This window comes from Ceratotherium simum, chromosome 6, assembly GCF_057802395.1.
Source record: "Ceratotherium simum simum isolate JZ-2026a chromosome 6, ASM5780239v1, whole genome shotgun sequence".
In the NCBI taxonomy this organism is placed as follows: domain Eukaryota; kingdom Metazoa; phylum Chordata; class Mammalia; order Perissodactyla; family Rhinocerotidae; genus Ceratotherium; species Ceratotherium simum.
The window spans coordinates 188,483-258,513 of NC_141905.1; the positions used below are offsets into that span (position 1 = coordinate 188,483).

Below are 70,031 nucleotides of genomic sequence, written 5' to 3' on the forward strand. Positions count from 1 at the left end.
GTCCTTCCATCCCAGGACCTCATGTTGCCATCTATAAATGAAGGAATTGGACAAGAAGAATAAGAAGGAAGTATCCATCTCTCGCCAAAGGGCAAAGCTAGAGTGGCTGCCTAGAGTGCAGTGCTGAGAAAGGGCCCCAGGGGAGTGTCAGACTGATTAGTGATCATGTGGGAGGAGTCAGGGCCCACCCGGGGAGTGGAGTGGCTAAGAATGCCTCCAACTCTAATAGCCACAAAAAAATTTTGTTGAAAAGGAGTTACAGCATCTCATAGATAAGGTGGATCCTCAGGATGGAGGCTGAAAGGCAAGGCAGGACCCTATCTATCCTGTGGCCTCAGTGCCTGCTCAAAACTCGCAGATGGCCAGTCGGTACTGCAGGCAGCTCTTGTCATTCCACTGCCCATCTGTGTACATCTCCACACACTTCTCTTTGCCACGACCCCTGGGTTCCCCTGAGTACCAGTTGGTGTAATTCACAGGAGCCCCATCCAAGTAGTAGAAGTCTCCAGGGGTGGGGCCCTCTTCCAGGCCCAGGTAGGCATAAGTATTGTGCTTCTTCACAATGCTTGCAATGGCCTCATTCTCCTCTGGATTCCTCGGGACAGCAATGCGGCCGCCAACTCTGGCACATGACTCTCTGATGGCATCAAAATCAACCGACTGCCCACTGGTGGAGAAGACCTTCTCTCCCACTGCCAGCATGGACCCCTGCAGACTGAGGACTGAGAGCACAGGAATCCGGGTCAGGCCACTGACTTCTTTGTCTCTGAGTCCTTTTCCCTCACTTGGGCTCTCTACTTTATGCTTTCTCCAATCTCTTCATCTCTGCCTCTCTCTCTGTCTTCCCTCCCTCTTCCAAACCTAGTCTTTCTAAATTCCCCTCTATGCTCTCACCATTCTATTCACTCATTCATTCATTTATCCATTGAACAATTACTTATTGCCTGTCTATTATGTGCCAGAAACTGTGCAATTTCCTGATATTCAATAGAAAACATGATAGGCAGAGAACTTTCTTCCCCAGGACACAGCGAGCTAATCCATGTCTACTTCTGCCTCCTCTGGGCCGTTCCAGAACATCAGAAATACGAAGCATCATTCTTTTCCCCAAAACCTGCATGTCCACAACTGTTTATCAAGCAGTTCTGGAGCCTGGTGCTGAGGATGAGGGGAACTTATGGCAGACCCCCTACCCTATAAGGCCTCAAGGGGTTCCCTTACCGCCCATCAACTGCAGGATCTGATGTCTGAAGTCGTGGAGTGTGGTTTGGAGCTCCTCATCTAGATAAGCTGGAAGTCCTGTAGACAGACCCCCACCCAGGATGAAGGGCAAGCCAACAAAGACCCTTGCTGCCAAGCAGGTGTTATGCCAGCTGCCAGCCTGTCCATGCCCACTGCCCAGGCCCCAAGTTATAGGGGTCCGTGACACTCAGACACACTTGTCCTTTAATGCAGCCCTGCACTTGCTGAGCCCCCTCCCTGCTCTTCTTTCCTGCCACATCCTTTAATGGCTCTGTCTGCCCACTTGTGTGGGCTTGTGTGGGCTTGTGTGATTTATGGGCAGGGCCCCCTCTGCCACCCTCCACCAAGGGCAAACGTGGTTCCATCTACACTCTCCTGATGGATCTTGATTACTACTCAGAACTTCAGGGTTCCCCTCTGTGGGGGGGAGGGGGCTCCCAATCATACCATCTGCCTGGGTCCTTGGTCTGTATAACCCCACACTCCTCAGAATGCCCCCAGTGCCTTAACCCTAGGAAGTGCCTCCCCTGCCTCCCAGTGCTGTCCCATTTGCCACACCTGACACCCTGTGTCTCCCCATCAGCAGTTGTGATGCATGGAGCACTTCTAACACCTGTCAGTCCCTGCCTTGTGGCCTCCTACCCAGATCCAGATGTCTCTCCTCAACCTCATATGCTCTTATTTAGGTTGAGCAATATGCCCTTTGGGGGCCTCCACAGGCACTGTGCCCATGCTGCCACTGCCCACTTGCCCCACCCTGCTCACCTGGAGGGCCCCTCTCGCCAGGCTCTCCCTTGTCTCCACGCTCTCCAGCGGCACCAGGGGCTCCAATTGGCCCATCACGGCCAGGGGGGCCTGGCATTCCTCCAGGGGGGCCCATGGGGCCTGCAGAGAGAGGGGGACATGGATGTATGGTACCTATCACCCACAACTGAGTTGGAGCTGATATGACTGGACCTCCATGATCAGCCAGGCTGACTTACCCGTCACTCCATGGGTACTTTGAGGAAGGACCCTCCAGGGCTGCTCCAGTCTAAGGGCCCCAAGAAACTTCCACCACATCCCACCATCTAGCTGACCCTTGGACCCAGCCCAGAGCCCTGCAGAGACAGGCCTTCTGAAAGATCACTGACCCTTATCCAGTACCTGGAGGTCCAGGGTCTCCTTTGATACCATCTCGCCCATCCCGGCCAGGCAGGCCATGGGATCCCGGAGTTCCAGGAATGCCAGGGCTTCCAGCACAAACTTCCTTCACATCACACTTGATGCCAGAAACTGCCAGCAATATGAGGGTGAGGGCCAAATAGCACAGCAGCATGGCTCCTGCCCCAGCTGCTCCTCCTACAGAAAGGAAGGGCCGTTGGCCCATCTGAAGCATTTGCCAAGGTCTCCCCTAGCTGTACGTTGTCAAGACTCAGGCGTATGGCAGATCCTGAGGGCCAGGAGGGCAGGGACAGAGAGGAGCTCCGGGAAGACCCAAACTATTTCTGGAAACTCCCAGCATCATCTGGTATCTAACATGGTCTCACTCCCCATCACTCTGGCTTGAGGTGGTATAGCACCTGGGCAGGGGAGGAGTAGAGGAAAGAACTCTGGAGAGTCAGAGGACCCAGGTTCTAACAGAGTCTCTGTTCATACCTCTCTGTGTGACGTGGGGAACTCACTTCACCTCTCTTGACTTCAGCTGAAACTTCTGTGCTCTTTTATTTTTTTTTGTGAGGAAGATCAGCCCTGAGCTAACATCTGCCAATCCTTCTCTTTTTGCTGAGGAAGACTGGCCCTGGACTCACATCCATGCCCATCTTCTTCCACTTTATATGGGACGCCACCACAGCATGGCCTGACAAGCGGTGCATCGGTGCGCACCGGGATCCGAACCCGGGTCACCAGCAGAAGAGCACTCGTACTTAACCACTACGCCACCGGGCCAGCCCCTTCTGTGCTCTTGAGACAATATGATTTGTCCTTGATAGGTTGTTGGGAGGAAGGATGTGGTCACTCACTCACTCTGTCCCTCACACCCTCAACTACTCTCTAAGGATTCATGTCCCTGAGGATGAACTAAGATGACCAGGGCCCACAGCTTGGCCACCCCAAGGTGGTCACCCACTTTTCCCCTCGCCCCTGCTGGGGTGTCCCCTTCTCCTTGACGGGCTGTTCTCTGCCCGCTGGCAGGCCCTGCCTAGTCCCTGTTGGGAAAGGGCCTGGCCAAGGAGCACAGCAACGTATGAAGATATTTGCAAGCCCATCTTCCGCACCCATAGTTATGATTCTGTGAAACAACTCCCACTAGTGCATGGGGAGGCCCCCTCCTTCCCAGTCTGGCCCTTAGTTAAGCCTGTGACTGCTGGGCTGGTTCTCACTGCCTGCAGCCCATGTCCTGGGGAAGCCCTCGGGGATGGGGCTAAACTCACCCAAACAAACAGAGCCCAGGTGGATCTCTGCCTCCAGGTCAGAGTGCAGAGATGGACAGCACCATTTATATGGACGTAGGCTACCAGGCTTCCTCTCCATACCGTAGAGCCTCCCATCACAAGGGCCTCTACTCCAGGGAGGGCCAGGCCGGAAAAACCATCTTGTTTACACAGCACACTTCCTAACAGAGCACTCACACTGGAGGGGCACTTAGGAAACCTGCTAAAGAGAAACTTCAGGTCTGTAAGAAGGGAACTTTCCCCTGGGCTGGAGGTCCCCCACTCTCCCCCCAACAGCTTCCCAAACAGCAAAGGATGAGAGCACTTACAGAACCCAATGGGGGCACGTGGCAAAGGGAACCCTCTCCCTCCCATGCCTCAACCCCCCAGTCCTGGCTGATGACACATTCTCAGTCCCAGGATTACCATCCCCAAACGCCCACCAGCAGGAGAGAACATACCAGGGCTGGACTCCTTTCTGGAGGAGCAAAGAGACAGATCAGTGACATAAGGAGTGTCTCCATGTGACTCCTTCCGTGCGGCCATTCCGGCTCCGGAGCCTCTTTAGCTCTTGGAAGGGTCCATGTGGTTCCAGGCAGTGCAGCAGCCCTGGCTCAAGCTGAGGGTAGTCAGGTCGAGGTGGAACAAACTGTCTGTTGTGGGACAAGCCTCACCACTGAGCCCCCCAGGCCGCCCAGCTGCTGCTCTGGAGCCTGCAGCTGAGTTGGTGGGCCCATGGTTCAGAGTCACAGGGAAAACCACTGCATGTTCCCCTTTCCTCTGCCCTGGCAGGCTCAGCTGTGGGGAGACAGGACAGTGCCTGGAAGGTCACAGGAGAGCAGCAGTTTCTGGCATTGGCTGTGGGTGACATCTGACAACCTGCAATGGCGATTTCTTTAAGTAGTAGAATGCTATGTGAAGCTGATTTGATGAGATTTCCTACTCAAGCCACTTGATTGGGAGGGGATCTCTAACTGTAGGGATGGTAACAATGGGGAATCAAGACAAGAAAAAATCACCAGGCTTACCACTTGCAAGTGGTTTGAAAAATCTTGAGATCCTCAGAGAGAGTGGGAGCTCGGTAATGGAACCCACTCTTGGAGCAGGAGGCCAGTCGAGCCTATTGGGAGCGCTGAGTGCTTTCAGCTGCCCTACTGCTGCCTGCCACATGCCCCAGTGTGGGTGTTGGGCCAGGCACGGGATAGGAGAGCCAGGGCCAGTCCAGAACTGGGTAGGTGGGGGAGCAGCTCCATCAAGAGGACCTGAAATCAGCTTGGGGAGGGAGAGTTGTTCTGCAGGTGAAGGAACAGGACAGACGTCTTCTTGGGTAGATTTTGAAGGGTCTAGGGGAGGCAGCTGGGATGTCCAGGGCCATGTGGTTGGTGGGGAGGATGTAGATTTAGGAATCAGACACACCTGAGTTGCAATTTGAAATTTTTGCCACTTATTATCCATGTGGCCTTGGTCAGGTTATATAACTTTTTAAGCCACAGTTTTCTTCTGTTAATTATTATTTTGAAGCAATAGCAAACTTATAGCAAAGCTGCAGGTACAGTACAAATGTTTTTCTGAACCTACGACAGTAGGTTGCCAACATGGCACTCTATCACTCTGACACTTTTAATTTATATTTCATACAAAGATGTTTTCCTCTACAACCACAACATAATCATCAAAATCAAGAAATTAACACTGATTCAGATATTATTTTTATTAAAAAGTGATAGAATATTATGGAGTATTTTATTTAATCATTTAAGTCACTCATGTAGCTTAATGCCAATATATAAAAATGTGTCATATAAAATTCTAATAAAATGACTAATCTAATTAGCTGCCTGGCCTTACCTCCTTCTCCATCCTGTGTCCCACTGCTCTTCCTTCTGCCACCTCTAAAAGAGAACGCTCCCAGTTCCCAGAACTCAGCTGATTGTTATGTCTCTCTTTCTTTTTTGATTGATTTTGTTCTTGTCTGGAATGTTCTTACTGCCTTTTCTGCCACGCACAAACACAAAAAAAATAGTGAGGGAAGGTGGGAGAGAGAGGGAGGGAGGGAGAGAGAGAGTGAGAAAGAGAAATTATGAAGGGAAAAGAAGGAAAGAAATTAGCATTGATACAATAACTTGAAATAATCTTCAAGCCCCATAGAAAATTTGCCAAATGCCCCAATAATGTCAGTTATAGAGAAAGGAGCCAGTTTAGAATCACATGTGCCATTGCATTGTCGTGTCTCTTTAGTCTCCTTAAATCTGAAACAGTTCCTAAGTCTCCCTTAACTTTTGTGACCATAACACTTTTTGGAGACGTCAGGGTTAGTTATTGTGAAGAATGTCTCTCAGTTTGGGTTTTCCTGATGCATTGCTTCGTGACTAGATTCAGGTTCTGCAACTCTGGCAGGAATGTCATAGAAATGACGCCTTGTTCTCATCACATTTAGCAGGTGGCACACAATTTCGATTTATCTCAATTATGGTGATGTTCACTTTGGTCATTTGATTGGGACGGTTTGTGCCGGACTTCCCCGCCACAAAGTTACCTCTTTTTCTCTTTTTAACTAATAATTCTTTTGTGGGGAAGTACTTGAGTACTGTGTAAAGATCTCATTGCTCCACAAACTTTCTCTTTGTATTTCATTTATTTATTCATATCAGTATGGATTCACGCCGGAGGCACACCAAACACAGGCCAGAGGGAGGAGGATGGGAGAGGCTGTCCCCTCAGGATGCAGGTAATAAGGGGGTGCATTATCTGTAGATAATTTTAAAATGACACTATCTGTAGAGCATTTATTAGCACATGGCACAGCAACTCTTAGTGATGTCATCAATAAAATAATCCTTCCCCTAAAATATCATTTGTCTCTCTTAGCTCTAGCACCCCATTCCGGGCCAGTGCCCTGTGAGGACATCCTCTCCACACTGCCCAGGCTCAAGCAGCCCACACCAAGGCACCTCACTGTAGGCAATCTCCCTCTACCCAGTGCCCGCCTCCTAGTGGCAGGACACCCTCCCATGCAGACACCTTCCTCACTGTGACTGAAACCAAAAAGAAAACACTTTCATAAAGTAAGACTGAAGAAGTGCAAAGTGGAGGTCATGCACTCACCTGAGGATGGGCATGGACATCTATGCAGATTTAAGACCCCCATCTTAGCTGCTCAGAAAACTCCTTGCCTTCCCCACTCTCCAACTGCCCTGGGTTCTAGCTGAGTAGGGAGTCTGTATGTGGCTGCCTTGAGCTCTCATTTTGGATCATCACAACAATGCTATGAGGCATGCAGAAAGTAAATCCTCATTTGAGAATTAAGTCAACTGAGGCTGAGAGAGGTTGCATAAATTGCCTGCCTCACCCACAGGACTATTACCCAGGTCTCCTCCAATCCACTTTAAATCCTCTGCCATAACATTCTCACAGTCACCCTTCATTCTACTTGTACCTAAAGACAAAGAGCTAAACAAGTTAATTGACTGATTACATATAGGTCACGGTCTAATCTCAGGAATCTAGGGATCTCAGCTCAACAACATGAAGGAAAAGAGAATTAACACCGTTATTCCCTGACGCTGTCAACACATTAAGTAAATATCACAGACACGCACATTACATTGGTGCCTCTCCAATAAATGTCATTTCATTAAAAAATAATACATAATAAGTAAATCTATTTCTATTACCTAAAAATGACAATTTGTTTAAAAATTTACATTACTTGTTTTTCTTTAAATTTTTACCAACACAGCCTTCTCATATTTCTCTCTACCCTTAGCATCTTCAATACTATCCTGTGTGCCTTCCAAACTACAGAGAAGTACATCATATTTTACACTTTTTTTTACCTCTATTGAAATATAATTGACATATAACATTGTGTAAGTTTAAGGTGTACAACGTGTTGAGCTGATACATTTATATATTGTGAAATGATTACCACAGTAATGTTAGTTAACACCTCCATCACCTCACATAATTACCGTTTCTTTTTGTGGTGAAAACATTTTAGATCTACTCTCTTAGCAATTTTCAAGTATATTATGCAGTATTCTTAACTATAATCACCATGCTGTACATTAGATCCCCAGAACTTATTTATCTTATAAATGGAAGTTTGTACCATTTGACCAATATCTCCCCATTTCCGCCATCCCCCAGCCTCTGCTAACCACCACTCTACTCTGTTTCTATGAATTCAGGGTTCTTTAGATTCCACATGTAAGTGAGATCACACTATTTGTCTTTCTCTCTCTTACTTATTTCACTTAGCATAATGCCCTCAAAGTCCATCCACATTGTTGCAAATGGCAGGATTTCCTTTTTTTCTCATGGCTGAATAATATTTCATTGTAGATATATACCACATCTTCTTTATCTATTCATCCGTAGACAGACACTTAGGTTGTTCCCACATTTTGGCTATCATGAATAATGCTGCAATGAACACGGGGGTGGAGATGTCTGTTTGAGTTCCGCATTGTTTCACGTACCTGTTGGCCATTTGTATGTCTTCTTTGGAAAAATGTCTGTCAGTTCCTTTGCCCATTTTTTAATCAAATTGTTGCGGTTTTGGTTATTGAGTGGTATGAGTTCCTTGTATATTTTGAATATTAATCTCTCATCAGATATATAATTTGTAAATATTTTCTCGCATTCGGTAGGCTGCCTTTTAATTTTGATGATTGTTTCTTTTGCTGTGCAGAAGCTTTTTAGTTTGATGTAGTCCCACTTGTTGATTTTTGCTTTGTTGCTTTGTAGTGTAGTTTGAAATCAGGAAGTGTGGTGCCTCCAGCTCTGTTCTCCTTTTTCATGACTACTTTGGCTATTCAGGGTCTTTTGTGTTCCATGCAAATATTAGGATTTTTTTTCCTATTTCTTTGAAAAATGCCATTGAAATTTGGATATGGGTTGCAGTGAATCTGTGGATTGCTTTGGGTGGTATGGACATTTTAACAATATTAATTCTTCTGATCAATAAATGCAGGATATCGTTCCATTTATTTGTGTCTTCTTAAATTATTTCATCAAAGTCTTATAGTCTTCAGTGTGCAGATCTTTCACTTCCTTGGTTGGATTTATTCCTAGGTATTTTATTCTTTTTGATGCAACGGTAAATGAGATTGTTTTCTTTATTCTTTATTTCTCTTTCTGATAGTTCGTTATTAGTGTATAGAAATGCAACAGATTTTTGTATATTGATTTTGTATCCTGCAACTTTACTGAATTTTTCTATTAGTTCTAACAGTTTTTTGGTGAAGTCCTCAGAGTTTTCCATATATAATATCATGTCATTTGCAAATAGTGACAGTTTTACTTCTTCCTTTTTTATTTGGATGCCTTTTATGTCTTTTCCGTGCCTAATTGCTCTTCTCTGGCTAGGACTTCCAGAACTATGTTGAATAAAAGTAGTGAGAGTGGGCATCCTTGTCTTGTTCTTGATCTTAGAGGAAAAGCTTTTAGCGTTTCACCATTGAGTATGACGTTAACTGTGGGCTTGTCATATATGACCTTTACAATGTTGATGTACTTCCCTTCTATACCCACTTTGTTGAGTACCCACTTTTTGTTTTTTATATAAATGGATGTTGAATTGCTGGAATTTTGATAAGAATTGTGTTAAACCTATATATCAACTTGGAGAGAAATGCCATATTTATGATGTTGAGTTTTCTAGTCCATGAACACAGTACATCTCTCCAGGTGTTTGGTTCTTCTTGCATATGTGTATATGTTTTTTTTTTAATTTTTTGTTTATTGCAGTAACATTGGCTTATAACATTGTATAAATTTCAGGTGTACATCATTATACTTCTATTTCTGCATAGATTACATCATGTTCACCACCCAAATACTAATTACAACCCATCACCACACACTTGTGCCGAATTACCACTTTCCTCCTCCTCCCTCCCCACTTCCCCTCTGGTTTACTTAACTATTTTATTTTAAAACTGATTGTAAATGGCATTGTATTTTTTATTTGTTGTTCCTGTGTTCATTGCAATTATATAGAAATACAACTGATTTTTAATGTTGTCTTGTATCCTCTGATCTGGCTGAACCCACTTATTATTTCTAGGAGTTTTGTAATCTCTTTGGCATTTTCTACATAAAGGATCATGTCATCTGCAAATAGGAACGGTTTTATTTCTTCCTATCCAATCCGTATGCTTCTTATTTCCTTTTCTTGCATTATAGCACTGCTGGAACTTCCAACACTATATTGAATATTAGTGGTGAAAGCAGATATCCTTCTTCTTTTCACTCTTATGGGGGAAAACATTCAGTCCTTCACCATTAAGTATAACCTTAGGTGTAGGGTTATTTTAGATGCTCCGTATCAAGTTTAGGAAATTCCCCTCTATCCCTATTTTTCTGAGAGTTTTTATAGTCAGTGGAAGTTGAATTTTGTCAAGTAATTTTTCCACATTGATTGATATAATCATGTAATTTTTCTTCTTTAGCTTGCTAATATGGTGGATTACATCAATTGATTTTTAAATATTGAAGCAGCCTTGCATCCCTGGAATAAAACCTAGGGTTGTCAAGAGTTTTTGTCTATAAGGAATATTTGTCTGTAGTTTTCTTATTTTTGTACTGACTTTGTATGCTTCTGGTAACAGGATAATACTAGTTTCATAAAATGTGTTCTTTACTCTTATTTTTTGGAAGAGATTGTGTAGAATTGGTGCAAATTCTTCTTTGAATGTGTGGTAGAATTGTCCAATGAAATCATCTAAACTTGGAAATTTCTTTTGGGGAGTTTTAAAATTATGAATTCAATTCCATTCAGTTATAGGGCTATTCAGATTAACTATTTCATATTTGGTGAGTTGTGGTAGCGTGTGTTTTTGAAGAATTGGTCTATTTCATCTACATTGTCAAATTTATGTATATAGAATTATTTATAGTATTTCCTCTTTATCCTTTTGATGTCTGCAGGGTCTACAGTGACATCCCCTGTTTCATTCCTGATATTGGCAACTTGTTGAGCTTTATTGAGGTACAACTGACAATTAAAAACTATATCTATTTAAGGTGTACAACTTGATGATCTGATATATATATATCTCATATATATATACACATTGTGAAATAATCATCAAAATCAAGTTAAACATATCCATCACTTCACATAGTTACCTTTTTTATGTGATGAGAACACTTAAGATCTACCCTCTTAGCAAATTTCAAGTGTACAATGCAGTGTTGTTAACTAAAGTCACATTGTTGCACATTAGATCTCCAGAACTAATTCATCTTATATAATTGAAACTTTGCACCCTTGACTAACATCTCCCATTTCCCCCTCCCCCCAGCCCCTGGCAACCATCATTCCACTCTCTACTTCCATAAGTTTGACTATTTTTGATTCCACCTATAAGTGAGATCATGCAGTATTTGTCTTTCTGCATCTGGCTTATTTCAGTTAAAGTAACGTCCACTTCCTCTTTGCTCTCCCCTCTCTGGAACTCAGTTTCCATGTGTGTACACAGGGCCCCCAGTTCTCTTTGTGCAGAGCCCCATAGAGCTTAGTTTTGGTTCATAGGATGACTACCTCCCTCCCACCCACTCCACCAATCCAGCAAGGAGCCAATGGGTTTCCTTCAGGAGGTGTACACTCTGCTGGAGAAAATCATCTGAAATCTCCTCAGAGCTAAAGCTTTACATCCTCAGAAACACCAAATTTTGGCTTTTGCTCTCTCACTCACTCACTCATTCATTCATTCTATAAACACACGTGGAGCATGCAGCACTTACTCTGTTTAGGACCTTGCTCTGGGGTTTAGGTGGGGTGTGCTGGTGTGATTATTGTGGGGTTGGAGGGGGGCATAAGACTGTTTCAGAGTCTGGGATTGCATGGAGGTGTGGCAGATATTTTGAGATTGCCTTTTTTCTCATGGCTGAATAATGTTCCATTGTACATATATATATATATATATATATATATATATATATATATATACACACACACACACACACCAGATCTCCTTGATCCTCAGTTTCCAGTGGGCCAGGCAGGGAGTATCCAGAGCTGTGACCTACCCTTCAGCCTCCCATGGAGCTTTTGGAATTTGACATGGTGACTCTTCTCTGCCCCAGGTCAGCAGGGGGAATGAGGCTGCCCTGCCCTATGGAAGGTCTTCCTAGGCCAAGCTCCTGGGTCCTGCCTGCAGCCTGATCCCTGGGTTCCAGAGGGGCTGGGAACAGAATGCCAGGAGTGTCTGGCACTTACAGAAAAAACTATAGAGGGTAGTGGGTGATGGGAATGGTGGGTGTGGACTGTGCTCTCTAGGGCCTGGGGGCTTTGCCTAAGGGAGGTTCTCTGAGAGCCCCACCCGGCTCCACACTGGCTGTGACCAGGGAGCAGCATCCTGGGTCCGGGCTGCCTGGCTGGCAGAGGTTCCATCCTCAGAGTTTGGCTTATTGTGCATACGTGGCCAGCTGTCCCCTGGCATTGGCTTTAACACAGTCAGGGTTTAGGGGAGGGAAAACATCTCCTGTAGGAGCCCCAGAGCCTGTCATGCCTGAGAAGCAGATGTGGGCAGGGAGGAGCCCAGGGACCAAAAACCTTCCTTGGCAGTGCCAGCTAAGAGGCTCAGGGGTCCCCAGACACCAGGTAGGTGGGACTTCCCTTCTCCACTCAGAGATGCACCAGTTCTCTGGAGGGTTCCCTGGGTAAGGAGCTCCTAGTTCAAATCCAAGCCTCTCCCCAGATTTATGTGTTCCTTTCAGAGGCCTTGGAAGGGATCCAGAAGAACCTTCACTCAATCTTCAATGTCAGCTCTACATTCTCTCCTCCAGGAAGCCAGTGCTGACTCCAGAGCAAAGCGAGTGGCCCTGCCCGGCTCCCTGTGCTCTGAGTCCACTGTTGGGAGCAGCAGCCTCTGAGCCACCTACTACCGTCTCCTGGTGCTCAAGCTGGAGTCTGTGGTCCCTGCGGGTCCTTCCGTGGGCCCCATGCCCCTTCAAGAAGCAGTCCAATGAATTCTATTCCATCTGAGCCAATGCCTTCAGCCCTGACCCCCGTTTCTACTGCCCCTGCCTCCATGTGGGGTCACATCTCTGATCAAGCCAGTGCCCTGCCCAGAACACTGCAAGATCCCCAGTACTAAGGGCCCATTTTTGCCATTCAAGGCCTCCCCCCAGGGGTCCCTCTCACTGCCCCTTTCAGCACCCACTGCTGCCAAATTGGCCTGCCCTGCACTCTCCTCTCTGGCCCTTTGTTTAGGCTGCTTCCTCGACCTGGAGGGCGCCTTTTTCCATCATTCATACCAAATCCTTCCTAAATTTAAGTCCAGCTCATGTCTTTCCCTCAAAGGAGTCATCATTGATGCTGCACACCACCCCCCAGAGCTGGATGGGCCTCTGCTTTCTGAGTCCTCTGTCCCCACTGCCATAGTCACTCACATTCACGTCTCATCTCCTCATACACACCTGTGGACAGGGCGTCTGGACCAGTCACCCTATGGTCCTCCTGGCTCAGAGCCCAGAGCTAGACTACAGCAGGAGTGCAGTGAACAAGGGTGCAGAAGGGACTGGGTGGGGCACCCCGCTTCCTCCTTCCAATCTTGGGCCTGGGATTGGAATGCACCCTGAGTTTCTCTATCTTATCTGCTATGAAGCCTTCAACGAGAGACGGTGAGGCAGGAGTGATATGGGGGGTTTAGGTAACAGAAGCCCTCATGAACACAGTAAGATTTTGGTTTTTCCATGATGGAAACAGGAAACTCTGAAAGAATATTTGAATTCAGGCCTGACCTTGTCATTTTACACTGCTTGATGCACCAAAGGTGGGCTTGAGGACAGCAGGACGAGGTGCTGAGAGACTGCCCCAAACAGCTGTAACAGTCTAATGGTCTAGCTAGGATGTTTTTTTTAGTTAGAAGGACATGGACCCAAATAATGAGTCATGGGCAATAGTTATTAGTTACTCCTCAATTATCTGTACTAATGGTGGCCCACTAATGGCAGGGTTGCCAGATTTAGAAAATAAAAATACAAGACACCAAGTTAATTCGAGTTTCTGATACATAACAAGTAATTTTTAATATAAGTATATTACATGCAACATTTGGGACATACTTATACTAAAAAACTATTTATTGTTTATCTGAAGTTCAAATGTATTTGAGCACCCTATATTTTACCTGGCAACCTAACCTGTAGGAGCTTGCTTTTGCGGAGGCTTCTGATGAGGCAGGAGAGACTTCCCTGGGCTTGCTGTTGTATTACAATGTTTCGTTTGGGACCACATCATCACACTTGATGAATGTCTTTCCTGAGCTCTGTGTGGCTGGTGAGCAGGCGCTGTGAAGCATGGGATGTGTGGGCATAAGTGAGGCTGGTATTTAAAACAAGCCCCAGCTCTCTCCAAAGCTAGCAGGGGACACCCAGGAGCCAGGGCAAGAATGCTCAAGATTTGCTTCACGTCCATCCACTGCGGCTGCACGGCCTCCACCTGGACTAGAGTGCGTCTCCTGGGGTCTTCGTGGGGAAGTTTCCACGAGTAAACAGGAAGGGCAGCAAGGTAAGACACAGTAGAACAGAGCACAGGAAGCACCAAGTGTGGCTGGAGTGTCTGGCCAGCCTTCCTGGGTGTCAGTGTCTGTCAAAGCAGGGCATGTTAGTGCTGCCTAAATAGCTACGGTAGATATAGCCAAAGGTTAGCATATGTTAGCAAAAGGGAAGTTATCTTGTAGAGGGGAACCATGTTGGAGCTATAAATAACCCAGATCCACAGGCACCCCTCTGTTGAGTCTGCAATGCTTTACTTTGCACGTAGCCTGGATAAGTCCACCCCTGCTTGTGAGCAGTATGCATGCTCTGCTACCTTCTCAGGCTTAGCTTATACATAGACCTCCCTATTGTGATAAGACAGTAACTTTTTGTTCTTTAAGTTTTCCCAGGAATGTAATGACCTTCAGAAAGGAGCCCTATGCTGGTACCCAACGCCGGTGACAAGGAAAAGGGATGATGCAGTGTCTCAAGGACTGCACCACCAGACGGTCACATTCGGAGACCCCCTCCTTTCAGCCCGTTTGCCCTATATAACTGCTTCACAGTTTTGTAGTTTTAAGATGGTTCTTTAAGGACACGAGCCCGCCATCTTCCCCCTTGCTAGCAAGCTATAATAAAGACTCTTTCTCTCCTACCACCTTGCCTCTGGACGGTTGGCTTCTCTTTGTGGTGAGTAGAGGACCCCTATTCGGCGTTGACAGGCAGAGGCTCGAGTTGTCCCCTTCTCTGGGACAGCGGGCTCTAGATATGCACACAGCCCAGGGACGAGGTGCCCAGCCAGGCTCAGGCTCTGATGGCTGATTGCCTGAGGCTGCCTGGTGGAGGCAAAGCTGAGCAGTGTCCGTGGGATGGGACAGGCAGATGGCAGGGACAGGAAGGGATTCTGCCTCCACTCGCCTCCCCAGGAAAGAAGCAGGGGGGCTGCACCTGAAGCCCAGCCCAAGGGAGTTAGAGAAACCGTCTGCTTCCCAAGCTGTGGCAGGAGAGAACTTTCAGCTGACTGCAAGCTTCGTCATGGACAGCACTGTCTAGGGTTCAGCCTCAGCCATCCCAGGACGAGGGAGATCCTGGTCTTCACAATCAAACAAGCACATTAGCATGTGCTCTAAACACCATAGCTGTTCCCCTGGGAGAAATTCCAGGCTCAGTACAACGTGGGACTCTCTTTTCTCCCTGCTTCATAGAACAACCAGCCTCTAAACTGGCTGATTCCACCCACATGTCTACACTGGAATTGAAGGGACCATTCCCACTATGGATCTCTCTGTTCTACCTCCACTTACATTCATCCAGAGCTTCCACTGTCCTTAGGGAAGGTCTGAGCCCAGAGTCTGACACATACACAACCCTCCCACGTCAGCCGTGGCCTGCCCCTGGCTCACCCTGGAGCTCAGTGCCCCAGAGCCATCGGGTCAGCTCTGTGGATTTCCACAGAACTCCCTAGAGAGGCTTGCTCTTCCTGGTCCTATGGCCTGGACATGTTCTATTTCTTCTGTGTGCAATGGCCTCCTGTGAATCCTCCTAGATTTAATTAACCTCCAATTACAGCAATAACATCTGAATACATTCTTCCTAGACTTTTGAGAGCATTTCAGAAGGGACCAAAGCCTCTCTTCATAAAGGTGTGTATGGCTGTCCCCCGTGTTCTGGGACGTTGGAGCAATATCTCCTTAGACTGAGATTTGTGGCCTAATATTGGCTCTGGCCTGGGTTTCATTTTCTAAAAGACCTGAATGTCTGAGAAGAGAAGAAGTTCTCTGGTGCTTCCAGCTTAAACTGGCTCAAAAATGGGGCAGGGAAGGAGGTCTCAGCACCACTCACCCTGCTCCCTCACAGCATCCTGAAGGACAGCCAGACCACAACACGGGGTTCCTGACCTCAAAAAGGATGCCACTCCCACCCTTGGCTGAGACATACCTCAACAGGCAGACAGTGAGACCCAAGAGTGAGCATCACTATTAGAAATAAAATACAAGCTGCATATATAACTTAAAATTTTCTGGTATCCACATTAAAGTAAATTTTTGAAAATAGGTGAAATTTGTTTTAATGATATTTAACCCAATATATTCAAAATATTATCATTTTAGCATGTAATTGGTATAAAAGCATAACTAGTTACATATTTTTCATTCTTTTTTTTTCTTACCAGATCTTCAGAATCTGGTGTGTATTTTACACGCGTAGTACATCTCCATTTGGATGAGCCACATCTCAGGTGCTCATTGGGCACAGGTGGCTGGTAGCTACAGCACTGAACAGCACAGGTCCACTGGGCAAGTCTTGGCACAGACTGTTTTGGCCACTTAGGAAGAAGCTAACTGTCCTGAGGAAGAAAATGACACTAAGGGACTCACTTCAGGAAAGGCATCAGGAAAGGAGTGCTCTCAGAACAGGTGACATTTCAGCTGAGACCCGCGGGATGAGAGGAGGCAGCCATCTGGAGAGAGCACACGAGCATCGCTGGCAAAAAGAACGATGGGTGCAAAGGCCCTAGAACAGGACAAGCTCCGCCTGATTGGGAAACAAAAGAAGACCAAGGAGGCTGGAGTGTGGTGGGTGATGGGGAGAGGAACCCAGAATGAGGGCAGAGAGGTGGGCACTGGCCAGGCATGCGGGGCCATGGATTCTATTCTGAAAAAAAAAAAAAAAGAGTTTATTGCATCAGATATGAAAGTGATCAGATTTACACTTATTTTGAATTACTCCGCTCCTATCCAGATCACCAACGACCTCCCCGATGATGAATCCAATGAGCACTGGCCAGGCCTTCCATCCTGGACCATCAGCATCATTTCTTGTTGGGCCTCAAGTCCCCCCAACTTTTCCTAGAACCTCTGTCCTCGCTTCACTCCAGGGCACCAGACTCTCCTTGCTCCTCCAGCCTGCCAGCCACTCCCTTGTGGTCTCCTGGTCTCCTTTACTGGTTCTCCCTCATCTCCCAGGCTTTTACTACTAGAGAGCACCAAGAAGCAGCCTGTGGTGCTCTCTACCTCTGTGACACCTGAGGTGGAGCATCTCCCAGGCACACAGACTTTCTTCTCACCACCACCAGCCTCCTATCCTGTCAAGGTCTTGGTATCTTGAGTCCATCTCAGCAAAGCCCATCATTCCCTCATGAGGGGAAGAGAGAAAGAAAGAATCAGCAATAGAGACAAACAGCACCACCAAGCTGCCACCCAGATGTTCACAGTGGAGAGTCTGATGCCTGGCCAGAAGATGCCTTCACTGCTGCCACACTCCTGAGCCCACTGACTGATAGTGAGAGTGTGGTCAGCATTTCCCTGGCTGCTCTGGCCAAGCCTTCAGGGTCACATCTCAAGGGCCTACTTTAAAGGAAATCCTCTCCTAAGGAATGATCTTCTCCTTTTTGCTGTACTCATAGTTCAAGGATTTGTATGAAACAGTCAAGTGGGGGCCAGACATCAGATTTCGAAAACGCTTGACCAGTTCCACAATTCTCATTCCAAAATATGGCCCAATCCTGTGCCACATGACTTCCTTGACCAGATGGACTTCATTCACTCACTTGTTCAAACTTTCACCAATATTTCCCAAGTACCTACCTGGTACCAGCCTGGGTGTGGAAACACACAATAAGGAAGGGACAGCAGAACCGGACACAGACAAGGAGTCAGGGCAGCAGTGCATGAGGGCGGAAGCAGGCTCTGGAGAAGACAGAGGGGCCACTTGCATTGTGGGCCCTCGGTGAGGACCCTAAACCTCTTGGAGTCTCACATTCCCATCTAGAAAGTGGGCACACTAAGAGTATCTACCTCTGGAGCTGAAGAGATAAGACAAGAGAACAGTTCAGGTAGAGCTCCTGGCAGAATGACTGGTGTGGAGAAGACTTGGTCCTTGCTGGAAGTGTTGCACAGCTATGGAGTGGCAGGCACCTGTTCCCCACGCACCAGCCCAACGTCCGCCCTCTGCTGGGGACACAGGGCTTCCCCGGCACCTGTATTACCCCTAACTCTAAGATCTTCTGAAACCACCCCGTGGTGTGTTACTGCAGCTTTCCAGTCCACTCGTACCAGAGGATCTGTGGGGTGGGTGCTGGCTTGTTATTCACGACTCAGGAACTGGCTATGAATAAATAAAGACTCCAGCTTCAAATCAACATTTATCTAAAATAACTTTGACCAAAACATCTCAGTTTTCTTGGGGTGGTGTTAATATAAAAATTATAAAATGAATATAAATTTATGAATATAAATATAAAAAACTGAATTTCTGCTTGTATATGGCATGAGTCAGAGGAACACAGCCCCCTGCAAACCAAGTGCAGGTTTCACCTGCTGCTGGAGCTGGGACTCTAACTCCAGCTACATGGCCATGTATTCACCCAAGATCAGAGGGGACACACTAGGCCATGGATCCCACAGTGCCCAAGGCCAGGAGCAAGGCCTAGGGGGACTTTTGCAGAGGACAGGGCCTTCAGGAGTACAACTATGGCAGGAGACCACTGCAGAGACACTGGCCACTAGCCACGTCTGCTTCCACCACAAAGCCTTGTCCAGGCAACCCAGCAGCACTGTCCCTGGGGCTGTACCCACTGCCATGGCTCTGTCTGCCCATGGCCCTGCAGGCATCCATAGGACAAACAAGGAGCCTGTATGAGATTGTTACCCTGCATCCAGCCTGACCCAGGGAGCAATAGGGATGCAGAAGGAGGAGCAGAGCCCCCACCCATGTGAAGTGTGGAAGAGTCACCTGAGGATATGTGTTTGAGATTAATTAGGAACCATGGGAGGCAGCAATGGACTAACCCACAAAGACCCACAGGGATGTAAGCACACACCACTGGTCCAGAGGGAATCGAGAGGCCAGCAGAGAGCCATTCTACATATACTTGATGTCCTGCCCCAGACAACCAAGGAGAGTTGGCTGGGTTGGGAGAGACACATGAGAAGGAATAGAGGGGCCCAGTGTGGGGAGGGAGACCCAGGTCAGTACACATCATAAAAGGCCAGCGGGGTGGCATGTTTGTGTCCATGTCGACACAAACTCTGCTGCATGTGCCTCAGATGCTTGTGACCCTGGAGGGAATCCTCACTCAGGAAGTCCCTCGATTCCTGGCTGTGCCCCCAAGTTCTGGCTCACTGCAAGGTGGGAGATGGTGCATGGAGCAGGGCCTTCAGTGTCCTTGATCAAGGATTCCCACTCTCTTCTAATGGAAACCATTAGCTGAGACAGAACGACTATGTGGCATCGGTGTCCCCTATGGTGTCCTGAGGAACCTGAGGGTCAATTTCTTATTGGAGAAACAACAGCAAAGACAGAGAGGCAGACAGACAAACAGAGCAATGAACACGGCATTTAGTGCATTTTTATTCTTTACTGTCCAGTAGGAGACCCACTCGAGGGCTCTCCAGGATATCTAGGGAAAGGCAAGCCCACTGGACACCAGGGCACTGGAGCATCCACGGGGAGGAAGGAGAGAAAGAAACACATCTAGAGAGGAACCTCAGAATCCAGTGCTGCCCTGAGCTGGTGAGAGTAAGAGAGAGGATGGGAAGGAGAAGATGGAGGGAAGAGTGAAGATAGACCAAGGTCTTGTCGTATACCAACACACCAACAAGGAACAAGTGGAATTTGAAGTTAAAAACCCAATACTGTTTACATCAGCACCCAAAAAAATCAAATACCTAGATATAAATCAAACAAAAATATGTACAAGAACAGTATGAGGAAAACTACAACCCTCTGATGAATGAAATCAAGGAAGAACTAAATAAATGGAGAGAGAGTCCATGTTCATGGATAGGAAGACTCAATATCATCAGGATGTCAGTCTTCCCACCTTGATCTACAGTTACAACACAACCCCATCAAAATCCCAGCAAGTTATTTAATAGAGATCAACAAACCGATTCTAAAGTTTATGTGGCAAAGCAAAAGACCCAGAGTAGCCAACACAACACTGAGGGAGAAGAACCAAGTGGGAGGACTGATGCTACCTGTCTTCAAGACTTACTATAAAGCTACAGTAATCAAGAATGTGACCACACAAATGGGTGAGAGACCTCCTGACCCCCTCGCCTCACTCTCAAATAAGGAACTCACTTCCCAAACACCTGAGAAAGTGGGAACAATCAGAAGACGCTCTCACGCAGTCCCTGCATCAGATCCTTCAAGCTGCCCACTTCAGTGCTCACTTGTGCTCATTCTACCTTCTGTCTTGGATGTCATCCCTTCTCTGCTCCTCAGGGACCTCTCTCTGGCAATCATCCACTTTCTCACCATCAATTTGTTGGTCTCCACTTGGTCATTCACGGCAGGGAGCTAACAGGCCCTCATACTTCTCATGTGAATGGAAAGCTCTCCCTGCCCAGCCCACCCCCCAACTACAGTGCCAGCTTTTTGACACCCCAAACAGCCCCCTACCCGCTGGGTGATTCTCTGTGATCCTGTGAGACCACATGGTCACCACATGGGATCTTCCTCCTGGGCACACAGGAACACAGCAGATTCCAGCCTCCCTCATGCATTAGGTTGAGGCCCTGTGACTGAGTCCTGGGATCACTGCCTGGTGAGAGAAAATGCAGAAGCATGGCCCAATGCTTACCCCACAGAGCAATCATAGAGTGTGTGTGTTTGCATGCCATGAACATGTCTGTTGTCTGTGTGACTGTTGTGTTTGGGGGGTCATGGAGAGCACATACGTATTATATCAACTCTGTGGGTTTGTCCATGTGTGTCTCTGCCTGTGTCAACGTAGGAGTGTCTGAATGTATGTCACGCCTGTGTGTGTGTGCGTGCACGGGCGCAGTGGCCAGCTCCCCAAGGAGGGGCCACTAGACCTGGAAAGGGGGTGCCGCCTGGCCAGGTTGTGACCCCTGAGGCTACTTCTGAGCCTCCCCCTTGCCCAGGAACAACAGAGAGTGCACAGCTGGCCTTGCTGCATGTGTCGTGGGGCCCACACCCACCTACAGGCCCACTGTGGTCAAGGCGGACAGGTCAATTCTGAACAAGGGATTATAGAGCCCCAAGAAGTGAGAAGCTATGACATGGCATGGGCATGGGTTGGCATCTTCAAGCAGAAGGATCCTGGGAGGCCCCTTGCAAGGACTGGTTTCCCTCTCCCAACCCTCACCCAACATGAGTATTTTACACTCAAAAATAACTCTTCCCCTCCCAGCAGAGCCTGATGCCGGTTAAGAATTCTCCCTACCCAAGAGGTGCCCAGCCATCCCTCTCCCTCTCCCATCATGGGCACCAGCCAGTATCACACCAGGTCAGGTAGAGAAGGGGTGCACAGAGAATGCACACACACACCGAATTCCACTGCATGCTCAACTGGGACTCTGCTCCTCAGATAATGGGGATAATCATAACAGTTACCCTGCGGTGGGTCTCAATTTTTACACCTGTAAAATGGGAATAAACACAGCTCCTAGCTGACAGACACCGGTTGCAAGCACTGCATGGGACCACATTCATGTGCATGATCCTTTTCCCCTGAGGAAAGTCCTCCCCTAAAAAAGGAGAAAGAGGGAGCACTCCCCAGGACAAGAGGGGGCACAGGCACACTGAAGCCTGAGAAATCTGGTCAGATGGATACATGAACATTTGCCTCAACTGGACTTCCCTGTTCCAGAGAGATAGAATGTTGGGGAAGAGGCTGTGACCTCTCAGGGGCTCTGAGCAGCTTCCCATACCTATGGTGAGGGATGGGACTGCCTGAGTCCGGAGGCTCATCATCCCCAGTAGAGCTCACAAGAGGGGGCCCCTCTTCTACCCCACAGGGACTGTGTGGTCAGCTCTGCCCTCTGGTGGCTGCATGAAAGACTGCAGCCAACGGAGGGCTGTGCAGACAGAAGTCACTCATCATGTTCATTTATTCCACCTTCACGGAGGGCTACTTTGTATCAGGTGCCGTCATAGGATAGGAAACAGTTTAATGCTCTGACTCCCCCAGGCTGTATCTATGAGAGTCTCCCCTGCTTCCCCCATGACTTAGTCTGATACAGAGTCTGCACTCTGTGTGCCTCCCTTTGTCAGGGCTCTTCTGGCTAATTGTTCCGTCCCTATTTGTCCACAGGGGTCGGCTCAGTGCTGTGTCCCCAGAGCGAACCACTAACGTGAACCACTGTCCATTCCTGAGCACCTGCTAGGTACCAGGCATTACCTAGACCCTTTACATCTACCATGTCTCTCCCAGGCTCACTGGAAGGCAGGGTCCATCTTTGCTCCCTTACAACAAGAGGAGGAAACTGAGGCTCAGTGAGGCTCCATAACTTACCAGAGGTGGCACAGCCTGTAGCTGCTGAAGCCTGGTTCAAACCTTTTCTAGTTGACCCCAGATCATCTTAGGCATGGTTTTCCTGAAGACACCCAGCGCATTCTCTGCCCACAATGCCCACGGCCATGGATCAGGCTCTGGCCAGGCTCCACTTGGACAGTCATACTGCAATGTGGACCTCGTCCAAGCCTCAGATCCTAAGCCTAGGACTGCTTACCATATCACCCTTACTCTTTGCCCATAATCCACATCCAGCCGTGGACATGCTTGATCCTGGCTCAGCCAGACTGCTGGGCACAGAGAGTCACACCCTAACTCCCAGTCCCAAGGCTGTAGACACCTCAGAGCTTGGCACAGTCTGCCCCAAGGCCCTCAGCACATGCATTCTACAGACAGTGGTGACATCAGGGAAGCTCTCCACTCTAAGACTGAAGGCCCCAGTGGCCCAGATGCCCTGGAGAGGGGGACCAGAGCTGAGAATCTCAGCCTGTCCCCACCTTCTGCTGCCCTGAGTAGCTGAGCTCCATCCAGCCCTGGCCAGGGCCCTGACAACCAGAGGGCAGCAGCCCTGCTGGGCCCAGACCATCAGGAGCCCCCCGGGCCCCTCATTCTACACCCCTGCCCTCCATGCTGTCAGCAGCCGGGCCCAGCTCTTCCTTAATCAGCTACCATTTATGGAGACCTTGAAGCAAATTCCACTGTTGTGTCACTGAGCAAGGTGGAAGCGTCAGCAGAGGAAGTGGTCCGAGGTTTCAGCGTTTCTGGTGGCTGAACTGCTCCCAGAGGGTAGCATGTTTAAGAAACAGTGAACTGTGTCATCAAATCAAATTTAACTCATATTTTCTAGAGACTATAATATAATGAGAATAATTTAAATAACCAGTATTTACCAAAAATTACCCAGAAATTTATAATGTTGAGAAAAAGTAATTTCTGAGAAAAAGTAAAATAGTTATATAAAAAAAGAGTTTTTCAAACTAAAAACAAATACAGATAATTCAAAAACACATGTGACCAGAGTGCAAGATTTCCACAGGGCCTCATGCTGATTGGGACCAGCAGGTCATGTGAAGGCTCAGCGAAGTGCAGTGGTAACTCATTTCCATGTTATGAGAGAGATGATAGGGAAGAAGACGACCCCTCCATGGGACACCACCTCAGGGATTCCCCCCAGGCTGCCTAGAGGAAGGGGCGGACGGGAACATCCTGCCTTGAACGCCACATTTGCATTCACTGGAAACACTGGATTAGGAAACAGAGGAAGAGCAGGGGCGGGAAGCCTGGCAGCCAAGGCGGGACATGCGGAGGGGAGCACGAGCTTCCTGGCGAACGCTCCATCTGGATCATCAGACGCATGAGGACCCAAGTCCAGAAGCTCCACTTTCATCGCTATTTCCATTATTCTTTGTCTCAGGTCCACACCTCCTGTCTGGAGAGGCTGCCGTTTCTCTCAGCCTCCCGTACTCACAACCAACGATCACAAGGTGTCAGTTCAAGGGACAGAATCTGGTCCTGAGAAGAAGAAATAGTTCTTTCCCGCTTTTCTTCAAGATCTTTGAATCACTTTCTGTAGCTCCAGATCCATTTGGGATATGTCCAGGACAGCGGGCACTTGCGGGTTTTTGTCTTCTTCTACCCCAGGGCAAAACTGGATGAGAGCTTCACATTTTTCTAGAACTAGTGCTGAACTGCTACTGGTGTGTTCCTCATCTCTCTGAACAGAATGTCTTCTTTCACGGGTTGAACAAGTCCATCCAAAACAGGAGAACTATTACCACGACGCTTACAGGACACCCTCCACCATCTCCACTGAAATTCAGGGAGAGTGAGACTTGGTCTCATATCATCAAGTTCTTCTGCCATGAAACCCCACAGCACCCCCTGGGTTCACCACTCTAAGAGCCTAGTTCCCCAGGCTGATGAAGAGCCCCCTGTGGCCACCATGGCCAGCTGGGCAGCAACACTGTGGAGACCAGGGTTCCACCCAGAACCAAACCTGCACCTGGTAACCAGGGCAGACCGTCACCACAGAGGGCAGCGGGGAGGACAGCAACAATAAGTCACACACACACACACACACACACACACACACACACCCCGCCCCCTACTGAACCTTGCCTTCTGTGGTCCCAGAGGACCCACCCCATCCTGGACGCACACTCTTACCACTGCCTGGAAAGCCCTCCCAATCGCTGTCCTTGTGGTGAGCACGTACCCACACGTAACCACGGGCTCCTCAGTCATGTCCCCAGTGCCCAGGGAAGAGTGCTCAGTGTTCTATGCGTGTCTTGGAAGGCAAGAAGGAAGGAAGAGAGGGACAGACGGAAGGACAAAGAATTCACACATTATTGTTCTCCTCTCTTGTTGGTTACTTCCTTAAGAAAGCTTAAAATTCCTATCCACAGGAATATCTGAATTATATAATTTAAAATATAAATATATATTATATAATTTTAAATATTTAAAAAATTGAAATGAATACAAATCTACACACTAGTAACATCAGGTGACCACACAACATTTATTAAAATTCACCATTTTGGACTACAATGAACACCTCAAAATTTTTTGAAAAGTACAAATAACGGAGATTTTTTTCTGTAATTGTCTGTCAGTTAAATCAGAAACAAGCAAAAAAGTTGAAGGAAAAACAACCATGTGGAAATTCTAGAGCTCCTTCTTGAGTACATTTTGGACCTAGAAGCTACCAGAACCAACACGCAGCTCAGAAAGTTAGAAATGGACAACGAAACACAAGGAAAGCAGAGAAACAGCAATGAGATCGAGACTAATTAAAATATCTTAGAACTCAGAAACTCTGAATGTTTTGACGCCAAAATCAAAACAAGGAGCGAATTACAAAAATCACAGTCTTTTTTTGTGGTTGTGAGGAAGATCAGCCCTGAGCTAACATCCAATGCCAATCCTCTTTTTTGCTGAGGAAGATTGGCCCTGGGCTAACATCTGTGCCCATCTTCCTCTACTTTATATGGGACGCCGCCACAGCATGGCCTGATGAGCAGTGCATAGGTCCATGCCCGGGATCCAAACTTGCGAACCCTGGGCCACCAAAGCAGAGTAAGTGCACTTAACTGCTACGCCACAAGGCCAGCCCACAATACTCTTCTCTTTTTTTTTTTTTAAGGAGAATGCTCAGAGCTGCCTCTCAGAGCCCACAGGGAGGCAGGCGGGAGGGCCGAGCAGTCCAGGAAGGGGTGGAGGTGCCGGGAGCACCAGCCTGGCCAGGGCTGCCCCTGAGGCTGTTGTACGGGATCCCTCAGCCCAAGGATGAGAACAGAACAGCCCGTTAGGCCTTAGGTCACCTATAAATATCAAGAGACCTCTACTCCACCCCATCTAACCTCGTGTCAAGAGGAGGGAAGTGGGCACAGCGGTTGTGGTCAGGAGCCCTGGAGGTGAGGGGTGGGATGGGGGCTGGGGGAAGAGGGGGGCTTAGTCTTCCAGAGGGTCCTCTAGGAAGCTGGGCAGAGCCTGGAGCCCAGGGCTGCCTCTCCTGCTGGAGAACACGCACAGCTCAGAACTAAAGGAGAGGCTGGACCCCAGGATCCTCACACTTCAGGGAACAGTCCCTCCAGAACAGCAGGCCCAGGTCCAGTGCTGGGGGACACAGGGGCAGGACCGATCCAGCCACTCCCCCAGGGAAATGGAGGGGAATCGTGCCGGCCACACCTACAGTGCCCATCCTGTCCTGGGACAGGGTCTGCTCTTTACTGAGTGGGGATCCTCAGAAGTGACCTCACCTGCCCGAGCCTCAGTTTCCCCTCTGTAACGTGGGGATAGGAAGAGTCCTCCGAGGTTGTCACGATTGCTTCAGCAGCTGCAGCCAAGGCTTCTGAAGGACGGGGCTCCTCCCAGCCCCCATGTCCCAGGGACACCCTGTGGGGGCTCCTGAAAACACCCCAGAGGTAGCCCCCTCAACTTTGGCAACAAGATGGGAGCCCTGCTCTTAGGCGGCCAAGAACAGACACTGTCCCCCACCCGAGAGTCGACTTCCCCACCCCTACTTTGATCCATTCAGCACACACTGACCCTGCCCTCCTGCCCTCCTCAGGCCAGGGCAAGGCCACCTGACCCACAGGTCTGGGAGCAAAGCACTCCCGCCCTACCTTGATGGAACCTCTGACTCAAGGGTCAAACCAGACAAACATGACATTTAAATTTCAAGAATAAAGGACCAAAGTTCCCTCCAGAAAGTCTGTACCAAGTCACACTAGCTGTGTTTGGGAATGCTCATTTCCTGACTTCTTAACCAGCCCTGGATTTTAAGTACTTCTTTTTTTTTTCCCCAGCCATCTGTTTGCCAAAATAGAACATTGCATTTTTTTAAAGTTTTTATTTCTTGAAACATGCATGATGAGCAACTTTCATTTCTCGTATTTTTTCCATTTCTTTCATTACATCTGTTAATTCCTGTGCTTATACTTTGTCCACTTACTGCTGGGGTGTTTTGTCGTTTTCTTATTGATCTGTGATTCATTAAATTGGACATTGCAAATATTTCCCATTCTGTCACTTATCTTTTACCTTTGTGTTTTTTCCCTAATGCACAAAAATTTCATTTTTATAAAATCAGACTTGGCAAGTTACTGCCTTTTTTTTCCCAGTAACTTTATTGAGATCATAATGGTTTATAACATTGTGAAAATTCAGGTGTACATTATTGTTTATCATTTTCTGAGTAGACTTCATCGTGGTCATCCCAAGTAGTCTAATTATTGTCCGTCACTGCACATATGCGCCCCTTTACCTCTTTCACCCACCCCTATCCCCTCCTTCCCCTCTGGTAACCACTGATCTGTTCTCTTTATCCATGTATTTGTTACACTCCACATGTGAGTGAAATCATGCAGTATTTGGTCTTTCTCTGTCTGGCCTATTTCACTTAACATAATACCCTCAAGTTCCATCTATGTTGTTGCAAATGGGACGATTTTGTCTTTTTTTATGGCTGAGTAGTATTCCATCGTATATATATACCATATCTTCTTTATCCATTCATCTGTTGATGGGCATTTGGGTTGCTTCCACATCTTGGCTATTGTGAATAATGCTGCAATGAACACACGGGTACACAGATCTCTTTGGATCATTGATTTCAAGTTCTTTGGATAAATGCCCAGTAGTGGGATAGCTGGATCATATGGTATTTCTATTTTTAATTTTTTGAGTAATCTCAATTCTGTTTTCCACAGTAGCTGCACCAGTTTGCATTCCCACCAGCAGTGCATGAGGGTTGGTTCCCTTTTCTCCACATCCTCTCTAACATCTGTTGTTTTTTGTCTTGGTAATTATAGCCATTCCGACCGGTATAAGGTGATATCTCATTGTTGTTTTGATTTGCATTTCCCTAATAATTAGTGACGTTGAACATCATTTCATGTGTCTGTTGGCCATCTGTATATCTTCTTTGGAAAAATGTCTGTTCATATCCTCTGTCCATTTTTTGATCGGGTTGTTCGTTTTTTTGTTGTTGAGTTGAATGAGTTCTTTATATATTTTGGAGATCAATCCCTTGTCCGATAGGTGATTTGCAAATATTTTCTCCTAGTTCATGTGTTGTCTTTTCTTTTTGTTCATGGTTTCCTTTGCTTTGTAGAAGCTTTTTAGTCTGATGTAGTCCCATTTGTTAACTTTTTCTTTTGTTTCCCTTGCCCAATCAGACATGTTATTTGAAAAGATGCTGCTAAGATCAATGTCAAATAGTGAACTGCCTATATTTTCTTCTTGAAGTTTTATGGTTTCAGGTCTTACACTCAAGTCTTTGATCCATTTTGAGTTAATCTTTGTGTATGGCGGAAGATAATGGTCTACTTTCATGCCTTTGCATGTGGCTGTCCAGTTTTCCCAACATCATTTATCGAAGAGACTTTCCTTTCTCCATTGTATGTTTTTGCCTCCTTTGTCCATAGATGTGTGGTTTTATTTATGGGCTTTCAATTCTGTTCCACTGATCTGTGTGTCTGTTTTTGTGCCAGTACCACACCGTTTTGATTACTATAGCTTTGTACTATATTTTGAAGTCAGGGATTGTGATGCCTCCAGCTTTGTTCTTTTTTCTAGGGATTGCTTTGGCTATTCAGGGTCTTTTGTTGTTCCATATAAATTTTAGGATTCTTTGTTCCATTCCCATGAAGAATGTCATTGGGATTCTAATTGAGATTGCATTGAATCTGTAGATTGCTTTATGTAGTATGGACATTTTAACTATATTGATTCCTCCAACCCATGCGCATGGAATATTTTTCCATTTCTTTGTGTCTTCTTCAATTTCTTTAAATAATGGCTTATAGTTTTCAGTGTATAGGTCTTTCACCTCTTTGGTTAAGTTTATTCCTAAATACTTCATTCTTTTTGTTACAATTGTAAATGGGATTGTACTCTTGAGTTCTCTTTCTGTTAGTTCGTTATTAGTGTATAGAAATGCAACTGATTTTTGTAAGTTGATTTTGTACCCTGCAACTTTGCTGTAGTTGTTGATTACTTCTAATAGTTTTCTGATGGATTCTTTAGGGTTTTCTATATATAAAATCATGTCGTCTGCAAACAGCAAGAGTTTCACTTCTTCAGTGCCTATTTGGATTCCTTTTATTTCTTTTTCTTGCCTAATTGCTCTGGCCAGACCTTCCAGTACTATATTGAAGAAGAGTGGCGAGAGTGGGCACCCTTGTCTTGTTCCTGTTCTCAGAGAGATGGCTTTCAGTTTTTCACCATTAAAAATAATGTTGGCTGTGGGTTTGTTGTATATGGCCTTTAGTATGTTGAGGTACTTTCCTTCTATATCCATTTTAATCAGAGTTTTTATCATAAATGGATGTTAGATCTTGTCAAATGCTTTCTCTGCACCTATTGAGATGATCTTGTGGCTCTTATTCTTCATTTTGTTGATGTGGTGTATCACATTGATTGATTTGTGGATGCTGAACCATCCCTGTGCCCCTAGAATAAATCCCACTTGATCATGGTGTACGATCTTTTTAATGTATTGCTGTATTCAGTTTGCCAACATTTTGTTGAGGATTTTTGCATTGATGTTCATTAGCGATATTGGCCTGTAATTTTCCTTCTTCACGTTGTCCTTGTCTAGCTTTGGTATCAGGGTGACGTTGGCCTCACAGAATGAGTTAGGAAGCATTCTGTCTTCTTCGATTTTTTGGAATATTTTGAGAAGGATATGTATTAAATCTTCTTTGAATGTTTGGTAAAATTCTCTAGAGAATCCATCTGGTCCTGGACACTTGTTTTTTGGGAGGTTTTTAATTACCGTTTCAATCTCTTTACTTGTGATTGGTCTATTCAGGTTCTCTACTTCTTGATTCAGTTTGGGGAGGTTGTATGAGCCTAAGAATTTATCAATTTCTTCTAGGTTATCTAATTTGTTGGTGCATAGTTTTTCACAGGATTCTCTTATACTCCTTTGTATTTCTGCAGAATCTGTTGTAACTTCTCCTCTCATTTCCAATTTTATTTATTTGACCCTTCTCTCTTTTTTTCTTGGTGAGTCTGGCTAAGGGTTTGTCAATTTTGTTTATCTTTTCAAAGAACCAGCTCTTAGTTTCATAAATCTTTTCTACTGTTTTTTTAGTCTCTACTTCATTTATTTCCACTCTGATTTTTATTATTTCCCTCTTTCTGCTGACTTTGGTTTTTGTTTGTTGTTCTTTTTCTAGTTCTGTTAGGTGCAGTTTAAGGTTACTTATTCAAGGTTTTTCTTGTTTGTTGACATGGGCCTGTATTACTATGAATTTCCCTCTTATGATTGCTTCTGCTGTATCCCATAGGACTTGGCATGTTGTATTTTCATTTTCATTTCTCTCCATGTATTTTTTAATTTCTCCTTTGATTTCTTCATTGATCCAATGGTTACTCAGTAGCATGTTGTTTAGTCTCCATATATTTCTGGCTTTCCCAGCTTTTTTCATGTAGTTGATTTCTAGTTCCATAGCACTGTGGCCAGAAAAGATGCTTGGGATGACTTCAGTCTTCTTAAATTTATTGAGGTTTGCCTTGTTTCCCAACATATGGTCTATCTTTGAGAATAATCCGTGTGCACTTGAGAATAATGTGTGTTCTGCTGTTTTGGGATGGAATGCTATGTATATATCTGTTAAGTCCATCTGATCAAGTGTTTCATTTAAACCTACTATTTCCTTGTTGACTCTTTGTCTGGATGATCTGTAAATTGATGTAAACAGGGTGTTGAGGTCCCCTACTATTATTGTATTGCTGCTAATTTATCCCTTTAGGTCTGTTAATAGTTGCTTTATGTACTTTGCTGCCCCTGTGTTAGGTGCATATATATTAATGTGTTAGGTGCATATATATTAATGTGTTACGTCCTTTTGGTGGAATGTCCTTTTAATCATTGTATACTGCCCCTCTTTGTTGCTCATTGTCTTTTTTAACTTGAAGTCTGTTTTTTCTGATATAAGTATGTCAATACCTGCTTTCTTTTGTTTGTCATTAGCTTAGAGCATCCTCTTCCATCCCTTCACTCTGAGCCTGTGTTTGTCTTTAGAGCTGAGATGTGTTTCCTGGAGGCAGCATATTGTTGGATCTTGTTTTTTAATCCATCCAGCTACTCTGTCTTTTGATTGGAGAATTTAATCCATTTATATTTAGAGTGATTATTGATACATGAGGGCTTAATACTGCCATTTTATTTCTTGTTTTCTGGTTGATCTATGTTTCCATTATTTCTCTTCCTTTGTATTTCTGCCATTTCAGTTTGGTGGTTTTCTGTGATGGTTTTCTCAGTTTTCTTTTTATTTATGAATTGTGGCTCTGCTCTGACCTTTTGTTTAGTGGTTACCATGAGGTTTGTATAAAAGATCTCGTAGATGAAATAGTCCACTTTTTCATAGCCTCTTATCTCCATTAACCTAAGAACGTTCCATCCCTTACCTCTTCCTCTTCCAAGTTATTGTTGTTACAATTATTCTGTTTTTAATGCTGTGAGTTTGTGACTAAGTTGAAGTGTTTATACTTACTTTTGATGCTTTCCTTCCCTTTATCTTTAGGATATAACTGAGTATTTGTTTCCCTGTTCTGATAGAGAGCTGCAGTTTTCTGATTTTGTCTGTCTAGTTATCTCCTTGCTCAATGCTTTGTAGACCTTTTCCTTTTTGTTTGTGGTCTGAGCACATCTTTATTTCTTGTAGGGAAGGTCTAGTGGCAATGAACTTCCTCAGCTTTTGTTTATCTGGGAAAGCTTTTATTTCTCCATCGTATCTGAAGGAAAGTTTCACTGGCTCGAGGATTCTTAGCTGCAAGTTTTTGTCTTTCAGTATTTTGAATATATCGTTCCATTCTCTCCTAGCCTGTAGAGTTTCTGCCGAGAAATCTGCTGAGCCTGATACGGGTTCCTTTGTAGGGTATTTTCTTCTGCCTTGCTGCCCTTAATATTTTTCTTTGTCATTGACTTTTGCCAGTTTTACTATTATGTGCCTTGGAGAAGGTCTTTTAGGATTGATGTAATTAGGCATTCTATTGGCTTCATGTATTTATAAATCTGGTTCCTTCCTCAGGTTTGGGAAGTTCTCAGCTATTTCTTTGAAGAAGCTCTCTGCTCCTTTCTCCCTCTCTTCTCCCCTCTGGAATACCTATAATCCTTATGATGCTTTTCCTAACTGAGTCGGATATTTCTCAAAGAATTCCATCATTTTTTTTAATCTTATTTCTGTCTCCTCCTCCACCTGTAGCATTTCTATACTTTTATCCTCTAAATCACTAATTACTTCCTCCATAACATTGGCTCTATTCTTTAAGGATTCTAGATTACTTTTTATTTCATTATTATGTCTTTCATAACCAGAATTTCTGCTTGATTTTTTTTATAGTTTCAATCTCTTGGGTGAAGAGCTTCATTTTATTCCTGAGCTCACTGAACTGTTTTTCTGTGTTCTCTTGTATCTCATTGAGTTTCTTTATGACAGCCATTTTGAATTCTCTGTCATTCAGATTGTAAATTTCTGTGCCTTCAGGGTTGGTTTCTGGAGAATTGTCATTTTCCTTCTGTCTGAACTGTTGCTGTGGTTTCTCATGGTGTTTGATGGACTAATCTTTTGTCAGGGCATTTGTGGTGGTATTAGGTCGCAGCTTCCACCTGCTACCGCTAGGGGGAGCAGGGGTAGAGTTTCTGGTCCCTCCCTATCTGCTGGAAGTTGTGTGGGTACTGCAGATGCTTGCACCAGCCTGGAGAGCATTCAGGCACTTGTGTGGACTGTGCTCGGTGGGCAGGGCTTCTTGTGGGGTCCCAGCCAGGGCCATTCCTTGGGGCCCCAGGGGCACAGTGGGCTCCCCCCTTCACTGGGAAAGTGATCACGAGTGGGTTAGGGGCAGCCGTGGCCTCTTCCTGCAGTCACCCGGGGGCACAATCCCTCTTCTGGGGCTCAGCAGTACCATGTGCACTGGTGCAGGCCTGGAGTATGCTTGCCCCAGCTTGCTTAGTTCCATGGCAGACTCTGCTCGCAGTCCCGGTGGCTGCTGTGTTTGGTGGGCAGGGCTTCTCGTGTGGACCCAGCCAGGGCCCCTCCTTGGGGCCGTGGGGGCACCGTGGGCTCCTTCCCTCACCCAGAAAGTGATCACAAGCAGGGTAAGGGCAGACGCCACCTGTTCCTGCAGTCACCCTGGGGCACATTCTGTTCCCACTTGCAGGGTGCTCGGGTCAGGCTGGAAAGTGATCCTGTGTGTGCAGAGGGCCGCAGGGGGGTATGGAGTGTTCACTTATCTCCACCACTTCCCAGAGGGTCAGTCTCTCCACCCTCAGATGTATAGCTGCGTGTGTCTCTCAGGCGTCCTGTTGTGCTGTGCAGGCTTCTTCTTTTGGTCAACGGATGTCCATTCAGCTGTAGTTCAAAATGGGGAGAGACCAAGGGAATAGCTCACTCCGCCACGTTGCTGACATCACTCTGAGTTATTGCCTTTATGACTTCTGAGTTTCACACTGTCCCATGAGAGTCACATCAAATGGGTCTGACACAACCACCCATATTGTAGGTGACATCCAATACCACCTTAGATGTGGATTTCTGGGGTTGTAAACTGTCCTGCCCCCTCTAGTTGGCTTTTCCTCCCCACTGAATTATCTACCTACCCACATTTTTCTGCATCTAGAGCCGGCACAAACTGAACTCAGAACACAGCCCCTTTTTCTTATTTCTCCACAACCTCTCTCACAGGATGTCACGGTAAGAAGGCAGGAGATCTCACAGCCAAGGGACCAGGTGTCTGTCACACTTTTTTTTCCCAGCTTTACTGAGATATAATTGACATGTAACATTGTGTAAGTTTAAGGTATACAATGTGTTGAGTTGATACACTTATATATTGCAAAATGATTACCACCTACCCTTAGCTAACACTTCCATCACATCACATCACATCACATAATTACCATTTCTTTTCTGTGGTGAGAACATTTAAGATCTACTCTCTTAGCAACTTTCAAGTACGTGTTACAGTATTGTTAGCTATAATCTGTACAATAGATCTCCAGAACTTATTCATCTTTAAACTGGAAGTTTGTACCATTTGACCAACATCTCCCCAAACCAACCCCTCCACACCAGCCCCTGGTAACCACCTCTACTCTCTGTTTCTACAAATTTGGCTTTTTTAGATTCCACATAAAGTGATATTATACAGTATTTGTCTTTCTCTGTCTGACTTATTTCACTTAGCATAATGCCCTCAAGTATCATTCAAGTTGTTGCAAATGGCAGGATTTCCTTCTTTCTCGTGGCCAAGTACTATTCCATTGTATACATATATACCACATCTTCTTTATCCATTGATCCATCAACAGACACAGGTTGTTTCCATATTTTGGCTATTTGTGTCACAGCTGCTGCTTACACCGTGCCTGGGTCACACCTACTCCAGGGAATTTGTCACAGGCAAAAATCTCCTCTAAAGTTCCCACTCCAAGCCTTTCAACCCAACCAACCACTGCTGAGCTGCCAATTCTTTCTCCCAGAGTCTCCTCCCATTCCCTACTCTCAATCCACCACCAACTCCAAAGTTCCCTTCAGACGAAGCTCCCACCTCCCCATCCTCGATACATGCCTCCTGGGTGCCTCCTCATCTGATGTCACCTTCCTCTATTTGTCACCTCATTGTCATCCCACGTTCACTTCTAATGTTGAAACACTGAAATGCTGAGTGATTGTTGTATAACTCCTCACAGGCACAGTGCTACACTCTTAGCAAGTGCTTTTAAAAAAACACAAAACTCTGTTGAATAATTGTAATTTACATCTCTGGGCACCTGAGCCTGGCACAGAACCTACCAGAGGGCAAGCAGGATCCTCGTCTCTTGCAGAACCTCTTTGTTAAGGGGAATCATGGGCAAGAGAGATGAACACACCTAGAATTCATTCTCTGCTCCTACAGCCAGCACCTACTCTGTGCCAGACCCTGCCCTAGAGCCAGGCATGAAACAGCAAAGATAGCAGACAAGGTAAGACCTCAACAATTCCAGGTCCTGAGGTGGCAACAGGCATAAACAAGCAAGTACTGACATCCATAAAGAATGACAGCCTTAGATAGCCCATGACCAGAAAAGATGATGTTGGTCACAATTTATGGAGGACGTTTGGGAGTGTCTTTCTGGAGGGTGATGTGTGAAAGCATCAGAGGAACCACCCAGTTAGAGAAGGGAGGGTGGGTGGGTGTGGAAGGAGTCATGAGGGGGATGGGCCCCAAGAAGGTTAAACAAGGAAATATGTATTTACACATTGTGCTAAACACTGAACAAGAAACTAAAAATGGAAGGGAGTAGAAAAGAGAGGTTTATCAAGGAACGGGCTTTTCAGAAACAGAAATTTCATCTGAAACATCAAGGATTAGATGGAGCATCCATTTAAAGACAGGAAAAGAGTACCACAGAAAGAATGGCACGTGCAAAGGTCCTGAGGCAGGAAGGAGCTGGCCTGTTTGCGGAAGCCAAAGGAGCTAGGGAGTCTGGAGTAGGGTGGGGAGTGGACTCCAGAATGAGGGCAGACAGACAGGCACTGGGCAGGCACATGGGCCGGTGACAGCTTAGTCATGCACCTTGAACTTTATTCAGAATGTACTAGAGGTACTAAAGGATGACAACTGGGGTGAGGAAGATGGCCATATTTATATTTTCTTAACGACTCTCCTTTTCCCAGGTCATCGACGACCTCCACATGGCTGACATCACTGGACACTCCCGAGGCCTCACATCATCTAGCCCATCAGTATCATTTCTCATAGGGGACCCTCCCTCACCCTAGAAACAGTCTTCCCTTGGCTTCCGCCCTCCTGGCTTTCCTCCTACCCCACCAGCCACTCTCTCGTCCCCCTGCTACATCTCCACAACGGCTGACACGTGGGGCTCTGTGGCTCACAAGTTGCTTCTCCTTCTTGCTCTCACTAATTATTTGGCCTCTTATGCCCACAAAGCCCATTCTTTTACCAGCTTCCCTCACAGGCAAGCATTCCAATGTTCCGTGTGTGCCTTTTTGTTTGTATGTGTTCTTACAGAATGTGTATTATTTTCTAAGAAAAATATTTTATTGCATAGCCAAGGCAGTGGCTTCTCAAGGCATAGATCCTGTCTCAAGACCGTGGGACCCTCCTGCCTTGCGCCTTTGGCCTTCTCCTCCTCTCTCTGCCACACTCTGAGGTCTTGGCTGCACTCCTGCCCTTCCTGGCCCCCAGACCAGCCTCTATCACGTCAGGGTCTCACCAGAGCCTCCTCACACAGGCTTTCCCCTCAGCCTGTACCTGGATGCTTCTCCAGCGCTGACTCCTTTCCCCACCACCTGCTTGTAGGCAACAGCGCAGCCCCACCCCCACCTGCTCCAAGCCTTCACAACTGCCTCTCTGGGGCTACTGCAGGGACAATCTTCCCAGGAAAACAAGCATGTTAATTCTCCCCACCAAATGTGTGACAGGGAGATGTGCCCCCATTTAAAGGTCTGGCTCGTCTCTGCATTCCAAACCCTTCATCCACTCCCTTCATTTGATTTCCCTCATTCAACCACTCGACCAACACTGCCAGCATGCCCAGCTCAGGCCAGTCATACTGCGACAACACGCAGGATAGGGCAGCAGAATGAGACACTGGTGAGGACGAAGCGCAGCAACGCCTGGGGATGGAGAGAGGACACCTGAAGACAGGCACTCGCCAGCCAGGTGCCCTCCATCACATCCCTATCCCTCTTTGGGCCTCGGGGTTCCTGCCTGTCATATGGGTTTCCTAGGAATGTCTGCCTTGGTGGAGAGCAGTGCGGAATGAACACAGTAATGCAGCGACTCAGCACAGTTGCTGGCGGACGAGAAAACCATACTCCATGGCGGATGAGCCCCACGTGGATGGCAATGGGGCCCAGGTGGGGACGCTGGGGAGAGGACACGCTTTGCGAGGGGAGGGGGAACCAGGCAATGCTACCTGGAGGGGAGGTTTCTGGGCTTGCAGACAAGAACAGCATAGAGTAGTTGCTCCTTGGGTTTTTATTCACTGTCGTAGCCAGAACTGTTAACAAATCAAGGCTCTAGTTTCATATTAACAATGTTGACAAAAAAAAATCTTGTTTATTTAGGGGGTGGGGAAAGTATAAAATTCTGAATTTTCACTTCAAATACGGCCTGAGTAAGAGGAACTCAGGCCCCTGCAGACCTGTGCCTCCCTCTCCTGAGAGGAACTAAGACTGCTGGGCAACCAGGAGCCCCCCACAGAGACCAGAGCTTCCCATGAGCACTGAGTTACGGTCACTCGGCTTCTCTCTCTGCCCTGAAGAGCTGCCTTTCCCCTAATGGAAAGAGAAAGCCTCGAGCCCAGACACAGGCTGTCTGCTCCCCAGGTGGGGCTGCCTGTCCCCACCAGAACCAGCACTGTGTACCCAGAAAGAAGCCCAGTGCCCACTGTTCTCCTGGGGCCCATGGAGCCCCCACTCGAGCCTGTGGTCCGGGGAACCGGGGAGAAGGGACAGATGCAGCTGTCAGAGGCCCAGCTGAGGACAGCTGGGGCAGGTGTGCGGGCCATGGATGGAAAGGGAGACCACTCAGGCCCCTCAGACACAGACCTGCCCCCCAGAAGCCACCTGGCAAATGCAGAAATCTCCTCACGACACCTCGTCCACCACTAGGAGTTAAGCCCTGCCACTTGGGTCACTATTTAACCTTAGTTATTTGGGCCCTAGGACTGGCACCTCTGGAAGGGGGGTCTGAGGGCTCATTCGCTTACTCCAACAGCACTCAGACTGCAGGGGGCACAAAGGTGGACAAAGAGAGAGAAAGACTTGAAGACTCCAGTCCCTTGTTTAAGGGGCTGGCTTCTGGTGCTAGGACAAGCTGCTTCTCCAGCTCCAGGAAGCCCAGACGGGACTGGACTGCACTTGGACCACTGACCACAGAGGTCTATAAACCCAAGCCCTGCATGTCCCTGAGAGGTCAGGGGCTGGGATTATATGGTTGCTTCTTAATTCCAAACTCCAGCCCAGTCCCATGGGCCAGGATAACCAGCTCACCCTGAAGTGTCTTCTGAGAAAAAAGAGGCACGAGAAACAGTCCTTTGCAGATCACTGCCCAGGACTCACCACGAGCAACCTCAGGCCTTCAGAACAGAGGGCACAGCCTCACCTCACTCTGCTTCATCATTGCTCGGGTCTGTTCTGGCATGAGATGGGGCTGGGGAGGGGTGCACGGGCTCCCGAGGCAAAGCTCCTGGACTCACGTCTAGGCTCTGACACACGAGGCCGTGGGACCTTGTGAAAGTTCCCTAGATGATCTGTGCCTCGGTTTTCCCATTTATAAATGGGATAACACAAGGTGTTGCCTCATTGTGTTGCACTGAAGAAAAAATGAGATCAGATTAGCTCAGCCCCTGCACAGTGTAGACGCTCAGGTGACATCAGCCCATCCTTATCCCTACAAAAGCCCAGCCTGGGAGGGCCTGTGTGGAGGCCCTCGCTCAGGAGCTGGCCAGACTGAAGGGAAGGCCGGGCACACCCAGGCCCACACGGAGCCTCGAGGTCTCTGAGATGCACTAACCTAGCACACGCCAGGGGAGGAAGGAGCTGGTCAGGGGCCAGGCTGCGGGGAGAGGTGAGTGAGGGGATTTACTCCTGACAGTGGTGGTTTTTCCACTAAATGAACATTGCCTTGGTCTAAGGGAGAGGCAGGGGAACATCATGACTATCGTCACGAGGAGATCTGACCCTCAGCACCAGGAAGACCCCTGCCTCCTGCCATTCATGATGATGACAGGATACAGCTAAATCCAAGGGGCCTAGCTGTGCCGGGGAGGGGGTTGGGGGGAAGGCACTCCCTGGGTGGCAGTCAGGGCCCAGGGTCTGGGAGATCTGAGAGTCGGGATCCTGGAGAATAGGAATGATGGCCACCCAGAGGCCTCCGGGGCGAGGCCAGGGCCAGCTCCACCAGCTCTAAAACACAAGCTTCTTGGGAACTTCCCACAGGAACTCGCTCCTTCCGAAATGGCCGTAGCAGGCTGTCCTCTGGTAGATGGGCCTCTTCAGATCCAACTCCCTGTACGTTCGGCAGAAGAAAGGGTCATCGTACATGGAAAAGCAGCAGCATTTCTTCCTCTGAATTCCAGCACAGGAGTAATTAACAGGCTACGACAGTCTTGTGTGGAGTGTCACCACTCACAGAGCGACTTCCCACATATTTCCTGTCTACGCCACACCACATCTTACGAGGTGACTGTCACGGGCCTTAGGAAGCAGGTTCAGAGGTTCAGGGACAGCCCAATCCCACAGACGCGCCCAGAACCAGGGTGTGAACTTGGTCCTTGCTGTGCCGTTCTCCTCTCCACTCCTCTGACCAGGCCCGGGCCAACATCAACACAGCCAAGCCCGAGAGAGCAGGGATGGCACGAGAAACGAGAGCAGAGGGGCCGGGCTGGCCGACTCAATGTTCAGGCATTCCGCCTTATAATTATTTTTATAATAATTATAAAAGGTCCCCCAACCTCTTCAAAGATGGCCCACTGGAGTTGGTATCTGCTGGGACAGCCTCCTTTAACCTAAAAACCAGACACGCTGCCTTTGGGGTGTGCACTGTGCTGGGCCGAGAGCTTGAAGACCCTCTCCTTCTGGGAGGCTGGAAATCCTTCTTTCTGATTCCCTTTCAATTGAGCTGGGCCTCTGGGTGAGGGGGAAGGAAGGTCCCACCTAACAGCAGTGGGACGGCACTTTACCTGACAATGACACCAGGCCGAAGGTCAAAGTTGTTATTCACCACATCCAGCAGCTCCCTCTCTGTCTTCTCAGAGGTTCCGTAGGTGAAGATGGAAATAGACAGTGGCTCAGCCACACTAATGGCATAGGAAACCTTCCGGAAGAGACCAGGGTCAGAAACAGCAGCCTCCGTGCAGGGGTCCCTCCTCACAGAAACCTCGATGTCCTCAGGAAGGGGCAGCTGGAACCACACATCTCTTGCCCAACATGCTCCCCACCTTGTCTGCCTAGACTCCGTGCCACCTTCATGGCAGGCAGTCGTGTCCCTGCCCCGCCCCTGAAGACTTTTGTTTTCCCTCTCCCAGATGTTCAGGGCACTGGCCACAGCGCCCAACACGACACACAGTCACATCCTTTGGCAAAGTGTGTGCCCTTCCCCCAGGCCGGCGTGTCCTTACTTGGGGCAGAGTTGGCAGTGTCCGACCCACCTGCACGAGCACTCTCCGGCAGAGCCCAGCTTTCACCAGGGACTTGGCCACCCAGCGGGCAGCGTAAGCCGCCGAGCGGTCCACCTTGGTGTAGTCCTTCCCGGAGAAGGCCCCACCACCATGCGCTCCCCAGCCGCCATAGGTGTCCACGATAATCTTACGGCCAGTGACGCCAGCATCCCCCTACAGAGGGAGAGGGAGGAGATGAGAACCAGAGCCCCAGATGGCTGGAGGAGGGGCAGCTGGAGTACTGTGATGGCCGCTGGACTACAACTTGTAAAGGGTGCCCTGAAGCTGCGTGGGGGTGTTTTCCAAAGGCCCCATGGCTAGGAGTCAGCCAGAAACCCTGGGCTCTAATCACAGTTCAGTCCCTGACCAGCTACAGAAGTTGGATGATGTGTCAGAGCCTCATCAAAAGTGTAGAAGATGGGCCGCTGGGGTCGCAGCCACTCCTCATGCCTCTGTGTCATGAGTTGATCGCAATGGAGAAATCCAACTGCAGGAGGAAACTGGGCTGCAATAAGTACACATGGGCTGTGGCCCAGCTGGTGCCGTCCGGCAGACGTCACGGTGCCGTTTCCTCAGGTGTCTGCTCTGCGCACCACCCATCAATAAAGATGTTGGGGAGGTGCTCTATGTTAAATGATTTGAGGAAAGTGCATATTGTATCCCCTCTTAGAGACGCACAATTCACAGTAGTATGTTGAGGTTTTGGGAAGTCCTGTAGGAAAAAACAACAAGCTTTCTTTCACCCCGGGTTTCTGCACTACATGCGGACAAAGGACCCGTTATGGGGGCTGTGCTTTGTGGCAACACACCCACAGCTGAGGCCCCCAGGCAGTGGTCGGCAGCCTCTCAGAGGTGCTCTGCCCATCTCCATGTCCTCATTCCTGTGGTGCAGGAGGAAGGGGGCAGCTGGTGTCCTCACCTAAAACACTGCCCCGCCTCGGCGCCCACCAGAGTGGATGGTAACCTGCGGCAGAGGCCTGGTGAGCACCGCCGGGGGAAGGTCAGTCATCTGCAGTGAGAGTTAGCACGGTCGCAGGAGCAGCAGCAGCTGGGGCAAGTGTGAGGTGTCTGGAGTGAGAGGGCCAGGCGGTACTCCGTGGAGGATCCTGGGGACATGTCCCCAGTCCTTCGTGTGCTGATGGATACACAGCAGGCCCCACAGAGAGTGAGCTCACTTTTGCCCAGGCCCAGGCCTGGCTGCGTCACACAAAGCTACCTCCTGCAGTCCTTGTGCTCAGGGAGGTGAGCAAGCCCGGTAACAAAGACGAATCAGGGCCTCATTCAGAGACGAGGGCGCACCTGGGGACCTCCGATGACAAACCGCCCGCTGGGCTGCAGGTGGTAAACGGTGTCCTCATCCAGGTACTTGGCAGGCACCACGGCCCTGATCACCTGCTCCTTCAGGGCCCTGCGCATGTCCTCCAGCAGGATGCCCTCGTCATGCTGCACAGAGATGACGATGGTGTGGACACGCACAGGGATGACGGCGCCGTTGTCCTGTACGTACTGAACTGTCACCTGTCGGTCAGAAGGGCAGGTGGAGACAGTATGGGGCCCTGTCCCGAGCTGAGGACACGTCGCTGCCAGGCACAGATACCCAGGAGGCAGGCAGGGCTCCCAGGAGCCAAGGGGGCCCTCCATCCTCAAAGGACCTTCAGGAAATTTAATCTAACACATCCTGGTATTTGGATAATTGCCCAGAGTTATGGGATGACTGGGAACGAGGCATAGGCTATTCCCACCTGTGACCACAATTAGTGCCACCTGGAGCCTCAGCTTTGCTAGAATTTCCTCTCTGTGACCCACTAGGTTCCTCTCCTTCTATCTCAGAGGGTTCTGCGTGACAACAAATATCCCCCTGGCCAAAGCCCTCTCTTGACCCCCCCATAGCCCAGGGCCAGGGCAGCCCAGGCCCCCACCAAGGAACACAGGGGTCGACAGGCCACACATCAGCTGCTCCAGCCCCAGGGGAGGAGCTCTGGAAGCCTACGGGGCTGGCAGACTCGCCTGCTGTGGGGACCGACTGAGAGTGACTCCGGCCAGGGCGGCTGAGATGGATGGAGCTGTGAGCTCTCGATCACCAGCCTCTGGGTGTTTTGGCAAAAGAAAGGAAAAGCAGAGAGCACCAGAGAGAAGGAAGCTGCCTCAGGGGCCTTGCAGGTCAGACCACAGGCACAGATCTAATACTCATTTCCACCATGAGGGTCACTCCTGGGTCCATTCGATGCATTATCAACTCATATCTAAGCAAGATGCATTATCATCTCCACTTTACAAATGAGAAAACAGGCCTACAAGAAGCCAAATAACTTGCCTGAAGTCACACGCCAGTCAGTGAAAAGCCAAGGAACCCAACCCTACTCTGCCCGACCCGGGAGCTCATGTCACCCCACACAGCACAGGCAGAATCACCGCCACCTGTCCCGTCCTGACATATCAGTGCACAACAGAGCCCGAGGCCACAGCCTGCTCTGACTGGTCCTGAAGGAGCCCGGGCGCCCTGGGCTCGCAGAGCGAGAGGGAAGAGACGGTGAGGATGGAGGATGAGGCTGGGAAAGAAACCGGCACTGACAGCACGAACTGCACGCTGGAAACCAGCCGAAAAGCTCTGAGAAGCTGTCACTAGCCCTGTTGTAAAGACACCTTGATCAAGATCACACAGCTAGAAAAGCTGGACTCTGACCTGGAGTCGTCTGGCCTGGTAGCTGGGGCTCTGCCCAGCAGAAGGCTGTCACCCAAGACCCTGAGGAATATGCTAGAACCACAGGCCCACTGCTACCCAAAGCATGTGGACCCACAAAAGCAGTGGCCAGAGGGGCTATGGGGTATGGGGCCATGGGGTGTGGGGCCTGCAGGAGTGCAGCTATGCCAGCTAGCCTGGGAGGGACACTGGCCGGCAGGCACAGCACTGCTCCCTGCCCCAGGGCCTCAACAGGACCAATGGGCAGCAAAAAGTACCTCCCTGGGGCTGTGCCTACAGCAAGACCTCTGCCTGCCCAAGGCCCTTCAGATGTCCATCAACACTTGACTTGCTTCAAACTCCTGCCCTGTGTCCTGCCTGGTCTGAAGAGCAATAGGGTGGGGTCCATAAGAAAGAAGAGAAAGAACCCTACCCACACGATGCCTGATCCTAGTGAGACAGGCAGATGGACACCACCATCTGTGAACTGAGAGCAACCCTTCACTGCCAGACTGTGCATACGGGCCCTGTGAGAGGGAGCTGGAGTCGGGGCGGAGGGGTCCCAGGAGGGGAGGCCCTATGCCAGCTCTAGGACCAGATCTGCTACATGCAGCCTCAGGAGAAGGCTCACATCCTAAGGAGCCGCTGAGGCCCGCCTCCACTGCCCCCTGCTCCCCAGAGCTCCCACTCTGCTGCAAACCCCCAGCAGTGTCCTTGTGGAACCACAGAACTGTGGCAGAGCAAAGGGCCCCAGGCATCGCTCTTATCTCATCATGTCAGCAAGAGGTGGGGAAAAGATACACCATGGAAAACACAACTCTGACCAGGTACAAAAATAGCCATCCATACAGCCACTCAATTCTCAGTATCAGCAGCAAGAATTTGTTCAGGTGGAAAGATTCAAACTGTTCACAGCCAACACTCTGCTTAGATGATGAAAATCCTTTACCGACAGGGCATAGAGAAGAAGGCCTAGAAATTGCTCCTGGTACAGTGCTCCTCACAGCAAGGCAGCCTCGCGAGGGGCCCAGGGAGAGCTCGTCAGCAGACCCACACCCGCGCCCTCTCCAGCACCAGCTGGCTCAGGGCCCACCTGCGGCAGGGTAGTGAGGCAGACTTTGGTATCCAAAATCCCATTTTTAAGAGAATTCAGTATATCCTCACAGGAAGGAAAACCCTGCAAGAGCCTATCCCCACCACTCCTCTCATCCCCGCCGCTATCTAGACTTGGAAACCTTCTATTACTGAGCAAGACGAAGGAGGCCTTTCCCACGTCAGCTGGTCTGACAGGTGGAGCCTCTAGTCCTCACTCGCACACATGGTCACTCCACTGACTTCCCCCCGTCCCTGTTCTAGGGTTTCCTTTTCTGTGACGCTCCCCCTACTTCTCATCACAGCATAGCTCAATCTACAGGACGGGGCAGGGAAGCCAACAGCTGCAGGGCCCTTTCTTTTGGTACCATCACAAACTTCATATTTTAGCTCTCATGCTCCACAACCCCAAAGAACACTTGAGGAATGCTGGCAATTCCACTTCCCACCTTGGGGGTCATGTGGATAACATGAAAAGTCCCAAGGAAGAGTACGCCGTAGGCCACAAGCACACTTCCTTGCCCCAGGTACAGCCAGTAGGCAACCTCTGCCCTGTGTGGCCTTACCTCAGGGTGAGGAGGAGGCACCTCTGCGCAGCTGCAGTAGCAGCACTATGTGAGCTACAAAACCACGTGCCCCAAATTCCAAGCACAGTGGCAAGAGAAGGCCCCGTCTGGTGGTGGCCAGGGAGACCACGAGGAGGTAGGAACTCGGCGGGCCACTGATGGATGGGTAGGAGGAACCAGAGAAAGATTCCGAGTAAGGGTGTGCTCCTTACACCTGGGAGCACAGGTGTAAAGTGCTAAAAAACAAGGGGAACATGAGAGAAATCACAGGGATTGACACAGACGGGGGAAGGGAGGCAGAGGCAGGTGAAGGAGGAAAATAAGAGCCTTTGAATGTCAAGAATAACAAGCAGGGTTTCCCCCACAGGAAGCAGAAAGTTGTAGAAGATTCTGAGCAGATATTAGGAAATTAAAAGTGAAGCTCAAGAGGGATTTCTGGCGTTTCTGGGCAAGCAGAACCCCAGGAGGGCACGGCACTGATCCCGGCCCAGCCTGGGAAACTGGCTGGAGCAGAAGGGATGCTCTGCAGGACAAACGTGGAGCACAGGCAGAGTGGAGACAGGAGGGCACCTGGCGGGACTGGGGAGGAGCTGGCACTCTGCTGCACTCCCTCCCGCTGAGGACGAGGCAACAGTGTGGCTGCACACAGCGTGCCCCAGAGCACATTTGTTTAGGATGAGTGAGAAACGGGGCTGGTGATTCAGAGAGACCTGCAGGTGGAAGATGTGGAAGCTCTGAGTGTGCGGAGGTGGAAACTGGATCCACAAGCACGGCAGAAGGGGAAGAAGCTGCTGGAGTGTGGAAGAGGAGCCAGGGGAGACAGCCCTGGGGAAAGGGGCCCTTGGGGTTAACCAGGGCAGCACGTGGAGAGCAAAGGTGGAGGAGGCCCCCCACGCATGCTGACACTTGATCACTGCTGGCCTTCAAATGGAGACGGATGTCAACATGGAGGGAGCAGAGGTCAGGGCACAGAGGGGACAGAGGGTCAGAATCAGCAAAGGTAAAGCCTTTTTACGAGAAACAGAGAGAAATGGCCGCAGAGAGATGCAGACAGGACCTGTTCACACTATTCAGGCCTCGCTGGAGGTGGAGACCTGTGTCTGCGGACAGGCAGTGACCGAACCTCTGACACAGTTAAGAAGTAAGTTGTGCAGAACTGGGGAATTGCATTACCAGAGTCAACATACGCTAAGAAGGCAAAAGAAATCTAGAACTGTTGTTTCCACTTTTCTGTATTTTTGAAATTTTTCATAATAAAATGTGAGGGGGAGAAAACATCTATTTCAAATAAATAGTTCTTTTCAAAATCAACAATTCTGAGTGCCCAGACTGAACACCCAATCTTCACAATGACAAGAAGCGCGAGGATCTGGAGGTGCTCCCAGTGTGTGTCCAGAGCTCCATGGGAGGTGGAGGAGGAGGCTCACCTGAGTCTTAGAGTCCGGCCTCAGCCAGGGGAGGACCCCAGAGCGCCGGAGCTCCGCCATCCGGGCGTTGAGTCTGTGAGCGAGGATGATGGTGAGGGGCATGCACTCTTCTGTCTCATCGGTGGCATAGCCGAACATCAAACCCTGTGGGAGGAGAGAGCCCGAGAGCAACACTGCTCTAGACATCAGGACAACTTCTTTCAAATCTAAAACTTCATGGCACTCCAACGTGAATCAGGTGCTTCGTGTGTGCCACATGTGCACCCGTCACTGTGGAGGGGAAGACGTGGGCCCTGACCCTAATGCTCTGGGAGGGGGAGACAAGCCCCAATCGGGCGTCAGTGACCACAGCTTTCCACAACCCAGCCATGCCCTCGAGTCACTGCCCTGAAGCAAAGGTGTCCATCCCTCTCCAGGCATGTACCTCCCCGGCGCTCCTGCTAGGATGAGGGGTCTACCCCACATAGGATTAACCCATTACTCATGAACTTCCCTACCTAGCTCCTCAACACAGGTCGGAGTCAAGGCCGAGACAGACTATCCCACACTCACTGCTCAGCTACCTGGTCTCCAGCACCGACGTCCTCTTCATTTCTGTCTAGATGGACACACTGAGCAATATCCGGGGACTGCTGCTCCAAAGCCACCAGCACGTTGCAGGTCTTGAAGTCAAAGCCTAGGCAGACGGGAGGGCAGGCCCGAGTGGGGACACGTGTCAGCAGAGGGCTGCGAGCTTTCTGGTGGACTGCTCAGTTCCTAACATGGCACGTAGCTTCAGGCTGGGTGGGTTCTAACTAGCTGGGATCTGTCTGGGCCCAGAGCCAAGGCTCAGAACGGGGAAGACCATGTATCTTCCCACACCATCATGTGGAACTCTTTAGTCAAAGAAAAGCCGCCACAGTGCATTTTTCTATACTAAATTATACCTTGCTTAAAAATTCATATCCTACACAGAACTGCAGTGTAAAACCCAGACAACAACCACAGCTGCTCTGAGTGAAGAGCTGGCGGGTGCCTCACGGCCCTGCCCCTCAGCATCTCCCAGGGGCACCTCCCAAAGTCAGTGTACTGGGTGAAAACCAAGGGCCCTTCCAACACCGCCACCTAGGAGCCCAGGTGTGTGCCTGCGCCAAGTATTCACAGACTGAATGAAGAGTGCACACAAACTCCCCGGAGAGACGCCCAGGGCCAGAGTCCTTGGATCCCGAGATGTGCACAGGGCCTGGAGCAAGACAGAAGAGCCACACCTCTGAGGCCGAGGTCCCGTCTGCCTGTCCCCCAGCTCACACACAGGTGGAGCGGGTCCTTCCCAGGCAGGCACAGCAGGCAGGGCTGTCAGGAGGTCTTGGCTGGCAGCAGCCCAGCCCAGGGAGCCGCAGGAAGGAACTGCTGTGCACAGATGGCTTGTTCTTCTTCCTGTGAGTCCTCACAGCCCTGCTGGACGCAGCTGCGGGGACTGCGTGAATGAGGAGCAAAACACGTAGGCGCCCACCACCAGGTCACGAATTAGTGACAAGCTGACTGTCACCCTCTTTCCAATCTATTCCCCTACCCATGCTGCCAGAATGGGCTTACAAAACAAACAAATCCAGATCAAATCTATCGTTGATGTACATGCTTCAGTGGGCACCTACTGCCAAAGGAAGTAAGACTAAAACTCCTCAGTTTCACCCCACACCTCCCAGCTGAACTTCAGCCAACATGAGCTGGGGTTTAGCCTTAAAACACGGCAGACTTTCCCACCTCCACTAGGACCCTCTGCCTAGAATGCTCCTCCCTTCCCCACACACCCAAATCTGACAAGCTCTCCGGTAACGTCCGCAGACCCGCTGCAGCTCATCATTGCACGCTGTCCATCGACTCACCGCGGGCACTTCCCCTCATATCATTTAATGCCAGGCAGTGCCCCCAATCCAGGAGCACCAGATCACCTCTGTCCTTTGCAGCCTCCTGTTCCCAGTGAATGTTTTTGAATGCACAAACCAACGAACAACCTTTAGAGAGCTGCCAAGGACTCACCAACTGTGCATTAAACAACTCTTCATTTTACCTAATCACTCACTGTCTAAATAATGAATCTTCTCAGCAATGAAAATCAACCAAGGGCTCCAAGTGACCTGGAAGACGGACTTGAGGAGACTAAGGGCTTGGGAAGGGCAGCGGGCCCAGCAGCACTGTAGCACAGGGCAGTGAGGAGCGGTGAGCCCGAGGCCCGGCTGCTGCGGCCTTTGCACTGCGTGGGGCGCCAGCTGGGGCAGACACGCCGACAGTCTGGCACCATGCGCCAACAGCAGGGCTGGGCTCTCATGGCTCCCTCTCTAGGGGGCATTACCTCCTAGGAAATTTCCCTGCCGCCTAACACAGAACAAGGCTTGCTCCTGAATAAAGTCTAAACGTACGTCACCAAGCCGACTCTCCAGGCAGAACAGGTAAAGGCCCTGCATGGTAACGGGTCAGGAAGCTGCTGCTCTGGGATGAGGGTTTCCTCTAGAAATACCCCATGTGCCGACTGGGAGAATTACCACGTACTCACTGTTCTCTTCCCAGTGATTCTTGATATACCTCCAAAACTTCCATGTGCTCAACTGAGTCCTCTGGGTGAGTCAGAAGGCGGCTGCCCGGAGCTCCTGTGTGTCTGTGCCTCACGCAGCAAGACACTCTCTCACTTACAAAGGTGTGGGGCATCATCCCCGCCTGCCCTGATCCACAAAGATGCCACAAGTCTCCCGGAAAAACCAGGAAGTGGAATGTCAGCGTACACAAGCCCTCAGCATCTGGCCTCACGTCCTTCGATGCCCCTCCAGGCTGAGCCGCTTGCTGGCCTGCCTGGTCTCAGATGGTGGGATCTGCTTCAGGGCCCTCAGTTCTTTGCAGCTCTCGTCCCTGCCTGATCACGGAGCTCCTCCTCAAGCCCTGCCAGGGCCCGTGCCCTTTCCCAGGGTGTTAGGCTCCCACATTCCTGGCCCTGGAGCCCACCTGGGCCAGCCTATCTCCTTCACCTGCTATCAGGACCAGCTCTGGACCAAGTCCTCTTTTTCTTTGTCTGAATGGGGAGCAGCATAGTTCAGCAGAAAGCACAGGAGTCCCAAACAGGGCAGCCACTTAATGACTGTGTCACCTTATACACACTATTGACATCTCTAAGCCTCGATTCCCTCATCTGCATCAGAAATACAGCAGACCTCCTCAATCAGTTAGAGACCAGCACCAGCATCTGGCAGATAACACGCGCCAAGCAGAGGGCAGCCCCTTTTACTCAGTGCTTCTTTCTCTTCCAAAGATCCAAGAAGGCAGGACCTTAAACAAGACCAAAGTCAACAACCAATGGTCACGGGCTGGTTCAACTGGGCACCATCACGTAGGCTGCCATACTGTTGCCAGAGATTTTGACCTGTGGACCCTCACAGGCCAGTCTAAGAATGTTTTTCCTCCTGGTGCTATTTGCACTTCCAGAAGACCGAGAGCCTCAGATCTGACTCAGCGTGTGGGGCTCCCTCAGCAGAGACCAACAGGTACTTCAGATGCAGGGCCCTGCCCTCACCCTTGGCAGAGTCGTCATAGCCAATGTGCTTGATGGTGTCCCTCACCACCTGCTGGTAGTCCACCATGGCCACGGAGCTGATCTCCCCGCACAGCAGCACCATGCCCGTCTTACACACCGTCTCTGCAAGGGAAGGAGGAAAGTCGGTGGCCATGTGCCAGCAGACACCTAGACCTCTCACAGTGCTGATAAAGAGACCCACACGGAAGCTTACAAGGAACGGACTTTAGAAAGAAAATAATAAGGCTAATAAAAAGAGTAAATCCCAGCACGGTTGCTAACCATCTGCAAATGCTGCCTGAAGAACTAGCTTTGGAAAGAATTGGTCACACCTGAGCTTCCCACCCAGCACTTACTGCTTGTGCGGTCTTGAACAACTTACTTAGCCTAAGTCTGTTTTCTCAACTGTTAGATGAAGATAAGAAGACTGCTGTGTGGATTGAAGTGAGACAATGGTGGTCTGCAGATATCAGAAAGAATGCAGTCGACATAGGTGAGGCCTCTCCCACCCCCTTATTGCTAACTCCACATGGAGTTAGTTAGGGAGTGGGATCCTGAGCGAAGGACCAAGGCAGGCCAACCTTCTCTCCAGCTATTTACAAGCACCTCAGGGTGAATGCCTTCAGAGGGGCACGGTCCCTGTGTGCTCAAGACAGGGGCTAGGGTGGCCCTGGAGAGGGAAGGATTGGTCTGCGCAGCAGACAGGACAGGATACTGACTGTGAGGAGACTGCGGCTCTGGTCTCCATGCTGGGCACACTTGCCCTGTGACCTTGGTCAAGGCCCTGATTCGGCTGCACCCATGATGCCCCTCAGTAAAGTGAGAGGGCTAGACCTAACCACCTCTGGGCCCTCCAGGCTTCAACACAGGCAAAGGCTTTAAGCTCAGTCCACTCAGGTCTCCAGCAGGAAAGAAGGGGGCATGTCTTACCGCAGGCCACCTTGGCATTGGGGTCTTGCTTGAGGTGGGCATCCAGCACTGCGTCACTGATCTGGTCACAGATCTTATCTGGACATGAATGAACAGGTATTAAGAATCACAGAAATATTAGCTATAACATACTGAAATGTTAAAATAATTAGATATTTTGTCAGTTTACATATGAAATCTACCTAAGGGGACACTTTTTTTAAAATATAAGAAATTAGAAAATTTTGCCATTTTATTTCTTCCCACTTCTGTCTAATTTTAGATGATGTATATTATATAAACTCATAGAGTTCCCTAAAAAAAAGAAATATATTCCAAAACCAGTTCTAAGTGTCTACAGCAATTCGCACACACACACACAAAACACACATACTCTACTAACTAAAAAGTCTCTCACTCCTCAACAAATTTCCTTTAATCCTAATGTCTAGAAAAGTCCTAGAAATAAAAGTTAAAACAGCTAATAACGTCAGTAAGATTAGGTGCCAAGATGTGAAATCAGACGGGACAAACAATGCACTGCACCACAGGTTCCACAGGATGCAAGGCACCGTGTGTGGAGCACCATGCCCAACGCCGTGACTCCACCTGTAAGAACTCTATGACAGAACCTCTGCATGTCATTGCTGTTTTGCAGAACATTTCCATAAGCAGCTCTCAGATCCTCCCCATGGCCACTCAGCCACCTGAAGGCCGGACGTTCTATGAGTCATTTTCCCTCCTCAGTCATGGTGGGACGGCAAGAGCTCAACATGAGCTGGCACTGGATCGTACTCTTCGGCTATTTGCCTTGAATGTTGTACATGGTTGAGCATGCAGAGCACCAAATGGCACCGTGGACAAATTCACTCTTGCTTTTGTATGTGAACTGTAAACTGTCAATGTCCACAAATTCAGAAACAAAAGTGATCTACTGACACATACTACATCTTGTTTGGTGTTCAAAATACTCACAGAGTCTACTCTTAATAGATTAATGAGCTTTTTCCAGCTTTATCGAGATATAATTGATCTGCGAAAAATCTGCGTATAATTAATATATACAATTTGGTGAGTTTGGACATATGTATACATTCCTGTTACTATTACCACAATCAAGGTAATACACACATCCATCACCTCCGAAAGTGTCTTTGTGTCCCTTATATTTTTTAAGTTTTTAAATTAAGAATCCAGACCCAGAATCAAGCAGTTCTGCTCTCAAAGCATATATTAGGTTCTATAATGAAAAATGTTAATCTGCCATTAAAGGTGAATTCTCTAATCTTTCCTTCAGAAATGGCTACTAAACATATGTTTGTGTTTTCCTATCTGTCCTCCCCCCAGTGGCAGATCCCGGCTGTAAACCTACGCTTCTCTGAGTCCAGAGCCTCTGCACACCCACCCACGACAGCCTTTGCAGCTCAAATATCCACTCTGGGCCGAGCCATCAGGACTCCCAGGACACGCTGACTGTGGAGGACTCTGCTTGTTTCAAGGACGTGGGGCACATGTTCCCAGTGCACACAGGGAAACGGGATGAGGGATATTAGGAATAAAGCTGGAGTGGAGCAAGGGTATTAGGATAGCTCCACAGACTGAGATAATGCCTAAGGAGGCCCTTTCTGAACTGTTTCTGTAGGCTTTCAAAATTTCTATCAATATCACTTAGTAGCCTTAAGATAGCCAAAAGCTGGTTTTCTTGGAAGTTGAAAAAGCAGCATTAACTTTATCTTTCTGGTGGAGAGGAATTCAGCACTGGAACAACAAGCAGAAAGTCACCAAGCCTTAGAAGAAAGTCAAAGGGGATCAGACAGACTGAGGGTCTGCCATCAATAGACACAACCACCACCTGATTGGCTGGAATTTTCACTCTCTGTCCATTGAATACATTGCTGTGTGAATGATGGGACCGCTGGCCACCACGTGCCAAAGCACCACTTCCTGCAGGTGGAGCAAATCCTACATATATGGCCTTCTCCTAACCCATATATGATCTTCATAAGCCAGGGAGCTGTCCAGAATGTGTCAGACATAGCAATGGATCTGATTACAAGTACTGTAAACCTAGAAACTTTATCTATAAAGTTATGCACAATGAAAGAGGCTATTTACATTGAAATGAGCTAAGTCACACATAAAACTCAGTTTAATCCAAGGCATCTCAACAGCGGCACTATGGACATTTGGGGCCAGAAAATTCTTCGTTGCAAGGGGATGGTCTTGTGCATTCAGGATGTTTAGGTGCATGCCTGGCCTCTATCCACTAAATGCCAGTATCACATCCCCTCCCCACATAGTTGTGACAACAAAAAATGTTTCCAGACATTACAAAATGCCCTTGGGGAAAAGGGGCAAAATCGCCCCCAGCTGAGAATCACTGGCTAAAGCATATGGAAGGAGTGGCACTGATATGTCTAAAGCTGAGTTACAAGGTTTGCAAGTTAAATCTCTTTGAGAAAGAACAAGGATGAGGAAGATGGAAAACAAAGTAGACTTGGTGATAAGTTACCAAAAACTTCAAATACCCAAATGAATTTTGAAGAAGTAGTTAAATACATAAATCAGTATGTCTAGCCCCTAGGGTTCTCCTTGCAACAGTGGCTTTCAAAGTGTGGTTCGCACACCAGCAGCATCAGCATCTCCCGGGAATTTATTAAAAATGTAAATTCTTGAGCCTCACCCAAGACCTACTACATCAGAAACTCTGGGGGTGGGGCCCAGCATTCTGCATTTTAACAAGCCTGCTGGGTGATGCTGACACTCCCTGAAGTTTGAGAACCTCTGTCCTAGAACTCTGTCCTCGAGGCTCTGATCACGGTCTTCGTTGTCACCACAGAGGCCTCTCTCATTTCCCCATTTCTCAAGTCCACCTACCTTTCAGGGACCAAAACAATGCTTGACTTTCCTTGCTCTTCAGGAAGTCACCTGCACTCCTCTGAGATCATGTATCTGAGATTTCCAGGAGCAGAGACCTATCTCAGCGCCTACTAGGATGCGCTGCACCCATTTCTAACCTGCATGTGCTTTACACGTAGGACTTAGGGACCCACAGTCTGCAGGGCACATTCTCTGTTGACTTGAGTTGCTCATTGACAATAGAGTAAAGCTTTACTCAAAAACATATATACATAAAGTTTATATCTGACAGTGCATTTTGTACGTATAAGATGTTTAGCTAGCCAACCGCGCACTCTCTGTCGCAGCCCCACCACACTGAGAGGCTGGTGCCGGGCAGCGGCAGGGACCTTTGGCCTCATTCCCTTACAGTTTATCATTTGCATATTGAGTGACTGTTCTACAAAACTTCAAATCAATAGAATAAAAAATACTTCATATTGTTCCTCCAGAGATCCCTTATAATAACTAACACAAATTGCTTTTAAGACCTCTAGTTGGGGGTGGCCCAGTGGCACAGTGGTTAAGTGTGCACGCTCCACTTCGGCAGCCCAGGGTTAGCAGGTTCGGATCCCAGGCACGCACTGACGCGCCGCTTGTCCAGCCATGCTCTGGCGGCGAACCATATAAAGTAGAGGAAGATGGGCACGGATGTTAGCCCAGGGCCAGTCTTCCTCAGCAAAAAGAGGAGGATTGGCAACGGGTGTTAGCTCAGGGCTGGTCTTCCTCACAAAAAAAAAAAAGACCTCTAGTAAAAGTGACTCCCTCAATACAGGCTGCCATCGGTCCAGGACAACCTACTTACCTGGGTGTCCCTCTCCTACAGACTCTGATGTGAACATGAAGCCTCCTTCTGCATTTAGAGAATGGTCACACAAGCCATCCACCGGTCCATTCATCTTTTCACACTTCTCCACTCTGCTTCTTCAAGGTAACAATTTTAATGCTGTCACTTTGCCTGACTTTTCTTTCTTTCAACCCAACAGGCTTGCCTTTGGCAGAGCCACTGGGATCACTTCTGCCTAACTGCCTGTGAGCACTCGAAAGTAAGGTGAGGATGGGTGAGAAGGGAGGGAGTGAACATGGATGTGTCACTCCCTCCAACTGGTCAGAGCTTGCTCCTCAGTGACTCCTATATATGGAAAAGTGAAAGTGCCTGAATAATCATGTGAGCAGGTTGGAGGAGTCCATTTCCTGGGAGGGGAGTCTTCTTACCTTGAGGAATTTCAGTCCTTAGCTCTGATTTCCCAAGCCCTAAGCACCTGGTCAATGTGTGGTGAAGAAGGCGACACAGACTCTGCAGAACTGAAGCTCCTCTGGGACTCTGCTTCAGCTCTGCAGCTACTCTCCACATTGCTCCAAGGTTACCAGCCCACGCTGGTGGGGAGGGGACTGTGGCTACTCAGGAATAATAACAGGCGGCAAGAACTCTTTCCCAGAGAGACGGTTTGGGCTAAGATTGCAGCACAGGCAGCGTTGGCTGTTGCTGCCCCCACGCCTCCCCCTCACCTCGTCTGGACAGGGCTCATCCCCTTCTTCTACCTTCTCAGAGCAAGAGCAGCACCTGTATTCTGAGTCAGCTTGGATATTACACAACAGATTCATTTTAGAGGAAAAGATTTTGAGTCCACATTTTTCTGCGAATAGAAATCACCTAAACTGTCAACTTCTCCAAGATGCTGGTAGTCACATTAACAAGCAAGACGTTAAAAAAGTATCTGGACACGTTACAAAGAATGTTTTTTGGAAATGGACTCTTAAGAGACAGATTTATTCCAGGGAAATTATGAGTCCAGTTTACCAAGCTTCCAGATGATCAGGTAAATATCTACATATTCAGTCCTACACACTTGATAAAGATCCTGCTCACGTAATCCTCCATTATTTTTGCTTTGACCAAGAAGAGAAGTAGACAGGATTATATCATTAACCAATTCATGCTCTAAATGACAGCATCTCTCACTTTAGTCTCACCCCCTCTCAAATTTAGCTGCATCCTCAGGCCCCAGGAACAACAGGGAATTGAGATCACAGAGAATGAGAACGGATGGAGAAACTGGTTCCCACTAGAATGCGATAAAAAGTAATCCACCAAAACTTCGTGCATCAAAGACTGAACTGTGGGAAGCAAAACGCAGGATGCAATAGCCCCAGCTAACACCTCTGCTGACCAAATCCCTGCTGTACTGATAGTCTGAGCCTGTAAATGAGTATTTTCTGGTGCTCCAAATCTCATGTTTTGTCATCTGGTCAGCAGTGGCAGCACTATCTCTCCAGGGAATTAAAACTATATTGAAGTGACATTTAACATACACTTGTTTACTCAGAGGCATTTAACAAAGAGAGAGCTGGAATGCTCAGGCACAACACTGCTGAAAGTTCAGAGAAGAAAAGGCCACTGGGAAGGGATGGAAAAATGAGGAATCAAATAGGGACTTTACATGACGTAGCCTTGTCCTTGTCAGCACACAGGAATCCTCCTGTTTGCACTTAAAATATTTCAACATCGCTGTCCCTTTGTAAATTTCTTCTGGGTACACTGGCTTCTAACCTGGAGGCAATATGAGCTAATGTTTAACGTGAACTGCAGCCCTAGGGAACCCTAGCAGTTAGAACCATAGCCACTATGTTCTAAATTTGCATTAAGAGAAGATCAAGTTCAAGTATCAAGTACTCATCAAGGTTCCTAGAGCAGCAAGAAGTCAGGAAACAAAGCAGCCTAACTGCCCTCTGAACTCCACGATAAACAATAGCATGGTGGGGTGGAGAGGCACCAAGGGGGAGGCCCTGTTCAGAGAACTGGCACCTTCAGAAACGTGCAGGAGGCTTCTGCAGCCTGGACACAAGTTCAGAGTGATGGAAGGATCTGGAAGTACCCATCTCACATATGAGTCTGAAATGACATCCCTCCAAACACGAGGCCACCTTGTCTTCTCCCAGCAGATCAGTGTTACCAGGAAGCACCCAAGGCACGGGGGCTGGGAGCAGGCTTCAGGGCTGGAGCCCCGAGTGCCTCCAACCTACTCTACCCCCAGGGGCAGGCTTCCTCACCTCTCTGGCCGCTGCTTCCTCATGGCTAAAGCAGGTTAGATAATCACCCACCTCACAGCATTGTCGTGGGAACTAAATGAGATCATTCAGGTATGTGAGTATTAAGCATAGTGCTGGCACACAGTAAGAGTTTAATGAATGTTACCTAACACTGTTTTACTAAGCACCTTCTATGCACATATACATGATTTTTTTCTAAACAAAAATAGGTCATCGTATACACATAATTCGTATCTTGCTTTTTTTTTCCACAATATACTATGGTCCTCTTTTCACATCTCTACGTACGGATAGACCTTATTTTTCAGTACTTGAACAGTATCCCACAATAAGGATACACCACAAATCTCTGAAGCATTCATTCCGCAACAGCTGAATACTCGCAACTTTCCAACTTCTCTAACTGTTTTGTGTCACTAACACGTTGCAGTGAAGATACTGCTTCATTGGCATGCTTTGAACAAGGCCCCGGCAATGCTGAACTAGCCAAAAGATTTCCTTTTTGTAATAAATGTTACCAGTTAGATGAAAGAAACAGCACTTCAACCAAGAGTTACAGCAGTAGCTTCAATCTGCCCCCTCAATCTGCCCCCTTCAGAAAGAATTGGCAGATCTTGACAAAGGGGTAATTACTTGCAGAGCTGAACCCACAAGGACTTCATAGCCCTAATTTGCCATCATGAACTCAAATTAACGCATCCTTTACGCACAGACTGTCCCATTCTCCCTTACACATGAATTGCCCTAATGCCCCCACAACCCCGACTGATTACCCAAGTCCAATTCAACGTGCCAAAGGCCCACAGCTGATCTCACTTCCAAGCAGCAACCCTCAGCTCTGAATCTTCACTGACAAGCCTCTGAAGAAACTTGGCATTAGAGACAAATCTCACTTCCAGTCAGATTTACCGCTGATGAATCTCTGGATGTAAAATACCAGACAGAGGACCACGTTTCCCGTGAGCAGTGTGTGTAAGCCACACTGGCCAGTTTCACAAAGGAGCTCTGAGGGTACCTGATCCCAGGTAACACCACGAGGCAGCAGAACTAGCGGAAGGCACCCGGCCTGATGGTGCCCTTCGCCGGCCCCTGCACTGCCATGCCCAGGAGCTGTGCCACAGGCAGAAGAAAGGGCAGTCTTGATGACCTAAAACTCTGGATGCAGAAGTGGAGTGTCATCCACCTCTTAAATGCTGTTTAAGTGCAAACATTTATAAACTTTGGTGAGAAGTTTCCCTAACTTAAATGGCATAATAATCACATGGAATATTTTCAAGAAGATTTATTTCTTTTGCCTTCATTAATTTAATTGAAGCATAAACTTTTCCCACATATATCACCCTAGAACATGAACAACTTATTTATGAGAGAAAGATACAACTGATTCAGACAGTAGAGTTTTAAAATTTTAGTTAATTTCAGCAATATGTGACCTTCATTCAGTAAAAAGTCCAAATAAGCATCCCACCTACAACAGCTATTCTGAAAGGAAGAAAGAAATGTGGAAAGACTTCAGGGAAAAGGTAGAACGTGAGCTGAACCCCAAAGGAATCACAGGATTTTAAAAGTCAACAGGGAGAAAGGGAGGCTCAGATGGTGGTGGGCGGGGTGGTACTTCACCAGCCAAGAAGCCACCGCATTAGTCAGAGCTGGTGCAGAGGAGTGTGGCTCCTACTCCACTGGGGGTTACTGGGCAGGGAGGGAGAGGGCTGGACAGCCAGGCAAGCCAGAACCTGGGACTCAGAGCAGCAAGTAGCTCCACATAGAGCAACACAATGGGAGTTTCCATCTGACAGCAAAATGCAAGCTAGATTGGAGGAAGAAGATTCCAAAATCAGAGAGAAAAGTTAAAACTCCTGCTTTGATCCAGGAGTAACCTGAAGAGGAACAGACTCTGAGACATTCATATAATATAATGCAAATCCATTTATGCATTGTCATTGTTCAAAACTATTCTTATTAGAATCATCCCTTCCCCCAAACACATATACCCCAACTTCCACCAAGGCTTGAAATCTTGAGAGGTTATTTCAATTTCTGATCCTTTAACATCCAAATCAAATTTCCCACAAAGACTGTCATCAATTCTTTCTCAGGGGTGTCTTGGAATTCTCCCCCTCCACTTCCATGTCCATCTCAGCACTCATCCTTCTCATCTGACATTTGAGTTAGGAACCAGCTGGGCCCACCCTCCCACACCAACACATCCTTCAAAGGTTGGTACCATGCTGCACATATAAGGTTCCTTAAAACTCCCTGCTGATTGGTACCTAGAAAAATGACCAATCTTTTATGCTAACTAGCCCTCATTTAAGGCATGCAAACAAAATGTTTACACAGTGAAAGCTAAATCAATCTCCCAGATACTCCCACTCTGGAATACCATTCAGCAGACAAAACATCAACCATTGTCACACACAAAGATATGAATGAACTGAAGCAATATAATATACAGTGAAAAGGGGGCCAAAATATAATATACAACATAATACTCTTTTATAAAGATGGAAACAAGATTTTTTTTTTTTTGGTGAGGAAGATCAGCCCTGAGCTAACATCCATGGCAATCCTCCTCTTTTTGCTGAGGAAGACTGGCCCTGAGCTAACATCCGTGCCTATCTTCCTCGGCTTTATGTGGGAAGCCGCCACAGCATGACCTGACAAGTGGTGCATCGGTACGCGCCCGGGATCTGAAACCGGGCCGCCAGCAGCAGGGCGCATGCACTTAACCACTACACCAGGGGGCCGGCCCCAGAAACAAGATTTTTAAAATGTACTTTTTTAATGTAAGACCTGAAACCATGAAACTTCTAGCAGAAAACACAGGAAGTACGCTCTTCGACATCGGTCTTAGCAACATATTTTCAAGTACCACATCTGACCGGGCAAGGGAAACAACAGAAAAAAATAAACAAATGGGGCTACATCAAACTGAAAAGCTTCTGCACAGCACAGGAAACCATCAACAAAACAAAAAGACAACCTAAGAATTGGGAGAAGATACTTGCAAACCATGTATCTGATAAGGGGTTAATATCCAAAATATTTAAAGAACTCATGCATCTCAACAACAAAAACACTAACAGTCCAATTAAAAAATGAGCAAAAGATCTGAACAAACATTTCTCCAAAGAAGATATACAGATGGCCAACAAGCACATGAAAAGATGTTCAACATCATTAACCATCAGGGAAATGCAAATCAAAACTACAATGAGATATCACCTCACTCCCATCAGAACAGCTATAATTAACAAGACAGGAAACAAGTGTTGGAGAGGATGTGGAGAGAAGGGAACTCGCATACACTGCTGGTGGGAGTGCAAACTTGTACAGCCACTATGGAAAACAGTATGGAGATTCCTCAAAAAATTAAGATTAAAAATTAATTAAAATTTAATTAAAAATTAATTATAATAAAATAATACTGCTGGGTATTTATGCAAAGAACATGAAAACACGAATATGTAAAGATACATCCACCCCTTTGTTCATTGCAGCATTATTCACAATAGCCAAGACTTGGAAGCAACCTAGGTGCCCGTCAAGGGATAAATGGATAAAGACGTGGTATATATATACAACGGAATACTACTCAGCCATAAGAAATGATGAAATCCAGCCATTTGTGACAACATGGATGGAACTTGAGAGTATTATGTTAAGTGAAATAAGTCAGGGGGAGAAAGTCAAATACCATATGATCTCACTCATAAGTAGAAGATAAAAACAACAAGAAACAATCACATAGAGACAGAGATTGGATTGGTGGTTACCAAAGGGAAGGGGGGAGGGGGGAGGGCTAAAGGGATGATTAGGCACATGTGTGTGGTGATGGATTGTAATTAGTCTTCAAGTGGTTAACATGATGTGACCTATATAGAAATCGAAATAAAATGATATACACCTGAAAAAAAAAGATATATTTGATATATAACATTGTGTAAATTTAAGGTGCAGAACATGCTGATTTGATACATTTATGTATTTTGTGTATGTATGTTTGTATGATACATTATGATGATTATAATGCAAAAAAATAAACAAAAATTTTTTAAAAAAGAAATAAAAGTGTTGACATTACTACAGACCTTACAGAAATAAAAAGGATTATAAGAGAATACTATGAACAATTATATGCCAATTAAGTAGCCTAGATGAAATGAACAAATTTCTAGTAACATACAAACTACAAAAACTGACCCAAGAAGAAATAGGAAATCTGAAAAGACCTATAACAAGTCAAGAGATTGAATCAGCAATCAAAAACCTTCCAACAAAGAAAAGACCAGGACCAGATGGCTTCACTGGTGAATTCCCTCAAATACAAAATTAGAGAAGAATTAACACCAATTCTTCTCAAACTCTTCCAAAAAATAAAAGAGGAGGCAACATTTCCTAAGTCATTCTATTTGGCCCGCACTACACAGATACCCAAGCCAGAGAAAAACCTCAGAACAAGAGAAAACTATAGACCAATATCCCCTATGAATATATATGAAAGAGCCCTCAACAAAATACCAGCAAACGAACTCCAGTAACATCTTAAGAGGATTATACATCGTGACCAAAGAGGATTTATCCCAGGAATGCAAGGATAGTTAACAATATGAAAATCAATGTAATACACAATATTGATAGAATGAAGGAAAAAAAACACATGACCATCTCATTTTATGTAGAAAAGGCATTTGAAAAACTCAACACTTTTTTTGTGTGTGTGAGGAAGATCAGCCCTGAGCTAACATCTGATGCCAATCCTCCTCTTTTTTTTTTTTTCCTGAGGAAGATTGACCCTAAGCTAACATCCATACCCATCTTCCTTTACTTTATATGGGACGCAGCCACAGCATGGCTTGACAAGCGGTGTGTCAGTGCGTGCTCGGGATCCGAACCTGCGAACCCCGGGCTGCCGAAGAAGAGCGCGCACGCTTAACTGCTTGTGCCACCAGGCCGGCCCAAAATCCAACACTCTTAATGAAACAAAAAGCTGGTTCTTTGAGAAGATAAGCAAAATTGACAAACTCTTAGCCAAACTTACCAAGAAAAAAAGAGAGAAGGCTCAAATAAATAAAATTAGAACTGAAAAAGGAGAAATTACAGCAGATACCACAGAAATACAAAAGATTATAAGAGAATACTATGACAAACTATATGCCAACAAATTGGACACTCTAGAAGAACTGGATAAATTCTTAAGACTCATACAACCTCCCAAAGCTGAATCAAGAAGAAATAGAGAACCTGAATAGACCAATCACAAGTAAAGAGATTGAAACAGTAATCGAAACCTCCCAAAAAATAAAAGTCCAGGACCAGATGGCTTCTCTGGAGAATTTACCAAACATTCAAAGAAGATTTAATACCTATCCTTCTCAAACTATTCCAAAAAATAAAGGAAGATGGAACACTGCCTAACAGATTCTATGAGGCCAACATCACCCTGATACCAAAGCCAGGCAAAGACAATACTAAGAAGGAAAACTACAGACCAATATCCCTGTGAACATAGACGCAAAAATCCTCAACAAAATGTTGGCAAACTGAATACAGCAATACATTAGAAAGCTCATATACAATGATCAAGTGGGATTTATACCAGGGACACAGGGATGGTTCAACATCCACAAATCAATCAATGTGATACACCATATTAACAAAACGAGGAATAAAAACCATATGATCATCTCAATAGATGCAGAGAAATCATTTTATAAGATCCAACGTCCATTTATGATAAACTTCTCAACAAAATGCTATAGGAGGAAAGTACCTCAACATGATAAAGGCCATATATGACAAACCCACAGCCAACATCATTTTTAAAGGTGAAAAACTGAAAGCCATCCCTCTGAGAACAGGAACAAGACAAGGGTGCCCACTCTCAACACTCTTATTCAACATAGTACTGGAAGTTCTGGCCAGAGCAATTAGGCAAGAAAAAGAAATAAAAGGAATCGAAATAGGCAGTGAAGAAGTGAAACTCTCACTGTTTGCAGATGGCATGATTTTATATATAGAAAACCCTAAAGAATCCATCAGAAAACTATTAGAAATAATCAACAACTACAGCAAAGTTGCAGGGTAAAAAATCAACTTACAAAAATCAGTTGTGTTTCTATACTCTAATAATGAACTAACAGAGAACTCAAGAAGACAATCCCATTTACAATGGCAACAAAAAGAATAAAATATCTAGGAATAAATTTAATCAAGGAGGGGAAAGACCTATACACTGAAAACTATAAGACATTATTGAAAAACATCGATGATGACATAAAGAAATGGAAAGACATCCCATGTACATGGATTGGAAGAATAAACATAGTTAAAATGTACATACTACCTAAAGCAATGTACAGATTCAGTGCAATCCCAATCAGAATCCCAATGACATTCTTCACGGAAATGGAACAAAGAATCCTAAAATTCATATGGAACAACAAAAGACCCCAAATAGCTAAAGCAAGCCTGAGAAAAAAGAACAAAGCTGGAGGCATCACAATCCATGACTTCAAAATATACTACAAAGCTATAATAATCAAAACAGCATGGGGGCCTGCCCTGTGGCGTAGCGGTTAAGTGCGTGTGCTCCACTGCTGGCGGCCTGGGTTCGGATCCCGGGCGCGCAGTGACACACCGCTTGTCAGGCCATGCTGTGGCAGCGTCCCACATAAAGTGAAGAAAGATAGGCACAGATGTTAGCTCAGGGCCAGTCTTCCTCAGCAAAAAAGAGGAGGATTGGCATGGATGTTAGCTCAAGGCTGATCTTCATCACAAAAAAAAAAAAAAAAAAAAAACCACCATGGCACTGGTACAAAAACAGACACACAGATCAATGGAACAGAATTGAAAGTCCAGAAATAAAACCACACATCTATGGAGAGCTAATCTTTGACAAAGGAGCTAAGAATATATAGAATAGAGAAAAGAAAGTCTCTTCAATAAATGGTGCTGGGAAAACTGGACAGCCACCTGCAAAAGAATGAAAGTAGACCATTATCTTTTGCCACACACAAAAATTAACTCAAAATGGATCAAAGACTTGAAGGTAAGACCTGAAACTATAAAACTCCTAGAAGAAAATATAGGCAGAACATTCTTTGACATTGGTCTTAGAGGGATCTTTTCAAATCCACTGTCTACTTGGATAAGGGAAACAAAAGAAAAAATAAACAGGTGGACTTCATCAGATTAAAAAGTTTCTGCAAGGCAAATGAAACTAGGATCAAAATGAAAAGACAACCCACTAGCTGGGACAAAATATTTACAAATCATATATCTAACAAGGAATTAATCTCCATAATATATAAAGAACTCACACAACTGAACAACAAAAAAACAAATAACCTGATCAAAAAATGGGCAGAGGATATGTGAACAGACGTTTTTCCAAGGAAGATATACAGATGGCCAATAAGCATATGAAAAGATGTTCAACATCATGAATCATCAGGGAAATGAAAATCAAAACTACACTAAGATGTCACCTTTCTCCTGTTAGCCAGATATCACCTTTCACCTGTTAGAATGGCTATAATCACCAAGACAAAAAACAACAAATGTTGGAGAGGTTGTGGAGAAAAGGGAACCCTCATTCACTGCTGGTGGGAATGCAAACTGGTGCAGCCTCTATGGAAAACAGTATGGAGATTCCTCAAAAAATTAACAAGAGAAACACCTTATGATCCAGCTATCCCACTGCTGGGTATTTATCCAAAGAACTTGAGATCAACAATCCAAAGAGGCTTATGCACTCCTATGTTCATCGCAGCATTATTCACTATAGCCAAGAAGTGCAAGCAACCCAAGTATCCATCAGCAGATGACTGGATAAAGAAGATGTGGTATATATATATACAATGGAATACTACTCAGCCATAAAAAAGACAAAATCATCCCATTTGCAACAACATGGATGGACCTTGAGGGTATGATGTCAAGTGAAATAAGCCAGACAGAGGAAGACAAACACTGTATGACTTCACTCATATGTGGAATATAAACTAACACACAGGCAGAGAGAACAGTTTGGTGGTTACCAGGGTGAAGGGAGTTGGTGGGTGGGCACAAGGAGTGAAGGGGTGCATTTATATGGTGACTGACAAATAATAATGTACAACTGGAATCTCACAATGTTATAAACTATTATGACATCAACAAAAAATAAAAAATAAAAAAATACAACACTCTTTAACAATAAAAACACTCCATAAACTAGGACTAGAAGGGAACTTCCTCAAGATGATAAAGGACATTGATAAAAAGCCTACAGTTAACATTATACTTAACGGAGAATAACTGAAAGCTTTCCCCCTAAGATCAAGAACAAGACACGGATGTACAACTTTCAAACTTCTATTCAACATTGTACTGGAAGTTCTAGCCAAAGCAAATGGGCAAGAAAAAGAAATAAAAGGTACCAAAATTGGAAAGGAAGAAATAAAACTATCTCTACTTGCAGATAGCATGATCTTATAGATATAAAATCCTAAGGAACCCACATGCAAAAAAAAAAACAAAACTAGTAGAGCTTATAAACTAATTCAGCAAAGTTTCAGGATACATAATCAACACACAAAAATCAGTTGTATTTCTATACACTAGCAATGAACAATGTGAAAAGGAAATTAAGAAAACAATTCCATTTACAATAGCAACAGAAAGAATAAAATACTTAGGAAAAATTTAACTAAGGAGGTTCAAGACTTGTATATTAGAAACTACAAAGAATTGCTAAAAGAAATTAAAGAAAACCTAAGTAAGTGGAAAGATATCCCATATTCATGGATTGGAAGACAATATTGTTAAAATGGCAATACTACCAAAAGCAATCTACAGATTCAATGCAATCTCTATCAAACTCCCAGTGGCCTCTTTTGCAGAAATGTAAAAGCTTAGCCTACAATTAACATGGAATTGCAAAGGATCTCAAATAGCCAAAACAATCTTGAAAAAGAAAAATAAAGTTGGAAGACTCATACTTTCCAATTTCAAATCTTACTACAAAGCCACAGTAATCAAAACAGTAAGTGGTACTGACATACGAGTAGACATATAGACCAAAAGAAAAGAACTGAGAGTCCAGAAATAAATTCAAACGTCTATGGTCAATTGATATTCAACAAGGGTGCCAAAACAATTCAATCATGAAAAAATACTTTCTTCAACAAGTAGTGCTGGGACAACTGGATATCCAGTTGCAAAAGAATAGTTGAATCCCTGCTTCATACCATACACAAAAATTAACTCAAAATGGAGCAAAGACCTAAATGCAAGAGCTAAAACTCTTGGAAGAAAATATAGGAGTAAATCTTCATGACCTTGGATTTTTCAATTGATTCTTATGATATCAAAAGTACAAGCAACCAAAGAAAAATAGATTAATTATACTTTATCAAAATTTAAAAATTTTGTGCATCACAGGACACTATCAAGAAAGGGAAAAGATGACCTACAGAATGGGAGAAAATATTTGCAAATCATATGTCTGATAAGGGTCTAGTATCCAAAATATATATAGAACTCTTATACCTCAATAACAAAAAGAAAGGAGTAGAGGGAGGAAGAGAGAGAGAGAAAAAGAGAGAAAGAGAGAAGGAGAGAAAGAAAGGAAGGAAGAAAGGAAGGAGGGCAGGGAGGGAGGGAGGGAAGGAAAGGAGGAAAGAAGGAAAGGAAGAAAAGAAAGGAAGAAAGAAAGGTGGGCAAAGGACTCAGACATTTCTCCAAGGAAGGTATACAAGTACATGAAAGGATGCTCAATGTTATTAGTCATTAGGGAAATGCAAATCAAAACCATAATAAGATATTACTTCACATCCCTGAAAATGGCTATAATAAGAAAAAAAAAGGAAAATAACAAGTGCTAATGAGGATGTAGAGAAACTGGAACTCTCATATATTACTGGTGGGTATATAAAATGTTGAAGCCACTGTGGAAAAGAGCTTGGCAGTGCTTCAGTAAGTTAAATATAGAATTACCATATGACCCAGTAATTCTATTCCTAGTTATATATCCAAGAGAAATGAAAACATGTATTCAAACAAAATCATGAATGTTTATAGCAGCACTACTCACAATAGCCAAAAGGTAGAAACAACCCAAATTTCCATGAAGAGATGACTAGATAAACAAAATATCTATACAATGGAATATTATTCAGCCATAAAAAGGAAAGGAGAACTGATACACGCTACAACATGGATGAACTTCAAAAACCATTATGCTAAGTGAAAGAAACAAGACACAAAAGGACATGTGTTATATGATTCCATTTATACGAAATGTCCATTGTAGATAAATCCATAGAGAGAGAAAACAGATTAGTGGTTGCCAGGGGCAAAGGGGAAATGGAGAATGATTGTTTAATGGGTTTGGGGTTTGGAGGGGAGTGACAAAAATGTTTTGGAAGTAGAGGTGATGGTTGCACAATATTGTCTATGTACTAAAATGTCACTGAAATGTACACTTTAAAATGGTTAACTTTATGTAATGTGAATTTTACCTCAATAAAAAAGGAAAGGAAAAAGGTAACGAACACGGGATTCAGGATTATGATTACTTTGGGTGGACGGTGGATGAGAGAGGAAAGGAAGGGGCCTATTGTTAGACAAAGGTCACTGTCAGGAATCAACTTGGGTGGGACATGGCAGATACTACATTATGCCACCATCATTCTATAATGAGTGCTCAGTAATGACATTATTACTATAGATAAATAGACAAATAAACCAAAATGAGTCATGCAAGGACCAATGAACAGTGTATGTAATGAAACGAGGATTATCATTAATCAATTTCTATGTAGTTGAGGTACAAATCAAAGATATTTTTTAAAATCATCTGGCTCCATAAAGGTCAAAAGGGCGGAGGAGGCCGGGAGCCACTTGAGAAATGGTTGTGCTTTGCCTGATGCTGCAACCACAGCACGGGCTCTGGCCTGACCCACTGTGGGCGAGGAGGAAAGGACAAAGGGAGGGCAGGCATGAGCAAGGACTCATGTTTCTGGAGAGCCATCCAGTCCAGGTGAACTGGTTGGAGGGTCAAGGGTAACCTTCCAAAACTGGAAAGCAATACAACATCCCCAAAACCTCTGGGCCTTCTAAGGCTGGTTTTCCAGATAGAAATAAAAGCAAAATGTTTCATATTAAATGGTGCTGTGAGCTTCTAATTACAACATTCAATTGTATTAGGAATCTTTTTAAAAATAACATTTATTGGGTTTTATTCTAGTGTGATTTATGGCAACTGTGGAAAAAATTTAGAAAATACAGAAAAAAAATAATATAATCTGATCCTTGCAGTCACAGATTGATAAGCATAATTAATATGTTGGTGTATTTTCTCTTGAAGGAAATATATCCATATGTCTGTATAAGTGTAGTCTCCTGTATGTATTACTTAGAAAAACATATAAAAGTTAATTAAACATGCAGACTTCCAGTTCCAGGTGAGATGGAATGTGAGCATCCTGCACCCTACCTCTCCCATTGAATGCAGCTATAAAAACTGGACAGAGTGCATGGAGTTAAGAGTTTGAGGACTCCGAAAGGTAAAAAGTAGAAGGCAAACAGGGGAAGAACACCGGAATTCAAGGACCACTGAAAAGGCGGTGAGGTTCCTATTTCTGCCCCCTGTAGCCCCTGGCCTGGACCCATGGCAGCACGGAGCTGGGCAGTGGGCACCAAGCACACAGAGAAAGCCCCAGGAGAGGCCCCAGACTCTGACTCAAGAGCAGGAATGGGGATTCCTAACACTGAGAAAGTGGAGGGAAATCCTCTGTATTTCTTTTTCTTTTTTCCATTCTCTTAAGCCCTAGCCTCCAGACAATTCCGTGGTGACAAAATTGGCAGTGGGGGCCTGCAGGCACCTAAAATTCTGAGGGATCGGAAATTTTCTCTCTGATCGGAGCAGCTGTGATCTCAAGAAAGTGGAACCAATCCCTGTTGCTTTTTTTCTCTGTGTGTCTTCCACCACTTGGCCTCAGATGCAGGCATAGTCATGGAAGGTGCACAGCAGAGTGGGGAAACACAAACCTAGCTTTCTGGACAAAGGACTAAAAAGAGGAGGCCCAGAGTGGGAAAAAACTGGGAAGATCACAGAGGAAGAGCTTAAGAAAGAGATCCCATAACGCTGTACCATACTAACATAAGATATTAATAATCGGGGAAACTGGGTTCAAGGTACACAGAAACTCTGCATTATCTTTGTAATAATTCTGTAAATCTAAAGCTGTTCTAAATTATTTTAAAAACTAAATATTTACCCTAGCTCCTTCATTCCTGTGGTCATTCACTTCACTCACTAAACTATGGACTGAGCACCCACTATGCCTTGGGCACTGCTCTGGTTTCTGGAGATACAAACAGCAAACAGAACCCAACACAATTCTTGCCATCCTGGAGCTCACAGTACAGAGAAAAATGAAACAAACACCAAGAGGTTGTTAAGCCATAAAAAGGAAGAAGTCACTACTTTCAAAATTAAAAATTATCTTCTTGAGTCCTCATTATAGAAAAAAAATATTTGAGACGTTAAAGGCCTAGGCTGAAGACCATACAATCGGGCAATTTGATAACCAAAGAGCAGGATTTCCAAAAAGGAGCAAAAGGCAGCTCTGGAGCCAAGTACAGCAAATCCCCAGCAGGAGGCCCAGCTTCCCAGCCCCAGAGAACAGGTAAGTCTAGGCTTACACCAGAGGGCCAGGCTAGTTGTTGGCTCTCTGCAAGCCAGATTGTGCAGAGATCTAGGGGACAAGATGTGGAAAGGAAGCAACATGCCTCACTGGGATGCTGTCTCAGGAGTGGCTGTGCAGGCAGGTAAAGGCAGATGGGCAGCACAACCAGGACAGGCTCTGCACCAGCTCTACAGGGATCTATGCATCCAGCCATCCTCCCATCCTCACACTGCACCCACTCCTTCTCTGGACATGAATTAAACACCCACTATACGCCAGGAATAGGGCAGGCCCTCCACTGTTAGGATAAACACAAGTATGCAGGTGACACTGAGCAAGGGGAAGAATATTTACTGAGGCTCACAAGCTAGAGAGAGCATGAAACCTTCACGACATTTCAAGTGATTCAGTGAGGCTGGGGCGTGGAGTGTGAGCTGGGGGATGGCAACAGAGAAGACAGGAGATGGTGGCAGAGGGCAGATCACAAAGAGCTCTGTGGGTCCTACAAGGAGCTTAGACTTTTTCCTGATGGCAAAGAGAAGCCAAGGAAGGGTTTCAAGCAAAAGGTGTACACGGACGGGGCATCTGATCAGATGTTGACTTTTACAGAAACCACTTTGGTAGCTGCTACTACTGTTGTGTGGAGACTAGACTAAATAGAGCTGCCCTGGAGGCAGGGAGATCACACGGGTAGTCAGAAAGGAGAAGTGGGGTTTGATACCTCACTGGGTGGAGGAAGTAAAGGAGTGGGAGATTCAGGGATGACTTCCAAGTGTCTCACCTGAATGATATGCAGGATGCCAAGGTAGAGTAATAATGACAATCAACACAAATACTGTGTGCTCCCAGGATGTGTGAGGCACTGTCAGGAGGGGAGTGACTGCGGGTGCCCTGGGAGGACTGGGTGCTTGCTCTCAGTGACCTATTCTAGCCTCCCACTCTGCAAATACTAGTGTTGCCTTTCATGTGCATTGCCCAGGCCTTCTTCCACGTAAACATCTTGCTTAACATGTCAGGATATATTAAATAAGCATCTAAAAAGTTTAAAGTACACATTTTTTAATAAGATACAAAAGTAATCCCACACTCTGATA

The 70,031-nt window shown here is 46.7% G+C and overlaps 2 protein-coding genes across 3 annotated transcripts; both read right to left on the minus strand.

Moving 5' to 3' along the window:
- Window positions 1-345: 345 nt before the first annotated feature.
- On the minus strand, window positions 346-2,620 carry SFTPA1 (surfactant protein A1). 2 transcript variants are annotated; one of them, XM_004432498.3, is made up of 4 exons: window positions 2,389-2,620; window positions 2,008-2,127; window positions 1,222-1,299; window positions 346-722 (listed from the first exon to the last, which is right to left on the minus strand). In XM_004432498.3, the coding sequence occupies exons 1-4, from the start codon at window positions 2,618-2,620 to the stop codon at window positions 346-348; spliced, it is 807 nt and encodes a 268-aa protein (XP_004432555.2). The 2 variants fall into 2 exon arrangements, with proteins under 2 accessions (XP_004432555.2, XP_087289062.1); XM_087432936.1 differs by having other exon boundaries at window positions 2,008-2,067; window positions 2,476-2,560.
- A 34,295-nt stretch (window positions 2,621-36,915) lies between these two features.
- On the minus strand, window positions 36,916-54,266 carry MAT1A (methionine adenosyltransferase 1A). The gene is made up of 9 exons (XM_087431765.1): window positions 54,015-54,266; window positions 50,333-50,410; window positions 49,403-49,525; window positions 46,425-46,537; window positions 45,862-46,005; window positions 41,396-41,614; window positions 40,088-40,270; window positions 39,620-39,753; window positions 36,916-38,946 (listed from the first exon to the last, which is right to left on the minus strand). The coding sequence occupies exons 1-9, from the start codon at window positions 54,106-54,108 to the stop codon at window positions 38,844-38,846; spliced, it is 1,191 nt and encodes a 396-aa protein (XP_087287891.1). The 5' UTR covers window positions 54,109-54,266; the 3' UTR covers window positions 36,916-38,843.
- Window positions 54,267-70,031: the final 15,765 nt, after the last annotated feature.

What these genes read in the sequence shown, in the direction of transcription:
- MAT1A (XM_087431765.1), bottom strand. Translation starts at nt 54,108, where the DNA reads ATGAATGGACCGGTGGATGGCTTGTGTGACCATTCTCTAAATGCAGAA. An exon ending in ACGTCGGTGCTGGAGACCAG is followed by an intron (nt 46,006 to 46,424) that starts GTAGCTGAGCAG and finishes CTCCTCCCACAG; the next exon opens with GGTTTGATGTTCGGCTATGC. An exon ending in GGCCGGACTCTAAGACTCAG is followed by an intron (nt 41,615 to 45,861) that starts GTGAGCCTCCTC and finishes TCTGACCGACAG; the next exon opens with GTGACAGTTCAGTACGTACA.
- SFTPA1 (XM_004432498.3), bottom strand. Translation starts at nt 2,620, where the DNA reads ATGCTTCAGATGGGCCAACGGCCCTTCCTTTCTGTAGGAGGAGCAGCT. An exon ending in TGGCGAGAGGGGCCCTCCAG is followed by an intron (nt 1,300 to 2,007) that starts GTGAGCAGGGTG and finishes GTCTGTCTACAG; the next exon opens with GACTTCCAGCTTATCTAGAT. An exon ending in GATCCTGCAGTTGATGGGCG is followed by an intron (nt 723 to 1,221) that starts GTAAGGGAACCC and finishes CTGTGCTCTCAG; the next exon opens with TCCTCAGTCTGCAGGGGTCC.